Raw genomic sequence first — 72,089 nt, 5'->3', positions numbered from 1 at the left:
ACATCCAGTTGGAACAGCACCATTTGTTGAAGATGCTGTCTTTTTTCCATTGTATGGTTTTGGCATCTTTGTAAAAAATCAGGTATCCATAAGTGTGTGGATTTATTTCAGGGTCTTCTATTCGATTCCTTTGATCCACCAGTACGTTTGCTATGCCAGTACCATGCAGTTTTTAGTATTGTTGTGCTATAGTACAGCTTAAGATCAGGGATGGAGATACTTCCAGAATATCTTTCATTGTAGAGGATTGTTTTAGCAATTCTTGGTTTCTTGTTATTCCATAGGAAGTGGAGAATTTTTATTTCAAGGTCTGTAAAGAATTGTGTTGGTAATTTGATGGGAATTTCATTGAATCTGTAGATTGCTTTTGGCAAGATAGCCATTTTTACTATGTTAATCCTGCCAAGCCCTGAGCATGGGAGATCTTTCCATCTTCTGATATCTCCTTCTACTTTTTTCTTCAGGGACTGGAAATTTTTTTTCATGCAAGTTTTTCACTTGCTTGGTTAGGGTCACACCAAGGCACTTTATGTCCTTTGTGTCTATTGTGAAGGGTGTTGTTTCCCTAATTTCTTTCTCAGCCCTTTTGTCTTTTGTATACAGGAGGGCTACTGATTTTTTTTTTGAGTTAATTTTTTATCCTTCCACTTTACTGAAGGTGTTTATCAGCTGTAAGAGTTCCCTGGTATAATTTTGGGGGTCACTCATGTATACTATCATATCATCTGCAAATAGTGATACTTTGATTTTTTTCCTTTGCAAACTGAATCCCCTTGATCTTCTTTAATTGCATTATTGCTCTAGCAAGGACTTCAAAAACTATGTTGAAGAGCTATGAAGACAATGGGCAGCCTTGCCTTGTCCCTGATTTCAGTGGAATTGTTTTAAGTTTCTCTCCATTGAGCTTGATATTGGCTATAGGCTTGCTGTATGTTGCCTTTATTATGTTTATGTATGTGCCTTGTATCCCTGATCTCTCCAAGACTTTAAACATGAATGAATTTTGGATTATATCAAATTATTTTTCATCATCTAAGGATATGATCATGTGGTTTTTCTCCTTCCATTTGTTTATACAGTGGATCACATTGATGGATTTCCATCAATGAACCACCCTGCATGCCTGTGATGAAGCCTACTTGGTCGTAGTGGATGATATCTTTGATGTGTTCTTCTATTCAGTTCACAAGTATTTTGTTGCATCAATACTAGTAAAGGAGATTGGCCTGAAATTCTCTTTCTTTGTTGGGTGTTTGTGAGGTTTAGGTGCCAAGGTGATTGTGGTTTCATAGAACGAGTTTGGTAATGTTTCTTCTATTTCTATTTTGTGGAATAGTTTGAAGAGAATTGGAGTTAGCTCTTCTTTGAAAGTCTGGTATAATTCTATGCTGAAACCATCTGGCCCTGGGCTATTTTTGGATGGGAGACTTTTGATGATGGCTTCTATTTCCTTAAGGGATATAGGACTGTTTAATTGATTTATCTGGTCTTGATTCAGCTTAGGCAAGTGGAATTGATCAAGAAAATTGCCCATTCCATTTAGATTTTCAAATTTTGTGGGGTATGGGCTTTTGAATTAAGACCTAATGATTGTTTGGATTTCTTTAGTGTCTATCATTATGTCCCCTTTTCATTTCTGATTTTGTTGATTTGGATAGTGTCTCTCTGCCTTTTAGTTAGTTTGGCTAAGGGTTTGTCTATCTTGTTGATTTACTCAAAGAAGCACCTCTTGGTTTCATTGATTCTTTGAATTGTTTTATTTGTTTCTAACTTATTGACTTCACCCTGGAGTTTGATTATTTCCATCCATCTACTGCTCTTTGGTGTGTTTGATTCTTTTTTTTTTTTCCTAAGGATTTTAGGTGAGCCATTATGTTCCTTGCATGAGATATTTCGAGTTTCTTCTTGAAAGCACTTAGCGCTATGAACTTTCCTCTTAGCACTGCTTTCATTGTGTCCCATAAGTTTGAGTATGTTGTGCTTTCATTTTCATTGAATTTTAGGAAGACTTTAATTTCTTTCTTTATTTCTTCTCTGACCCAGCTGTCATTTAGTAACAAGTTGTTGTTCAGTTTCCATGTGTGTGTAGGCTTTTTGCTATTTCTGATGTTGAGGTCCAGCTTTTGTCCATGGCGATCAGATAGGATACAAGGGATTATTTCAATCTTCTTGTATATGTTGAGGCTTGCTTTGTGACCAACTATATGGTCTATTTTGGGGAAGGTTTCATGAGTGCAGAGAAAAAGGTAAATTCTTTTGTGTTTTGCTGAAAGGTTCTATATATGTCTGTTAGGTCCATTTGATTCATGACCTCTGTTAGAGTTATTGTATCTTCATTTAATTTCTGTTTTGTTGACCTGTCCTTTGTTGAGAGTGGGGTGTTGAAGTCTCCCACTATTAATGTGTGGGGATCTATGTGTGGTTTAAGTATTTTTTTTATTTTTATTTTTTTTATTTTTTTGGTTTAAGTTTTATTAATGTTTCTTTTACTAATGTGGGTGCCCTTGTATTTGGGGCATAGATGACCAGGATTGTGATGTCTTCCTGTAAAAGTTTTTCCTTGATGAGTATGAAGTGTCCTCCTCCATCCCTTTTGATCAATTTTGGTTGAAAGTCTATTTTATTAGATATTATAATGGCTACTCCTGCTTGCTTCTTGGGTCCATTTGCTTGGAAAACAGTCCTCCAGCCCTTTACTCTCAGTTAATGTCTGTCTTTGTGACTTAGGTGTGTTTCTTGTATGCAACAGATTGTTGGGTATTGTTTACACGTCCATTCTGTTAGTTTGTGTCTTTTTATTGGGGCATTGAGTCCATTGATATCGAGAGAGATGAATGACCAGTGGCTGTTAGATCCTTTGATTTTGATGTTGGCTATGGTAGTGTGTTTGTGTGCTTGGTTACTTTTTGTTTTGCTGTACTGAGGTTATTTATTTCCTGTGTTTTCTTGAAAGTAGTTAATTTTCTTGGGTTATATTTTTCCTTCTAGTATCTTCTGTAATGCTGGATTTGTATATAGGTATTGCTGAAATTTGTTTTTGTAGTTGAATATCTTGTTTTCTCTGTCTATGAGGACTGAGAGTTTTGCTGGGTATAGTAGCTTAGGCTGACATCTGTGATCTCTTAGGGTCTGCATGATATCCTTTTAGGCCTTTCTGGGTTTCATAGTCTCTGTTGAGAAATCAGGTGTGGTTTTGACAGGTTTGCCATTATATGTTACTTGGCCTTTTTCCCTTGCAGCTTTTAGTATTTTTTTTCTTTGTTCTGTTTACTTACTGTTTTGATTATTATGTGGTGTGAGGATTTTCTTTTTTGGTCTAATTTATTAGGTGTTCTGTGGGCCTCTTGTATTCTTATAGGCCTCTCCTTTAAGTTGGGGAAATTTTCTTCTATGATTTTGTTGAAAATGTTTTCTGGGCCTTGGAGGAGGGAATCTTCTTTTTCCTCTATTCCTATTATTCTTAGGTTTTGTCTTTTATGTTTTCTTGGATATCTTGGATGGCCTGTGTCAGGAACTTTTTAGATTTATTATTTTCTTTGAAGGATACATCGATTTTTTTCCATTGTATCTTCCACACCTGAGATTCTTTCTTCCATCTCTTGTACGCTGGTGGTTATGCTTACCTTTGTAGTTCCTGTTTTTTTTCCTAGGTTCTCCCTCTCCATGATTTCCTCCATTTGTGTTTTCTTTAATTTTTCCAATTCTATCTTCAGATGTTGGCCATTTTGTTGAATACCTTCATCTGTGTAACTGTATTTTCATGTTTTTCCTTGAATTCCCTCACCTGTTTGTTTGAATATTCCTCTGTTTCTTTTATTTCTTTCAGTTATTTAATCATTTCCTCTCTGAAAGCCACAAACTGTTTGGCAGCATCTTCCTGTATTTCTTTATGTATGTCCATAATCTGTTTTACTATATCTTCCTCTAATTCTTTACACAATTTATTTGCTTCCTCCATTTTCCTCTTCATAAGCATAGATGTAAGGTCATTTTCTTGAATTTTGTTTATGTTAGGGAGTTCAGGGCTACTTGCCCCTGTGTAACTGGGTTCCTGGGATGCCATAATGCTTTGCCTTTTGTTGGTTGTATTTTTACCCTGGCCTCTACCCATCTGGGTATCTCAGGTGTTGTCTGTTAATTTCTGGTGCCTGCTGGTTCCTGGGATGGGGAGAATCCCCTTGGCAGGATTTTCAAGTAGGTCTCAGTGTTTTGATCATGGTCAACTGAGTGGTGGTGATTCACATTAATTGTCACAATTCAACTCAAGCATACAGACCTGTGTGGTAACTGTGGTGTTTAGGAAGGCTCTCTGCTCATCAGGAGAAGTCCTGGAAATGGCTACCCTGCTGCTGTGTTTTTTGCTCTGAGTTTAGGGAGCTTCAGCTGCAGTTCTTAAGGTGTATTTTTTGGGTGCAGCCATCTTGAAGAACCAGCGAGTCCCACAGTTTTGTCAGTTTACTAGGGTTAACCAGTTGCACCTTGGACCTGTATCTGAGGGCTGCTCTAGTGGTTCTCAGGCTTTTGTAGGTCTGAGGTTGCATCTGTGTGCCCCTGTCCTAGCAGTAATCAATGGCAGGTGATCAGGGCAGTCATGCCTGCAGTAGAAGACTAGAGCCTACAGCCTGTGTGAACCGAGAAAGTATTCTGGAACTGGGTGTCTTGAGCATTGGACCTGATGATCCCTCCTCTGTGGTGTTTCCTCCCGGCAGGGGCACCCAGACTGTGCTTTGTGGACCACAATTCTTTTGGGGATGGTGAGTAGAACCCTCCTGCCCAGGTGCCCAGCTCTGCCTTGCTGATGATTGGGCACCTGGGCATCTCCAAAACTATAACTTTTCCTGACAACTTGATGGCTGAGTGCTTTGAGGTCAAACCTGCTGTTCTACTCTCTGCGGGTCATTCGACAGAGAAATTCAGTCTCTGGGGCCATGGGACCCGCAGTTCTATTTGGGGCAGTTAGTCAGGCATGCAGGCAGGACTCTGTGCTGGCACCTATGTCCCAGGCTCTGGTCTGGCTGTTGGGTGCCCACCAGATCCCAAGTCTTTTCCAGGGATTGTCTGATGACCTAAGGTAGGTCCCTATTGTTTCTTGCACCATGGCATTTTCTCTCAACTGGAAATCCCAGTCTCTTGTGTTGTGGGACCAACAGTTCAGTCTGGGACATTGATTAGAGCACTGCAGTGTGGGGCTCTGGGCTGGAGACCAAGTGCCTGGTGGAACTGGGACCTCCTTTGAGGTTTAGTTGGGCGAGTACTGAGAGTTCTGTGTGCTGGTCACTGTGCAGATCCTGCTGTGCTGCCTGTCAGAGTGTCCTCATGGTGTGGCCATCTTGGATCCCCCCTTCACTCCACTCAGTATTTTATAATAAAATGCATTATAGACTTTAAACAAGAAAAAAAAGTATTATGAAATGTATCTTTACCCAGAAAAGAGGGAGAACAGGCACAGTCCATTCCTTTTAAGGAGAAATCCCATTCATGCCAAATTTACACACAAATCTGAAATGACAGAGGCAGCAGGAACTCTGGGACACCCCGTGGGTCCCAGACTCTGCTTTGCCACTTGAGTAAATCTAGGCACATTCCATAACTTCTCTGGGCCTGCTTCCTTCTGTACATGATGGGGAGAATCACAGCTCTACACAGGTGTGTGAGAGTTGACTGGCTGAGAGCAGGAACAGAACACTCCGTGGCCTGTAATAAAGCCCTGTAAATACCATTTGTCCTCACAGTCACAGAAACACGTGTTCTGAGTCTTTATTGCATGTGAGCTACACCGCATTGTTGCCTGCCTTTTACACAGAAGGAAATAAAAAGTTTCAGGATCTTAAGAACACTTTGATGACTGGCAAGCAATAATGTCCACAGAGAGTCACACAGATGAACAACAAAGGGCAAATTGATAATGTCTTTAGCAGTGACTGACAACATGAACTGACTCCACACAGGGAGAGTGTGAGCTCTGTGTGCTGAAAATTGCCTTGAGATAGGCCCCATATCACTCTTTATGAATGACCTGGGCTGTCAGCAGGATGTTTAACTGGAAACACATGCCCCTCCCCTCCCCTTTCCCCTGATAGTAACCAAAATTCCTGTTGCACTGAGACCAGGTCCTCTGTGGCTCTGCCTAGGAGGCTGCTGCATTTGGTCTCTGGCTAGCTGCCTTCATCAGACTGTCACCCTATACTCTAGGGTTTTTCTCTCAATGACATGCCAGGAGACATCAGCCCAGATGAGTTGGTGACCCTTATGGACTTTAGCTAGCTTTTGGTCTTCATAAATTTACTAATCATCCCTCTGCCCACTGTCTGTATGCTCATTTTAAAATTTTTGGTAGCTCCTTTAATATTCTGTGTTTGGTCCAGAGTGAGCCCACTGTCCATAGGCATCCTGATCCTCAGGCCCTTAAAATATTTTCTCCCTCTGTTCTGTTCGGTAATATTCCCTGAGCTTTAGATGTAGGGGTTGAATTGCCAGGAACAGTTGGAGTTGGGCATCCAATGAATACTTTTTCTTTGTATTTTGACCAGTTGTGGGTCTCTGCAATGGTCTCCACATGTAGCAAAAAGAAGCTTCTTTGACAGGGATGAGGGTGGTCAGAGCTACACTCCTGTTGGTAAAAGGAAACAGAAATTGTATTAGTGTAGGAAACTGGCAGATGTACATTCTCCTCTTGACCTATGACCTCTCCAGCTGTGGGTACTTGGCTAGGTCTATGGTAGTAGGTATGTTGAGTGGGCCTTAAGTCTAACTAGACAGTCAGCCATTGGTTAACCTCAAGATGAAAGTGCTACTATTTTACCACTGACACACCCATTCTTAAAAACATTTGTTGTTTTTATGTTGTTTATCTTGTGTGCCTCCGTGTGTAGGTGTGTACACATGCAGAGATCAACTCTTGGGAGCGGGTTCTTTCCTTATATCATATAGGTGTCAGGGCTCAAACTCAGGTTGAATTCAGGTCACCAAGTTTGGTGGCAAATGCTTTTACTTGCTGAGCTGTCTTGCTAGCCCCATACATTTATTCTTGGAAATACTGTCTCAGTGAAGTTTCCTGACCTCCATGGCCTCCTTTCATAGGTCCCCACACGTAGTCAACATTATGACCTATTTATTTTCCCATTGTGTCTCTCTTTCCCATGAAAATGCACTGTTCCTATTAAGAGCAGGCATGCTTACCCCTAATTCTTGAATTATTAGGGTTTGATACAGTGTTTTTCTTCAAAGAGTCTGATTGTTTTTGAGGCAGGGTTTCTCTGTGTAGCCTGACTGTCTTTGTAGACCAGCAGCCTGGCCTTGAACTCACTGAGATACTTTCACCTCTGCCTCCTGGAGCCCTGGGATTAAAGGCCTGAGCTGCTCAGCATTCTTTTTTTTTGAATGAGCGGAGTGAATCAATTAAAATGAAGAGTGCTATAGGTATTGCTCCATGGAAGATGACAGCGTGTCTTTTCATGAAGTCCCCTGAGCGGGCACAAATAGAACTCTTAGACCTTGCAGTGCACATGAAGGCACAGCCCTAGAGCTAGCACAGTGATCCACTGTGGACTTGTGGAGTTCCTGCTGTTTTTCCATCTTCTAGTGTGTTTGGGGATAAAAGGCCAGGAAGCTCTTCATTCTAGGGTCCTCTGACGCTGGTGGACAAGACTGCAGAGTGCTACAGTAAAATATGAGAAAGTCACAGAGAACCACCTGCTCTCATGTTATGCCTCCTAGGCAGGCCTTGCACTTCCTGTTTGCTGCTGTTGGAGATCAACTTTGAATTCCCTAATCTCTTGTTTTACCTCTCCTCAAACTCAAAGCATTTTTCTGGGGGCAAGTTTAGTGCATTTAACCTATATCCAGGCAGTGGTAGTTAGAAATTTGCAGAGTAATTGGGTAGGTATGTGTGTGTGTGGGGGGGGGGTATTATTATATCTTTTATTTTATTTGTAAAGACCTTTCAAATGTTTCAAAATTTTTTGAAAGTGTCTCTAATAGACTGTCCCAAACACATGGCATGTAGGGAACATTAATTGTATCTAGTGGATTATTAAAATAAAAAAACAAAACAAAACAAAAAACCACTATGACACCAAATTGAAGTATGTGTGGGAATCCAAAGGCGGTGGGAAGAGGTAGTAGGGGTGAATATGCTGTAAAAGGTTGCATGCATGTATGAAATTATTAAAGAAAGAAGCTGTCATTGGATCTTTCTGAAGGCCATCCTTTGGAGCTTATTTAATCCTTTCCGCTTTCTTCCTTTTTGTCTTTTTTTTCCTTCCTTCCTTTCTTTCTTTTTTCTTTTTATGGGTTTTTTTGAGAAAGGGTTTCTCTGTGTAGACTTGGCTATCTTGGACTCACTTTGTAGATTAAGCTGGCCTCGAACTCACAGGGATCCGTCTGCCTTTGCCTCCTGTGTGCTGGGATTACAGACATGCTTCCAGTTTTCTTACTGTCCTTTTTCATTAGTTTCTTCCTCATGCTCATCGATAACTTGCTTTATTGTTTCTTCCCCACCCCCAGAATTCCTATTTATTTTTTGGCTACTGGGCAATGTCATCTTTTCAATATAAAAAAAGCAGCAAGTTCAACACAAAATAGAAAGGTAGAAGGGTATGACCAAACAGGACAGAGGCTGAAGAAAGAAACTCTGAAGGAGGAAAACGAGCAGGGGAAGGAAGCAGAGAGAACTGAGCAGCCTGAGGTGACTCAGAACTCTCTGCCTTAGGCCTCTCCTTCTGGTTACTCCCCCAAATCTTCTTTCTTCTCCGCAGTGACATCCTGGTACTGCTGATACTTGGGGACGAGGTAATTCATGTAGCTCCTGGCTTTGGTGAACTCCATCTCGTCCATGCCCTTGCCCGAGGACCAGCAGAGGAAGGCTTTCCTGTGGAACATGGCCAGCAACTGCTCCGAGATGCTCTTGAGCAGCTCCTGGATGGCACTGCTGTTTCCGGTGAAGGTGACTGCCATCTTGAGACCGCGCGGAGGGGTGTCACAGACAGCCGTTGTTGGGGACCAACTCCAAGAAGTAACTGCTCTTGTTCTGCACACTGAGCACCTGCTCGTCCATCTCCTTCATGGACATCTGTCCATGGAAGACAGCTGCCACGGTGAGGAACCGGCCTCGACGCGGGTCACAGGTGGCCATCAAGTTCTTGGCATCGAAGACCTGCTGGGTGAGTTCAGGCATGGTGAGGGCCTGGTACTACTGGCTTCCGCTGCTGGTGAGAGCGGCAAAGCCAGGCGTGAAGACGTGGAGACTCGGGAAGGGCACCAGGTCGATGGCCAGCTTACGGAGGAGGTCAGCCTTGAGCTGGCCTGGGAAGCGGGGCAGGTGGTGATGCCGCTCATGCTGGCCGACTCAAGGTGGTTCAGGTCCCTGTAGGTTGGTGTGGTGAGCTTGAGGGTGAGGAAGCAGATGTTGTAGAGGGCCTCGTTGATGCAGTAGGTCTGGTCTGTGTTCCCCACCAGCTGGTGGACAGACAGGGTGGCAATGTAGGGCTCAACCACGGTGTTGGATACTGGGTGAGGGCACCACGCTGAAGCAGTTCATGATGCTGTCAGGATACTCTTCTCGGATCTTGCTGCTGAGCAGCGTGCCCATGCCGGAGCCTGTGCCTCCACCCAGCTAGTGGGTCAGCTGGAAGCCTTACAGGCAGTCTCAGCTCTCTGCCTCCTTCAGCACCACGTCCAGGACCGAGTCGACCAGCTCAGCGCCTTTGGTGTAGTGGCCCTTGGGCCAGTTGTTGCCTGCCCCAGACTGACCAAAAACAAAGTTTCCAAAAGGACCTGACCAAACAGAGTCCATGGTCCCGGGTTCTAGGTCCACCAAGAAAGCTCGAGGGACATCCTTGCCACCTGTGGCTTCATTGTAGTACACAGAGATCCAGTCCAGCTGCAGGTTACTGTCTCCGTGGTAGGTACTGCTGGGGCCTCTGCCATGCTCAGTGCTGAGCAACTCCCAGAACCGATCTGGTTGCCACACTGTCTGGCCTGGATGTGCACGATTTCCCTCATGGCTAAGGTTTACTGTAATAAAATTTTTGCTGGTTTCAAGGTAGATACCGAGCAAGACAAGATAATTAATATTTTGGTGTTTTGTCTTTGTTTTCTTCCTCCTGGGCTGGACTCAGAAACTATGGAATGTAGTCCCGGAGGCGGCCACAGGAAAACGCTACACGGGCACAGGAAGATTCTAAGAGCTGTTGCTTCTTTTCACAGGTATTAAGTTAACTGATTTTGATACCTTATGGTTACTATTTAAAGTGTTTGTGGATTTTTCTTTCAGTGCCTCATTGATATCATATTCTTTTATAGGTCATACTTTCATTTTGTTATCTCTAAATTGTTTCTAATGATAGTTTTATCTATTTCTAACATAAATGGCTGGAAGATTTTGAGATGTAATGTTTTGTTTGTGGGGTGCATAATGTGATTTGCACCAGGTAATTGCCATTAGATTGGTCTCATTATACACTTTTTTACAGCATTGTCATGGCTTATATTTTGTTTACTTGATTTGTCAAAATGGAGGTCGTGCACTGGAACTTGCTGACTTACTGAAAATGTACAAACACCTGCAGTATGTACTTCAGGACAACTCTGGCCATCTTTTGCATTTATGACTTCTGATGTGATCCCAAGGTATGGTATCCTGTTTGTCTTATGTAATTCCTCAGCACTAAATGCCCTTTGATTGATATTATTATAATTCCATCACCGCTTCTTTGTCACTGTCCTTCCTATATTTCCCTTTTCCTTTCATCTTTTTAAAAATAATTTTGGTATTTTAATTTTAGTTTATGTGCATTGTAGGTTTCAGATCCCTTGGAACTGGAGTTACAGTTGTGAGCTACCATGTGGGTGCTGGAAATTGAACCTGGGACCTTTGGAAGAGTAGACAGTGCTCTTAACCACTGAGCCAATCTCCAGCACCCACTTTCCTTTTATCTTACCCTCACTGCTTTGAATTCTATGGATCTTTTTAAAATAGCAGCTTTGCATTCAGTCTGAAGCCCTTTGACTTTTGTGTGTTTAGTCTCTTTTATCCTGTTTCATGTTCTGTTTCTATATTTCTTTACATTTCCATTGTTTTGAAATACAGGTCTTATTTGATTTTGCTTCTATCCTCATTTAGACTCTTACACACACAGAGATGTCATTGTACTTTGTTCCAGTATACCTCCTTCTCTCTAAGCTTTTGATTCCCAGAGCATCCCTTCACTTATATTTCTCTACTTTTTGAGAAGTAAAATCTACATCTTTGATTACCTTATTTGAGCTGATTGGTTTACTTTCTAATTTCTATTTTTTAATTTTTATTTTATTAATTACACTTGATTAACTTTGTATCCCTCATAAGCTCCTCCTTCATCCCCTCCCCATCCCACCCGCCCTCCCTCTTCTTCATGTATGCCCCTCTGCAAGTCCACAGATAGGGGAGGTCCTCCTCTCATTCTTTCTGATCTTAGTCTATCAGATCTCATCAGGAGTGGCTGCATTGTCATCTTCTGTGGCCTGGTAAGGCTGCTCTCCCCTCAAGGGGAGGTGATCAAAGAGCAGGCCAATCAGATTATGTCAGAGGCAGTCCCTCTTCCCATTACTATGTAACCCACTTGGACACTAAACTGCCATGGGCTACATCTGTGCAGGGGTTCTAGGTTATCTCCATGCATGGTACTTGGTTGGAGTATGAGTCTCTGGGAAGACCCCTGTGTTCAAATTTCTTGTTCTGTTGTTCTCCTTGTGGAGTTCCTGACCTCTCCAGATCTTACATTTCCCACTTCTTACATAAGATTCCATGCACACTGCCCAACAGTTGGCCATAAGTCTCAGAGTCTGCTTTGATAGTCTTCAGGGCACAGCCTTTTAGAGGCCCTCTGTGGCAGGTTTCCAGCTTGTTTCCTGTTTTCTTCCTCCTCTGATGGCCTTCCTCTTTGCATTTCAGGATGGAGATTGAGCATTTTAGTCAGGGTCCTCTCACTTGATTAGTTTCTTTAAATTGCGAGAGAATCTTCACCAACTCTTTTTCTGACAGAGGACTAATATCCAGTATATATAAAGAACTAAAGAAGCAGAAAAGTAGCAAACCAAGTAATCCAATTAAAAATGGGGAACAGTGCTAAACAGAGAATTCTCTGTAGAGGAATATTGAATGGCAGAGAAACACTTAAAGAAATGCTCAACATCATTAGCCATCAGGGAAATGCAAATCAAAACGACCCTGAGATTTCACCTTACACCCATCAAAATGGCCAAGATGAAAAACTCAAGGGACAACACATGCTGGAGAGGTTGTGGAGAAAGCAGAACCCTCCTCCACTGCTGGTGGGAATGTAAACTTGTACAACCACTCTGGAAATCAATCTGGCGCTTTCTCAGACAACTAGGAATAGTGCTTCTTCATGATCCAGCCATACCACTCCTAGGCATATATCCAAAAGAAGCTCAAGTACACAATAAGGACATTTGCCCAAACATGATTGTAGCAGCCTTATTTGTAATAGCCAGAAGCTGGAAACAGCCCAGATGCCCCTCAACTGAAGAATGGATGCAGAAATTGTGGTACATCTACACAATGGAATATTACTCAGCAATGAAAAATGGGAAATCATGAAATTTGCAGTTAAGTGGAGGGATTTGGAAAGGATCATCCTGAGTGAGCTGTCCCAGAAGCAGAAAGACATACACGGTATATACTCACTCATATAGACATGTAATATAGGATGAACCTACCAATTTCTAATATTTTACCCACCCAGTTTTTGTTAACATTATCTGGGTTTTAAGGTGCAGGTCAATGTAAAAAAAAAAAGGAAGAATTATAGCAATAATATTTTGATATCGCTTTGTTAAACTGTTTTCCTCATATTTAAGCTGTCCTTATTCATCACTCAGTTATGTATTGTCAGTTTGGTCTCACACACAATTTACATTTATGTACGTGTATGTATGTATATAAGTATGCATGTCTGTGTGCATACACACAGGTCACATCTTGCATTTGTGGACATTACCACTTGTGGAGGTCACCTTGCAGAAGTCAATTCTATCCTTCTACCATGTGGATTTTGAGGATCAAAGGATTGAATTCAGGTCATAAGGCTTGGTGTCAAGTGCCTTTAACCAGTAAACCATCTCAGTGGCCCCTTGTCACATCTTCTCCATAGACACTTTTAGGCAAATATAGAAGCAGCTCTTTTGGAGAATTTTAAATAGAATAAGTTTGATTTGGATGTCATAATGTTTAATTAGTAAAGGGAGAAAAATGAAGGCAAGAATGTATTTAAAAATCTGTTTAAAGTTTATTTACCTAGCTACAGTGTGGTATGCAGCATAGGGATAGAGTTCAGTTCTGTAAAATGCATTGTTATGTGACTCTGTAGTTGTAGAAACATCAGATTTTAGCACAGCAACACGGAATACACACATGCCTTTTATCTCAGGAGACAGGCAAGCAGGTCTCTGAGTTCAAGGACAGCCTGGAATAGAGCAAGTTTCAAGTAAAGAAAAGCTTAGGTTCAGTAATCTTGGTACATGCCTTTAATTCCAGCACTCAGGAGAGAGAGGCATGCAGATCTCTGAGTTCTAGTCAGTTCTGTTCAGGCAGTAGAGAGTCAGTGAGTTGAGGGTCAGTGCAGTGGAGATGAGTTCATGACGGTTCATTTCATAGAATTCAGAGGCAGTTTTTACCAAGAGAGTTTTACAGAGAGAGAGGTTGAATAGAGAACAAACTAGACACAGGTGAAGACAGAATGATCAGAAGCCAGAAGATTAGAAGATTAGATTAGATTACTAGAGTAAATTTGAGACCAAGCACAACTATTCAGTGAGAAATTGAGAAAAACCTGATTGAATCAGTCAGCTTGGAGAGGGGTTTGAGCCAGATCAGCTGAGTAAGCCAGCCAGCCAGAGCTCAGAAAAAAACTAGAAAGGGTGAGCTCATTTAGCAGTAAGTCTCAGAGACTGAAAACATTCTAGGCTTAGGTTATATTGTATGGAGGCTAGAAGCTTCCAGGACTAGGCCTAGGTTAACACATAGAGGCAGTAAGCCTCTAAGATGACTATTAAATCAAGCAAATAAAAGTTCCCTTACAAAAACCTAGGTGGTATAGCTTGCTGTGCACCCAGGCTCAGTAGTGTATACCAGTGTTCATGTGGAATGATGTTGCCTGAAACATTCTCACAATATCCATGACTTACAATAGCTGAAACATTAAAGATACATTAGCATTTGTCCAAAGAACAAAACCTAAATCATTTTTGTTATTTTATAGAGTAATAGTCACACTTTTGGGATGATTACTGTGATTTTAAGAACTCATGTTTTCAGATATTACATTATTAAACAAATCAGCATTAGAGATTATAGTTAAAAACATCCAGTGAATTGAAGATGTCAAGACACACAATCCCTATAAATAAAAGTTATATCATTGTTCATATACCATCAATATAATATATGCTCCAAAGAGCAAATATTAACAGTTTTCTTGAAAAAAAAAAACACAAGCACATATATGCATATATATTGAATTCGGTGTATTTTTAAATGGATTAGCACTGTTTTCAAATTTGTGCATCATAATTAATTGAGGATCTAATAGAAATGGATACTTTTTTGTAGTCACACTCAGAATTCTTTTTTTAAATTAATTTTGTTATTAATTACAATTTATTGATTTTTGTATCTCAGCTGTATCCCCCTCCCTTGTCTCCTCCTATTCCCTTCTCCCAGTCCACTGATAGGGGAGGTTCTCCTCCCCTTCCCTCTGACCCTAGCCTATCATGTCTCATCATGACGGGCTTCATTGTCTTCCTCTGTGGCCTAGTAAGGTTGGTTCCCCCCTTAGGGAGAGGTGATCAAAGAACCAGCCACTGAGTTAGTCTCAGAGACAGTTCCTGTTCCCCTTAGTATGTGACCCACTTGGACACTGAACTACCATGGGCTACATCTGTATAGGGATTCTACGTTATGTCCATGCGTGGTCCTTACACCCAGAATTCTTGAGCCAGATGAATGTATCAGGATGTGACTATGCATTCAGTTAGTCTCTCTTTCATTGTAAAAGACAATCTGAAGTCGTCCTGGCTAGCATCCACTGTGTAGCTGAGGACAAACTGTAACTTAATCTCCAGTCTTCCTTCCTCTATCTTCCAGGCTGGGAAATCAGGTATGTACAACAATTGCTAGGCTTGGACATGCATTGAAAAGCAGTGCACTGCTTTTCATGAACTGATTGGCCTGGGGGCACACTCTGTGTGGTGAATCTGGAGATGGTGGTTACACACAGGTGTATGAGGCATGGGCACTGTCAGCACAAAGATTTGTTTTAAATAATTTTTAATTTAATTATTTTTATTAATTACAGTTTATTCACTTTGTATCCCCCTGTACCTCCCTCCCTCATCTCTTCTCAATCCCACCCTCCTTCTTCCCCACCCATGTCCCTCTCACAGTCCACTGAAAAGGGAGGTTCTCCTCCCCTGCTCTCTGACCATAGTCTATTAGGTCTTATCAAGAGTGGCTATATTGTCTTATTCGGTGGCCTGGTAAGGCTCCTCCCCCCTCTGGGGGAGGTGATCAAAGAGCAGGCCAATCAGTTCATGTCAGAGACACCCTCTTTCTTTAAGTGTTTCTCTGCCATTTGATATTCCTCTATTTTTTAATGCATTTTTTTTATTTTTAATTTTATGAGCATTTGTGTTTTGCCTGCATTGCCTGTATGTCTGGGTAAAAAGGTCAGATCTTGGAGTTACAGACAGTTGTCAGCTCCCATGTGGGTGCTGGGAACTGAACCTGGATCCTCTGGAAGGACATTCAGTGCTCTTAATCACTGAGCCATCTCTGCAGATCCTTGAAAACAATTTTTCATACCTTAACACTGTCTGACCTTCATTAGGTCAATGTACTTGTTGGGCTTATTATTATTATTATTTTATTGTACACTGAACTTAAAATTTACTGGTTTAAAGCAAAGCAAAACAAAACAAACAAAAAAGCTTTATTTTCTTAGAGTTGAAGTGGACACAGCTACATACTTGTGCAAACTCATCAGTGACCACTACTGTCACTCACTTGGCTCTTGGTTTTGTTTACATTTGGGGACACTGTGATGGTTGGGGCTCTTCAGCAGTACTTATAATCCCCATGGGCTTAAATGCAGAAAAGTCACATATCTTCCCAAGACCTGAAAATCTCACAGTATCATCTCTTCTGTATTCTGTGACTGAGGCTGGTCCCAGGGAAGTCTGACAAGTCCATGGGATGAAAGCATAGTGTGCAGGTCCTGCAAGTCATGGCTCACTGGGGCTAGTGATAGACTGCCACGGATACTGATAATGGGGAGGAAGTACAATTGAGTGAAATTGAAGTCCAACAGTTATATCTTAGTCGGAGATACTGAGAATATACAGGTACAGTTAAGAAAGAGTTCAGGCTATGGGCTTTATTTAAGAGTCAAAGCACAGCTAAGAGAAGACTGCTGTAGGCACTATGTTACTCAGAAAAGGTCAGGGGTGTTGGTGAATGTTGTGTGACACTGTTTCCCAGAAAAGGTGAACAAGCATCTACTAACCTCATATAGGGAACCAGCAATAGACCAAAGTAAGGATACTTCTACAGTCCAACTTGGTGAACCACTGAATTCTACTGGGGTTACCTACAGGAGCAGAAACGACTCAAAAACAACTTTATCACCAGAAGTCTGATTCAGCATGAGTGATGGCTCCTGAAAGCTGGAAAGCCGGAACCTGTGCTCATGGCACAACTTGCAGCCAGTTTGACAATCTGAGGAGGCCCTTTTCCAAGAAATGTGTCAGTTGTTTCTAGGGAGCTCATCTGGGCTAAGCCTCTCAAAGGCAGCTCATCTTGTCTGTGATTGTCTCTTAGAATTCTTTACTGCTTATATATGCTTGGGGAGAGAGAGGCCTAGTGACTCTGTTCAGTTTCAGGAACCTTCTAAAGCAACTGAGTTTCAACTTCAGTTTCCTGCAAGGTGGAGTACTCTACTCCCATTTAGAACATCAGTTATCTTTAGGAGCCTTCCTCTAAGAAGGAATGTTTATCTCAGAGGAGAGTTAGTACACTGTGCTGAATGAGCTCAATCCTTGTGAGAATGTTAGATTCTGCTAAGAGGGAGGCAGTTAATGACTGCCTGCAATAGTTCGTGCCCCACACCCCTGATGACTGAGGTTCCCCCTGGAATAGCTATGTCTTAGAGTTTTTCTAAGGCACTGCCTTTCCCCAGATGGTTTCTGATTTATTAAGCAGAGGTTAGGGCAGCAGGGAAAGAAATGTGCATGGCAAAGGCAAAGAAGAAAAAGCTTGGCAAAGTCAAGACATGAATGAAGCTGACTAATGGTTCAGGCTTGCTTACTGTTGGGGGACATGTATTTGTAGCTTCTGCAGAAGCAGTGCCCCTTTTTTTCCTGGGGCCTCTAAGTATTGGATAAAAGCCATTTTGGGGAGAGCTCAAATAAGAAGGAAACTGTGGAGAGAAAAAGTCAAGAATTGGAGGAGGAAGAGAGTCTGATGGTGGAGATCCAAGCTCTGGGCACATCTGCCCCTTCATACCTTTCAGATTCTATTGTACGGACAAAAGCAGCCTGTTTTCTATCTTTCTTGTCAGTGAAAGATGAAGCAATGAAAAATGTGAGCTAAAGTGCCAGCATGGACAGTGTGCACAGGACTGTGCAGAACAGCAGGACAGGGAGCTGATGGAATTGGGAAGGTTGCTGCTTGAAGAGGTTGTCTTTGCTCTGGCCTCCAAGGATGGAGGAAAAGAAAAGATGGGGACAGAGGGAAGAGGAGAGGGGCTGAGAACCAGGTGTGAGAAGAAAATTCTCTTCTTTTGCTGAAATGAAAATTTAATGAGATGTGAGCCCTGGAAGATTAGCTTTAAAAATGTTAAATTGCTTCTATGTATTTACTTATTTGTGTGCCCATGTGTGGAAGTCAGATGGCAACTTGTGGGACTTCATTTGTCTACCATGTGAATCCTAATGGTTGAATTCAGGCCATCAGATTAAAAGTCAAGTGCTGTCTTGCTAGCCCAGGGAGGGCAGCTTAAAGCAATCTCTAAGCATAGTGAAGTCCTGCAAAAGTAGAAGTTATCACAAATCTTCATGTCTTTAAACAATTCTCTTTCTTAGAGAATATATATGTATATATTCTCTCTATATATATTCTCTAAGAATATATATATTCATATGTATATATACATACATATAATATTTTCCTCTGTGTATCCTTGGCTGTCCTAGACTCACTTTTGTAGATCAGGTGGGTCTTGAACTCACAGTGATCCACTTGCCTCTGCATCTGAGGGTGCTGGGACTACAGGCATGCACCACTACACCCAGCTTATCATAATATTTTGATTTATTTATTGAATCATTTTTTTATACTGTATTGGGGAGTGCATCCAGAACTTGACACATGCTAGGCAAAACCTCTTTCACTGTTCCACATTCTCTGCCCTAGAATCCTATTTGAAAATAGAAATGAGATGCAAAAGGAGAAAGACAGCAGTTATTAATTATTCTACATAGCACTTTGTATGATAACAAAAGGGAAATAACAACAACAAAACAAGCTTTGCTGCATCTGGCTAAACAGGACACTTCAAGTGTTAGTCAACTCAGTCATCACAGACAGTAAATATCAGATCTGGCCCTTAGCATTTGCAAGGGGAATTTGACCTTTACATTTTAAAGGAAATGGGAATCAAAGAGATTACATAATTAAAAATATGTTTCTGTCTCTTAATAGCAATTCAGTTTAGATCAGGAGCCAACCATCTCCCTTTCCCTCTAGTAGTTTTACCTTGGCTCCTGGAACCCTGCTCCTGTTTCTCCTGTGAATAGCTCATTAGTGTTGGGCCAGTGTTCCCACAGGGGGCACCATGTTAATGGTGGAAACAATGAGGGAAGCATTACGATCCAAGAAATGTTAATATTGAGTCCAAAATAGAGTAATGAACAAGACTGCGTGCCTGCTGCATGCCTGTTACCAACAAACTCAACCGTGACTCATTTTCTCCTTGACCTTCTTGGTCAACCACATAGAAGGATAGGATGAAAATAATCACCATGCAGCAGCTAGGGCTGTGAACCTGTCTCCTTCCATATGACCCATGTTACCTTTAACATTTTCAGAAAGCCTAAGTAGAAAGTTTATATAAAAACATGCACGTGGATATTTAAAATAATACCAGTGAAAAATCAAAGAAAAAATCAAGGAATTAATCACAATTACAAGTACAGAGAATTTTGGGGATATACGACAAAAAATAAATATTAGTGGGAAGTATAAAAAGACTAATTAAAAATTTAGTTTTAGGCTAAGGAACACATTTATAAATTTCAATTATTGAAACTAAAGAGAGGTTTATTCTAAGGGTATTTTTGAGGCTGGTATAGATTTGCTTTTCTGATTTAGGACTGGAATTGTGTCATAGCAAAAGCTTCCATATAGTGAAATAAATAATTGTCAGCCTGAAGAGACATTCTGAAGAATGGGCATGTATCCTTGTCAGTTATTCATCAGACATGGGATTAATGGACACATACATGAAGAACTAAAAAAATAGATGTCAAAACAGCAAATATCTAACAAATGTGCAATTGCACTTTTCAAATATCTCTGAAAAACATGAAAAAAAAGTTTTACATCTTTGTCAAATCAAAATGACTTTGAGATTGCATTACACTTTGGTTAGAATGTCATCAAGAAAACAAACACCAACAAATGTTGGCAAGATACTGGAAAAAGAAACCCTTTTACACTCTTGGTGGAATTGTGAGCTGGTGAAGCCACGTGGAAACCAGCTTGGAGGTTTCTGACACTAAACACAGACCTGCTGTATGATCCAGCTCCACCACTTCTGAGCCTTCTCCCCATGGAATCTTAGGATGTGTATTGCCGAGGCGGCTGTGTATCCATGGTAACTCCAGCACTGCTCACAACACCCAGTAGAATGACCTTGGATGCCCATCAGCAGATGGACGGTTAAAGAAAATTGTATACAAAATAGAGTTTTATTCAGGTAGGATCAACAGAATTATGTTATTTGCAGAAAAGTATGTGGAGCTGCAGATCATCCTGTTAAGAAAGACAAGCCAGATCCAGAAAGAGCTCATGCTTTCTTTCATATGCAGAATCTAGATTTGAAAAAAAATGTGCAGGGCTGGACAGATGGCTCAGGACTTAAGAGCACTTGCTGGTTTTGAAAAGAACTTGGGTGAACTCCCTTAATATTATATATTCCAACTTCATTGCTTTTCTGCAAATGTTATGGTTTTGGTTTCCTTTAGCGATGAACATACTAAATTTCATATATGTACCAAACTTAATTATTAATTCACCTACTGATGTTCATCTAGTTTGATTCCATTTCCTTGCTCTAGTGAGTGGAGCATCAATAAACTTGCATGTGCAAATATCTCTGTGGTGGGCTGGATTTGTGTTCAGAAGTAGAATTTCTGGGTCATTTGAAAAAAAAGGATATATTTTTTTACTTTTCGATGAATCCATAATGGTTGGATTGATTAATTTTCACTCCCACCAGCAGTGAATAAGCTTTCTGCTTCCACACATCCTTTCCAGGATTTGTTGTCAGATTTCTTTGATGTCATTCTGAATGGAGTAAAGTGGCATCTCAAAGTAGTTTTGATTTGCAATTACCTAATGATTAGGGATGTTGAGCACATTAAGAAAAAGTATTGGCCATTGTGTTTCTTCTTTTGAAAATCATCTATTCAATTAATTAGCCAACATGTTGTTGGGAGTTTTATTTCCTTTTCATTGAATTTCTGACGATTTTAAATTTATAATTTCTGAATTATCTGAAATGTAGTTGTCAAATAGTTTTTCCCATTTGGTGGGCTATCTGTGTGTTCTCCTGATCTTTTGTCATGCTGTGCAGAAACTTGAATTTCATGTAGTTCCAACTGTTGATTCTTGGGTCTGGTTCCTGTGCTATTGAAGTTCTATTCAGAAAGCTATTGCTGACCCCAGTGTCTTGATGTCTATGTTACATGATTTTGTCTAGGAGTTCAAGCATATTTTGAATTAAGAGCTTTGATGTATTTTGAATTCATTTTTGCACAACGTAAAAGATATGAATCTAATTTTATTTTTCTGCAGGTAGATATCAAGTTTTACCAGTACCATTTTCTGAAAAGGCTATCTTTCTTCTCCTGCTCTTTTGTCAAAAATTAGCCTTAGTTAGGTTTTTATTGGTGTGATAAAACACCATGACAAAAAGTAACTTGGGTAGGAAAGGGCTTATTTCAACTTATAGTTTCCCATCAAGTCCATTACTGCAGGAATTTAGAGTAGGAACTCATACAGGGCAGGAACCTGGAGGCAGAAGCTGAAGCAGAGGCTATAGAGGAATGCTGCTTACTGGCTTACTTCCCAAGACTTGCTCAGCCTGATTTCTTTTTTTTTTAATTTAATTATTTTTATTTATTACAATTTATTTACTTTGTATTTTAGCTGTAGACCCTTCCCTTGTCCTTTCCCAATACCCCCCATCCCTCTTCTCCCATGCCCTTCTCCTAGTTCACTGATAGGGGAGGATCTCTTCCCCTTCCATCTGACCCTAACCTATCAGGTTTCATCAGGACTGTCTGCATTGTCTTTCTCTGTGGCTTGGTAAGGCTGTCCTACCCCTTAGGGGAGGCAATCAAAGAGCCAGCCACTGAGTTCATGTCAGATACTTTCCTTTTTCCCATTACCAGTGAACCCACTTGGAGCATGAGCTGCTAGGGCTGCATCTGTGCTGGGGTTCTACTTTATCTCCATGCATGATCCATGGTTGGAGTATCAGTCTCAGAAAAGACCCCTGGGCCCACATTTTTTTTTTTTTTGGTTGCTCTTTTTGAGAAGCTCCATTGTTCTCCAGGTCTTTCTATCTCCCCCTTCTTTCATAAGATTCCCTGCACTCTGCCCAAAGTTTCTTTGGGTTTTTTTGTTGTTGTTGTCGTTGTTGGTTTTTTTTTTTTAATTTTATTTTTTTCTTATCAGTTACATTTTATTAACTCTGTATCCCAGCCATGTCCCAATCCCTCATTCCCTCCCAGTCCCTCCCTCCCTCCCTCATCTCCACCGTGCCCCCCTTGCCAAGTCCACTAATAGGGGGGACCTCCTCCCCATTCATCTGATCCTGTTTTTTCAGGTATCTTCAGGACTGGCTGCAAAGCTCTCCTCTGTGGCCTAACTGGACTGCTCCTCTCTTGGGGGGTGGGGAGGCCAAAGAGCCAGTCATTGAGTTCCTGTTAGAAATAGTCCTTGTTCCCCTCACTATGGGAAACCAATTGATTACTGAGCTACCACAGGCTCCAAAGTTTGTTTGTGAGTCTCAGCCTCTGCTTTAATATCCTGCTGGGTAGAGTCTTTCAGAGGCCCTCTGTTTTAAGGAGGATCCTTGGTGAGATGCTGAATCCTCACTGAGAAAGGCAAATAGGATAGACCTCAGAAAATGGAGAAAATATGGAACAAGACAGGGGCTTATCAGCATGTTTTCTTACAGAACCCCTAGCCCAGGTTTGGTACTGCCCACAGTGAACTGTCCCTACCACATCAACCATGAATCAAGAAAGTGCACCACAGGCTTCCTCAGGGGCCGATCTGGTGTGGATGTGATCTCAGTTGAAGTTCTCTCTTACCAAATGACTCTTATTGAACTAGTCAGCACAATGGCCATAGCTCTGTTGGTTTATTTCCTGGTTCTCTCTTCTGCTCAATCTGTCTAGTTGTCTGTTATATGCTGGTACCAGATTGTTTTTGTCACTATATCCCCATAATTTAACTTAAATTTCGGTATTGTGATACGCCAGCCATGTTATTTCTCTCTAGCATTGCTTTGGTTCTTCATGCTCTTTCTTGGCTCCAGGACTAGAAGAGGATGCTGTAAATTAAACAAAATAAGGGTCATTTACATGAGTCTGATGGAAAAGAACACTACTTTTGAATAGGATGAGAGGAGCTGTAATTATATTATGTGTTAATTTGCATCTCATCTTCCAGGCAATTCATACAGAATAGGAAAAAAAAAACAATTAGGGTTTCATAATGTGGTAATAACCAGGAGAATAACCCATATGTGGCAATCAAATGAAATTCACAGCATGATGGTGCTAAACCCACTGGCACAGTCTCTCTGCTTCAGTTTCTGCAAGTTTTGCATGTCCTCATGCAAGGTGTACACAAGATTTTAGAGATAGGGTCCTCCCAGATTGAAGGACTAATCCAACCTCTTTATTAAAATCAGATTACTGAACTGAATGAGCTGTCTCCAGTAGGGCTTGATTTTCCTTTATGAGAGACTGACTCCAAAGTTTTGGGGTACAGTGATCTTGTATGCTAGTAAGCAAATCAGGAACTCTTAAGACCAAAGGATTTGTTATGGGATGCTCAGCTGGACAGGCTAGAGGTATATCATTGAGACAAGATGATCTGAATGCAGGGAGTGATTTGCAGTTTCCTGCTGGGTAAGCTTGGGCAGGCTTCTTTTTTCCCTCCCTCTCTCAGCGCTCTCTCCCCTGAACATAGTGCTGGGAAAGAACTGGGTGTCATGCATTCTGGACAAGCACTGTATCATTGAACGACGTCCACGGGACATGTTTCTTAACCTCCCTGCGCTTCAGTCTCCTCATTTGGAACATGGCTAACACTCTGACCTACCTTTATGCCCTGCTCCGTGGCTTGTTCTGAACTGACCTCTCAGTAGCTGATCCTCAGGAGATTCTTTTAGTGAAGTGAGCAGGAACTTAGGAGTGACCTCGGTTCCCTCTCAGTCTCCCACATTGCTTCTTCCCATTAATTATGACAGTGCCACTCTTGTACCTCTTGCCACTCTTCCTTAGTCATTTCCTGATGGTTCCTCACAATTTCCTAGTAGCTTCCTTCTGACCCAAGAAAGAGGTTTATTCAGATATCCCCAAATCGCTTCATTTTATACATCAGAAGCTCCCACACTTGGATTTCCAGTACTTTCTCAAATTAGCCCCAATATAAGTGCACTCTCATCTGTGTCACTTACCTGAGCCTTTCCCTCAGAGAATCTGTGTTCATTGTTTCAGAATGCTGTGTTTACTTTGTGAAAATGACACCAAATCCCTTAACATCCTCTCTTCCCTCAAATTCACCTGGAAAGGCTCCCTCTGAGCACAGTGTGGCCCATTGGAGATTTTCAGAACAAAGCTGACCTTGAGGACCCTCTGAGGCAATGGGAAGAAGTGGTCAGTGGAGCCTTTGCTTCAGCTGTCTGCCTGACCAATAGCAGTCCTTGCTGAATGCACTTCAAGGACTGAGTACTGCACAGCACTGCTGAAACCCCTTCATATTTTCCCTGCTGGCTGAACAGAGGCTTATGTTTAGCTTGTGGTCCCACCATCACACTGAAGACACCCTTGAAGTCGATTCTTCTTATTATTATTTTTTTCAATTTAAAGCTTCATTATGACTCGAGTTTAAAAAAAATGTTGGTAAAAAACAAAACAAAACAAAACATAAGTCCTGGCTTAGGTAAGGTAAGGTTTCTTAAACGTTTGAAGAATCATTGGTTTTTGTCACCCCCTATTTTAATTTACAATAAAAGCCTTAGAACAAAAACCTGCATACCAACTCTGGGAACCAGTGGTTAAGTCGTAACCAGAAATTGGGCCTCAGTGTTTTCTGTGTGTTTGTTGCTTCCATACTGTTTGTGATAAGTAACAGTTTTTCTCAACTCTTGTCCTTCTCTCAGACACAAATTCCAGGAGAAAAGGCAGCATACATATCTGTTCTTTGTGGGATTCCATAGCCCAGCACACAGCTTGTTTATGGCCCAGGATTATCCCTTTCCTTCTTTCCTTCCTTCCTTCGTTCCTTCCTTCCTTCCTTCCTTCCTTCCTTCCTTCCTCCTTTAAGTTTTCCTTTTTAAAAACTGGTAGAACAACTAAATTCAACACATATTTCCCCCACACACACACACTGGGAATAAGGTAGAATTTGTTATCTTGTCCACAATCTCAGTCTTACCTAATCTCTCTCTAGCTTCTCCTCTTCTTTCTTCCTTTGACAGGATCTCATGTCCTTCAGTTGGCTATGAACTTTCTTTTTTTCTTTTCTTTTGTTTTTTGAGGTGAACAAAATCTCATGATTTTATTTTATTGTCTTCATAACAAAATCACCTTAGAACTGGCTCACTTGGCCCTTTCTCTTCTTATCACCACCCAGTTCAACATGCTTGCATCTCTTAACTGCCAACATTTAAGATCTTAGACTACAGTTGGGCTCAACATGCTCAAGTCTCAGCACAGTCTTCTTTGTAGTGTTAGCCTTTTTACAGCAAATAGGCTTACTCTGCCCACCATAGACACTCTGTTTCCTGTCATAAAGCAGCTTCCCCTGCGCATACAAAGAACCCTTGTTCTTCTTGTGCTATGTCACTTTGTGGGGCTGGTGCTTGCCACATTTCTTGCAAAATGTCTGGCAGGTCTTAGGAGCGATATTGGCACAGAAAGCGGCCATGAACTTTCAATGTAGGAAGGATGACTTTTAACTTCTGGTCTTCCCGGTCATCTCCGAAGTGTTGGGGTTATACACATGCACCTCTAGTGGGCACTTTAATACTACACTGTGCACTTGTGCCATTTTGTGAGCTAAGACAAGAGTCATTTCAAATGGGGGTGGGTGGTGGTGATGAAGTTAGTTTGCTTAAAGTGAAGACATTATATTAAGTAATAATATTGATGATGATAATGCTGTATTAATAGCAAACAAGCATATTTATATGTAGCGATGTCATGAGGTAGGTTCACATTTTCTGAAGTAAAACTCTCAAGGACATACCAGTTCTTAACTAGAATTTCAGCCTCTTTCTGCTTCCTGACTGATGGTATGATGTGCACGGCTACCTTCAAGCTGCTGCCCTGACTTCCCCACCACAAAGGGCTGTATCCTGGAAATCTTTTGTTTCTTCTCTCCAGACATGCTCTACAAGCGGGGAACTCAGACCCAGAAGGCAACTTGCATCGTGTTTATTTACCTATTGATGCCTCTGAAATGAACTGCAAACAGTTGCACAGAGCCTCCTTGCTATTTCATCAGTATGCACTGGAGGGCGCCAGACACCATTCTGAATCGTTAAAGCAGCCCAAGACCCACATTGTACAGATTCCAGCAAGTACACTGATGGGGTAAAATCACATCTGGGTTATCAGCTGTTTGATACAACAGCACAAAGCCGGTTTCCAGCATTCCGGAAACGTTATCATCGAGACTATGCAAGAACCTTAACTAGAAAATCTCCACAGCTAACTTTTGAGAGTCCACAGTCTTCTGGTTCAGAGACATTGGTGATAGCCCTAAACAGAGAGGAGTCCTGTCAGTCAGGAAAGGACACTCTCAGAAGGCCTGCAGTTCCTGCTCAGTCGCCAGAGCTGTGGGGGACTTGTCAGCGGGGTGGGGCAGGGGTGGAGGCATCTATGAGAGAAGATCTTGTTTCCCCAAACCAGAGAGAAAACAGTTCTCCAGGCTGCATCTTTGTCCCTGGAACTCCCAACAGCCCAGAGCCAGAGCCTGTTGTGGTCAAGGATACCCCGGAGGAGAAGTGTAGGGTGAAGGTCACACAGAGGCTAGGGAGGCACCTGTTCGCCTACCTTAAAGAGAGGGAAGCTGGCAGGAGCCAGTCCCTTGTGAAGATTTGACTGAGTTTCACAGACATCAACTTCATCTCAAAAACTGCAGATTGTCATTGCGTTTTAAAAGTCACTTTCCTGGCTCAGATACATATATTGAAGGAATAAATTAAACTGACAGAAATAGGAAAAAGACTTACCTAGATGCCAGAAGTTGTAAGGGAATTCACTCTAGATTTGCTGTTTAAGAACCTTGTATCAGAAACAGTTGAATTTAGTGTTATGAACTGTCAGTATTTTTCCTGCGTTAACTCTTTAAACCTCCAGGTTTTAAGTTTGGGTTTATAATGTTTGTAAATAAATGTTTGCCTCCCTCAATATATAATTAGTAGTTATGTGTAACAATCACTGTAACTGTAATTGTTCCCTTCAACCCAAATATAGTGCTTTTGTCTCAAGGTGGATTAGTTCAGGAAACACTTCAAAGAATTAGGATATGTAAAAGACATATTTTTGTTTTGTTGCAAAAGCATCAAAAGGCCATAACATAAATCTCAGTGAAGAAAATGTATTAACTTGGGCAGTTTAGTCAGAAGATATTAGAGACTTTAGAGAAATTTCAATATGAAATGAACTCTAATTTATCTTAAAGGTTATAGCAATACCACTGTTCTTTTAAAAACGTGTGTGTGTGTGTGTGTGTGTGTGTGTGTGTGTGTGTGTGTTGCCTGTGCACTATGTGACTGCCTGCCATATACAGAGGTCAGAAGAGGGCATCAGATCTCCTGAAACTAAAGTTAAAGAAAGTTGTGAGCCACCATGTGGGATCTCTGCAAAGAGCAGCAACTGCTCTTAATCATGAAGTCCTCAGTCCAGCCCGATATGACTGTTCTCAACTGCCATTTACACTGTGTTTATCGGACATTTTTACTACCAACCCCTTAACGAATGTTTGTAAAAATGCATTTTTCCATGAGAAATTCTGGTACACCGACATTCCTTTACCTAGTCACTGCACAATAGTGACTAGTCAGTTGACATTTTTTCCTTGAACATAAACAAGGGCTTAATGTTTAAAGATTAGTAATTTGGGCTGAATTATAAACCACCATTAAAATAATGAATGCTTACGTAATGGAATGGGTTGGGATTAACAGAGGGGAGAATCAGCTGGCTGTACACAGAGAAGCTGGAGACAATGGCCTTTCTGACTGACACAAGGATAGATGCCTTCTTCTGCCTAGAACACTCATCCCCTCTTTGTTTAGCTCTTCCCTGCATTTCTGCATTGTCTGACATCTTACAGGACACTGATATCCATCCACTGAGCACTTTAAACAGAGAGAAAGGTTGCAAATCAGCCTCAGGACACTCACAAAACAGATGCTGGTCTATGTCTCATTAATATATACACATAGGATGAGGTTGTCCGAAGGCTAGCGGAGCAGCATTGCCTACTTGATTTGTCAAGGCTAAGGGTAATTGTGTCCAGTAAAGTCCAATAAAGTCTACTTTATTAGGTATTAGGATAGCTACCTTAGCTTGTTTTCTGGGTCCATTTTCTTGAAAAATATTTTTTCTGCTCTTTACTCTGAGGTAGTGTTTATTGTTCTTGCAGAAGTGTCTTTCTAGGATGCAAAAGAATGATGGATCCTGTTAATGCAACCATTCTGTTAGCCTGTGACTTTTTATTGGAAAGTTTATTCTGTTGATTTTTTTAGATAATAGTGACCAATGAATGTTATTTCTTTTTATTGTGGAGTTGCTGGTGTTACTGTGTTTCAATGCTTGTTTTCTTCTAATATTTTTGGTGGTGAAGATATTTATATCCTGTGTTTTCTTGGGTGCAGTTGTTTTCATTGGATTGGAGTTTTCCTTGTAGTATGTGCCGTAGGGATGGGTTGCTGTGTAGATATTTTTGAAGTTGAGTTTTGTCTGCCCACACCAGACAATGGAGACCATGGCTTTGATAGGTCCTATCAACAAATATATGTCATCCTTTTCTGACACCAAACACCAATCCCAAACAACAGAACTGCTCACTGATGCAGGAGCACAGTGTAGGTATCCAATGTTGACCCCTCTCCCATGAACCCCTTCTGGCCCATCTTTACAAGTCATCATAAGTCACTTCAAGTATGGCCCCTCCTCTCTGAAACTCGCAGGGACCCAGATTTACTTCCTGAAATATGTAGCCTGAAATGTTTCATCTGAATTGATACTGGGTTGTGTGATCACCCATTTGTACTACCAGACACAAAGGGACAAATTTTGATTATTACATATTATGTTATTGAGTTCAGCAAAAGAGTAAGAATTTATATTGAACCGAAAGTCATGAAGTCACAGGAAACTGCTTCAGTAATCTCAGCTTCTCAAGTTCTGAGTATAAATATATATGATATCTTGAAACCTAGAAATAAACCATGTGATTGTGGCCTATGCCTGTCAATATTCCAAGAAAAGTTTCTTGTTCTGTGAGCTTTAGTACTTGATAGTGAGAGAATCATTAAGAAGAAATCTCTAGGCAAATTGCTGAGTATACTTGAAAATCAACCGAAGCATGTTCAGCATGTGCAAACACTTGAAAATCTCGCAGATAGGATCTCTTTGGGTGTGCAAAAAGAAAGTGCTTCTTCATAAATACAAAATAAAATCATTACAAATAACTCTCTTGTATTATTTAAAATAGTGTAATTTATATAAATTTTGGGGATGTGACTCCTATGCCATGTTCCCTTACATCCAAAGCACAGTGCAATTCTCTACCCCAACTTTCAAAGAATGGAAACTTTGAAGAATTGCTTTGATTAAAATGTAAAATTTAAAAATCTGTAAAAACAATAAGAAGTGGTCGTATGACTCACTCTGAAATGCTAAGGACTGGCATGTTTAAATAAAAGAGTGATACGGACTGGATTGATTCTGTGAAGAAAAAGATTTTGGCAGGATGTTTGTAAGAGAGAAAAGAGAACCCTGCCATCAGGGAGGTTATTTGCTTACATGAATCCACCCTGAGGTGAGAAACCCAGTTCTTCTTGAATAAAAATGTTCCTCCTCATTGGTAGCATAGCAATATCAAGGCCTCCTTCCTGGAGTGGTATGACTATGCGTGTCATATGATACTCCGCTCCTACCTGCCAAAAGAAATAACTTATTACTATTCCCTATAAGACTCATTCCCACTCTCTCATAACACAAGTAAGTGAATCCCTTACCCAAATAAATGACCCTTACTGGTCTCCCTCCCCTCAGTGTTTCACCTTGGGAGCTCTTGTAGGTTCTATATCAAGCAACAGATGCAGAGATGACACTAAGATGTTCCATTCCAGTTGGGACATCCTAGTCTAGACTCTTTCCTGCAACAGTCAGCAGGTCTTCTCAGGAAGCTGAGGTGTTTATAATTTACATTCTTAGACTTACCAGAGTAGGTGCTCAGAGCAGGACCCCAAAGTAATTGAGTCCTCCTTTTTCTTTTTACAATTAGTCAAAATGCATGTCTACATGGCTCATCCCTGCCTATCTGCCTGTCTGCCTGCTGGCCTGCTTTCTTTGCCTTCAAGACAATGTCTCATTCCCCCTGTGAAGCTGGTTTGAACTTGGAGGAGGCCTCCAGCCTCAGTTTGGCATTAACAGGAATTAGCAATATTAGCTACCACTACAATGAAAAATTCTAACTATAGCATTGAAGCATCAGGGGATTCTGAAAAGCAACCAAATACAAAGTCATCACATTCAGGGTTTTCCAGTCCTTGTCACCCACAGGTCCTTCTGTCTGGTGATGTCTATGGACACAGACCCTGGATATGTTCTTTGAGAATCATTGGAAGACAAGGGGAATAAAACAACTCCAGATCAGGACCTTTCATATTTTTACCATGGGTCTGCACTAAACACCACAGGTCTCAATTTTCTTCTTAGTGTTCTTCCTCGCAGACTTCAGAAACTTCTCATATAAATCGTGAGAAAGGATCACAGTACGTAGACTTCTGACTTTCTGAATAGCAATGAAAAAGAATGAAAACTCTTAGGCAACAAGGTCTGCTGTTCATGAGCAGAACTCATCTTGAGAAGCTGGGAGAGAAATGAAATGTCATTGGAATTCTCTCCATGAGTCCTTCCCCATGATGGAATCACAAAGTGAGACAGGTTTGTTTTCTCGAGGCTCTGGCTACAGCTGACTGGGAGCTGGGACCATGGACTTTATAGCCACCTTGAGTGGGTGAAGCAATATTTTTAGATGTGACTGTGAGATGAGTGTAAATGAACCACAAAAGCCAAAGACTGAGGCCATGGACAAGGAAATGCAACATTCTCTGTGATGGTGCTCAGGGCTCCAGGCTTCAGACACCTGTCCACCAGTACGTGTATACTTTACTGGTGAGCTCCAGTCTCACACCTCTGTGGCTGAGCCAGATGCAATGGGGACAGTTAGGTATCAAACCATATCAAAGTGCATCTGGCCTCCAGGCTTTCCCATCATCCCTTGGTCCCTGCCTGCTGCTTGCCATGGATAGGAGAAGCTCTGACTCCCAACCCTGTACTCTCCCACCTAGGGACAGGGGCTTCCCGACATTATATAAGCCAGACATTTAGGTTCCCTTATCTCTCTCTCCTTTCAGTCTATTCTCTGTGTTTTTCCTTTCTTCTTCTCCTCACTCTTTCTTCATGCTTTTGTCTTTCTATCTTCTCCTTCTCCAGTACTGCATCCAAGAGCTGCTGTCAATAAACCTGCATTTCTATACTATATCTTCATCTTGTAATTAGCTCATTCCTGGGTTTAAATGGGGAACTGATTCTACACAAGGGTTTTCAAACTCAGAAACCTGTGGTTACTTTCCTGTGCTTTTATCAGTGCCATTTTCCCCAGTCTGCTTGGCAGATGTTGATGTGCTTGTGGTGATTACATTAGCGTTCTCCTATGTTGAACACTGCTGTGGTGGGCTGGAGGTTTTAGTTGGTGCTGAAGAACGTTGAGCTTACTTTTCTGTTAATGTTGCACTTGGTCCCACTTCTCCACTTTAATTTTCTTCTGGTCCATACAATGTATCTAATGGAATAGAGGACCAACTAGAAAGTCGTGATTGTTTTAAGATGTCTCTTTTGTCCTCCCAGAAAGCTGCCTGCTGTGCTGCTTCCTCTTCTTTTCTCTTCAACAGGAAAAAGGATTTAGGTAAATATTTGAAATCTCAGGAGAAAACTCTTGTCATCACAGAGATGAAGAAAACCTAGTTCTGTTTATGTCTCTCATGTTAGAATAGGATCAATAACTCCGATGTGGTTCAAAACATCCACCAACCCCTTACTCAGTTCCTATATAGCTGTCTCTAATAACAGCTAAGTCTCAGTCTTCTCTACACTCCACCCAACTTTGTGTGTGAGTGAGTTGGCTTGTACAGATGCAAGAGCATTCATATGCAAGTGATTGTGGAGCCTATTCATTGACTCCCAGACTCCAAAGGAATATTACAAGACAGTCCAAGAACAGGCTGAAAAGCTGGCAGCCAATCCCACTGTGTCTGTGCTCCTCATACTGACCATCTCCATTAGGTGTTTTTCATATTCCCTGTTATATTTGTTTATTAGGTTCCTCTTCAGAGCCTCAACCCTGTCAAAAATGATGTTTAGGATCTGAAATACAAAATAAAGTTTGAGAATTAGAACAGTTTAAATGTGAGAAAAAAAAGAGAGTAAAACAAGTTGGGAAAGGCAGCAGTAACTCGTGCACAGCTTGAACCCTATTCCCAGCCATCCCTCTCCTCTTTACTGCTCTGCTGAGGCAGCATCTGACCCCTTTTCACCAAGTGTCAGGGTCTCTGGATTTTCTGAGTAGCTCCAGGCTGCTCTGGAGATATTTGTTCATCATCTTAGGCAACAAAGACCCACCTTGATGAAGTTCTATCTTCTTCCATGGACATTCCTTTTTCGATGTTTTGGGTGAATGTTGATTTTTTCTAAATATAATCTAAAGGAATAAGGGAGAGTGAATAAGATGTACAGAAAATGTTTACATGTTTAAATGAGGACCAGAGGAAATTTGGACTTGCATGCAGGATTTGAAGTTTCTGGAGTTTACAGAGACACACCCTGAAATCCAGCATCAGTTTCCATCCCAGTGTTTGGAAAGAGATGTGTCTTTACTGTAATGTTAAACTGGCACATTCAGAAAACATAGCTGTCAAGAATCATAGCTAAGCTCTTAAGGTACATGGTTGTCATCCCAGCACTCAGGAGGCAGCACATAGAATTAATAGACCCACATATCCTTGAGAAAACAAGGCAAAAGGCTGAACTTCAAAACAGGAAATACAGACAGTGGTCTCTTTCTTCCATTTCCAATGGAAATAAGGATTGCTGCTCACAGAGCACCTTTGTGTATTGTTTCCCAGCAGGGCACAACCTCACCCGAGAGACCATTAGGCAATGAAGGGAGACACTGAGGGTGCTGAGAGTTAGGAGTACGTGTGCTGGGGTTACCTGGTGGGGTGCTGCACCCAGGGATGCTGCTGACCTGCTTCAACCCTCACATCAGTCCAAAAATCAAAAACAATTCATGACCCTGTCAGAAACTCTGCTTGAGAGGAGGGTATGATCAGAATCATTTTATGTGCATATGTGCTTTTCATCTCTGTATGAAAAGCCTATATCTCAGAGGACACAAGAGTCCCTTGCAAGAGTGATTTGTCTTTGGAAGGGTAAGAAAATAAGAGGGAGATACAACATGAACTCAAGAGAATACATTCTTCATGTTACAGAATACCAACAGTGGAAAACAAACAGAAGAACCTTTTTTCTAGGATTTGTACAAGCAGAGAAATGTAAACTGTCCTGCTGAACTCATCTCTAAACCTGATCTTTCTCCTCCTCTGTGGAACATGAAGGTGATGTCTCTCCTCAGCACCCACCAGTCTACTGAAGATTAGGAAAGTCATGGCCAGAAAACCCCACCCTATTGCCTGAGCTCCTCAAAGTCCTGTGCATCTCCTTAGGTTCTGTTTCAGGGTTAGACATGACTAGTGAGATTTTAAAATCATTCACTTCATTCCTGTCACTGAGTCTTTCCCTTGTGATAGCTCCACAATCTTGTATGTAATCTGCCTGTGTAAATACGATGAAGAGCTTGCGAAAAATCTTTACCTTGCTGAACCCCACTGACTCCAGGTGCTCTAAAGGCCTTGTTGACTGTAGTTACAGGGAAGGCTACCCTCTTTCCTATACAACTCAAGAGGCTTCAGGATAAAGAGAAGAGGCATCTGGGTTTGGATACACATCAGAGATAATCCTGTGCCTAGGACGGCATTTGCTGATAAATATACTCACTAATTCAGATATGCCCTGCTTTCCTGCCAACTGTTATTTTCAAAGACCTCACCATGTGGGCACAGGATCAAGAACTCCTACTCAGGATGATTTTTCCTAGTTCCTACCATTTGCCTGCAAATTTCATCATTCCCTTGTTTTTCATTGCTGAGTAGTATTACATTGTGTAAATGTACCACAATTACTGTATCCATCCCATAAAGAGAAAGATACACATGGTATATATACACTTAGAAGTGGATGTTAGACATATAATATGTAATACTCATATTAAAATCTGTACACCTAAAGAAGCTAATCAAGAAGGAGGACCCCAGGTAAGATGCTAAGTCTTCATTCAGAAAGACAAATAAGATAGACATTGAAAGAAATTGAAAATAAGGAATAGGAGCCTACCACAGAGGGATCTGAATGACTCTACCCTACAGGGTATCAAAGCAGAGGCTGAGACTCATGGCCAAACTTTAGGCAGTGTTCCAGGAATCTTATGGATGAAGGGGAGATAGAAAGTCCTGGAGGGGGTAGGAACTCCATAAGGAGAGGAAAAATAAAATCTGGGCACATGGATCTTTTCTGAGACTCATACTCCAACCAAGGAACATTCATGTTGATAACCTAGAACCCCTGCACTGCCCAGGTGTAACCCATGGCAGCTCGGTGTCCAAGTGGGTTTCCTAGTCATGGGAAAAGTAAATGTCTCTGACATAAATTCATTGGCTGGCTCTTTGATCACTTCTCTCTGATGGGGGAGCAGCCTTACCATGCCACAGAGGAAGACAATGAAGCCATTCTTGATGAGACCTGATAGACTTGGATCAGATGGAAGGCAAGGAAGTCCTCCCCATCAGTGGAGTGGGGGAGGATCATGGGTGGAGAAGGAGGAGGGAGGGTAGGTTTGGCAGAGATGGAGGGAGGGGGTTACTGTAGGGATGTAAACTGAAAAAAAAAACTATAATGACTATATAGCTGCTGTTATAATGTTCTTTTGGAATGTATACAATTTACACTTGTTCATTCAAATGCTGATTTCTCTACCCCACTATCTGGTTTCAATCAATCAGGACAATGAATTGTGATGCTTCTAAGTACCACCTGCCTCAAGTTTGTATAAACATGCCACCATTTGTTTTCTGTATTGTCAATAAAACAACGAGCCATTGAATGCTGTGAAATGGGGAGAATAGGGTGGGACATCCTGGTCCAGAGGGCAGAGAAGGGAAGCAGGAGGGTAGGGGCAGAGGTTAGTAGAAGAGAACTTGGAACCACATGGAAAGATGAACTTGACCTAAAATATGACTAAAGGGAAATATAACGGGTAAAATCTGAGTGGTAGTAAATTATGCCGGTTTGGAAGTTTAGGATAGAGTAATCATTGCCCAGCATTGTGTTCCAGTTTGGTTAAATAAATGTTAGTCTCTGTGTTGTGATTTGGGTATACAGCAGGTTTAGGAAAACCACTGCTTAACTAAAAATATATATCAATATTAAATAAATACCTACAACAAATGTCGGGGAATGAGCTCCCAGGATACAACCCACACTTAAAACCTAAAAACTCCCAGGTCAATTACTGTGTCTTTAAGAGAGACTCTTAAACAGGCCTTGGAGCGAAAGACAGCCTACTGTGGGCAGACCTGAGACTTAACATAACAAAACGGCTGCTGCTACTGTCTAACAGGAGTGGTACACAAGCATGGCTTCCTTATACTGTGGCTGGCTCAGCTCAGCAGCCCTGGCTGTAAAGAAAAGATCTAGAGGCAGACAGACCTCTAGACAGAGCTTGGTCTAAAACTGCACATAAAATTAAAAAATATAATGGCAGAGTATGTTTTTTTAACTTTTGGCTTTATTTTGGTTGTCATAGTTATGGATGTGGTTGCAATATGTTTAATGATGATGGCTTTTCTCCATGCCTTCTCCAAAAAAGTTCAAGGAGAAAATGGGGAAAAAGCCAATGAATGGAATGCTAAGTTAGAGACAATAGAAAGGGCACTCTTCCTAATAAAAATTAGATTAATAATGGCTAAAATCCAAAGGTCTCTGTCTGGAAGATACTTGTCAGCTCTTTCTGGTGAGGATCAGCCTAGTCACTATAACAACAACTAAATTCCAAGAAGTAACCTACTGGGCTTTGCTTGTTACAACCTAAATTTGAACAACTGACCTAAAACTTAAAAGTTTCTTGTCTCTTTGCTTGATTTTTCACTTAAAGATTTTGGGTTATAATGACATGGATTTGGAAAAAAAATTTTTGAACAAGTTGATGAAAGCACATACCTTTATTCCCCACACAAATTAAAAAGAAACAGGCAGATCTCTGAGTTCTGGAGCAGCCTAATTTACATAATAAAAGCCAGGGTGGCAACTCCTGCTGTTTAGCCACTTGCAGAGATAGTCTTAGGATTCAAAAATGACAAAATTTTCCTTAAGGTTATCATGTAAATTCTTTTTTCTTAATAATAGATGTTATGTCCTTACTGTTCTAAAGATTGGATTCAGATCGAATTTAAGTTTTTGTAAAGAGAGATGATGTCACATTGCTCTAAAGAGGCCAGCCAATTTCAAAAACTGGTACTTCCACAAAAATGGTACAAAAGGGCATTTTGGCTTAAGAAATATGTTCTATTGGCCAATGTAAGGACTCAAAATTAGGCTGGGAGACAAACATGTAAACTGCATGCCTCCCATGTCAAAAAACTTACAAATGTTGATTAAATTAAGGTGTCATACTGCTCTGGAGGCTGGCTTATCTTTTCGAGAGTGAGACATTTTCACAGGGGACAAATGTTGGTCATGCCTGATGCAAGAAAGAGACAGGAGGCTTACAGGTGGCAAACTACATGTCAGCCTAGTTAAGTCCTAAACCTGAAAACTTATAATTCATATCTTTAAAAGGCAGAACTATCTATCCTATCCATCCCATATCAAAAAGGGATCAAGCCAAAGATAGCCAAAACAAATGTAAAAACCCTGGTACAAGATGCCTAGGGTATGCTTAAACTCAAATTAAAAAGGAGTTTATATAAAGTTTACTTAAATCATGCCTTTTCTATTGCTCAACGCAACCAGCTTGTCTCTCTAATGGGAGGCCTTCTCTCAGGAGATAGGTAACAGCTTGGCCTAACACAACAAACTCCCAAGAGCCCAAAAAGGATATTTTGATCTATACAACCGTGTTTTGATATCAATCTGATAATGAGTTTATGTTCAATAATAACGGTAACTTATATCTCTGATTCCTTTTCATGGGAACAACTATGAAACTGACTGAGACATAAAAAATGTCTCCAGTCATATCTTCAACAATGCATGGCCAATAAATCCTTGGCTACAATATCCTCAAAATTTATTATGCCAGTCTTTTAATTGAATAAATAAAATTGGTTTACAGTGTAGTTTCATCCTGAACATCTAGCATTTATAATTTTAGAACTGTATAATGCTTGTAAGAAGTTATATGTTTGCTGAACAAAAGGACTGGACACCAGAGACACTGGATCAAACCTGACAAAATTCATCCTTCCAGCATGCTGAGACATTGATATATCTGTTCCAGCATCTTGCATGTCCCTGTATTCTGCTTGTTCCTGCCTCAAGTGCTTCAATTGCTGTTTCTCATCAAAGTGTGCTCCCAAGAGAGCTTTGAAAAAAACTACTAATCAGAATTGGTCGAGCATTTTAGAATGTTCCAAAGAGGACTTCTATTAAGCCTGAAATTTCTCAACATTGAAAGACTGAACCACAAATGTTAATTCTTGCTTAATTAACGATTTTTCCCACTTTCCTTTGGGCCCCCTAACAGGATTTCTGCATGTCCAAAATGTCAGCTAGAAGAAATTGATGAGAACGACATCCAATTTCCTTTAAGGGGTGTTGAGTGAGTTTTTTGGTTGTTTTTAATGGCTATGAATGTTTATTGTCATTGGGAGATGGTTATAAATTATTATTGCTCTTATTCAGAGAAAAAAAACAAGGTTAGACTCAGGGAATTCTCTACCTTTTTTTTTTCTTTCTTAGAACAGGAGAAAGGCAGTTAAAAAGAAAGAAAGGGGAATACAGGGATATCTGATAGGAATAATAAGACAAAAGGTAGATTATTGAATATGCTCAAGGCTTTATTTATTATTCTCAAATAAGGTTGTTTTTAACTCTACTTTGGGATCTTGTATATTGATGCAAAAATAAGTATTTTTAATACATTGGTTAATGTTAGCATATTGATACAAATTTGAGGTTTCTTCCAATACTTTTAAGCTGCTGCTACAAACTGTTGAGGGTATTAGGTAATGCAAGTTAATTCCTAGTTAATCAACTCATAGTCATGTCAGACATTAGTCTAATTTATCACAGGAGTATACATTTTAGGTTTAAAAGATAGATATAATTTTGTAGACAGATTGATTACACAAAGATAAGTAAATCTTCAAAAACTTCAGAGACTTACAGAATATGGCATTTATGTCTTTATTATTTTAAAGATTCTTTGAAAATGAGACAGGTCATCTCCTGGAAGCACACCCCACCTACCTCAAAGAAGATGATGAGCATTGAAGAACCTCCAAATGGAGATGGCTTCAAATGTGGCAAACGTGCCACTTGGGTAAAGAAAATACCCTCCCTTCACAACAGATAGAATTCTGCCATAAATAGGCAAGGTTAAATGCAGGGCAAGCTGAGTGCCGAACTGTGCCAAGACAGGGTAAGCAAGTCCTAAATTGTTCGTGCTTCATATTTATGGCTGTCAAATATTCTGAGCCAGAGGCTGAAGATGATGCTCCAACATTATAGAGCGTTATATGGGTTACTGTTCAGGCAGCAAACTGTCCTTGTCAATATTTTTTATTTTTTTATTTTTTGGAAACTGCTAACATGCACTTTGTTAGCACATGCTAACATTTACTCTAGTAACTAATTTTTTCCTTCTCGAGTCTCTGGTGGAGTTGAAGACCAAATAGTTATTGTTCCACAATTAAGTTTAAGTTCTTTAGAATTTAAGAAAATGTTTTTATGTAGGTAATACCAATAAAGATAAAAGTTAATTTAGGTATAGAACTCTAAACTTGTCAAAATATGATAATCAAATACTTTCTCCTAATTTGCTAAATGCCCATGAACTACATATTGCACATGTAAATCTTACCTCACCATTTTCATAACTGTTTTATAATAATTATTGTATTGAAAGAAAAGGAATCTTTTATTGGACTTAAAGGGGGAAATGTTGGTATAATGTTTTTTGGATTGTATACAATTTACCTTTGTTCCTTCAAATGCTGATTTCTCTACTTGTTTGAATCAAGACACTGCATTATAATAAACACCACCAATCTCAATTTGTGTAAACATGCCACCATTTGTTCTCTGTGTTTTAATAGAACAACCAGACATTGATTGCTATACAATGGGGAGAATAGGGTGGGACACCCTGGTCTAGAGGGGAGAAAAAGGAAGCAGGAGGGTAGGGGCAGAGGTGAGCAGAAGTTTTAAAACAGAGTCCTCTTTGCCCAGCATTGTGCTCTAGGTTAATTAAATAATCCTAATTTCTGTGTTGTGATTTGGGTATGCAGAAGCTTTAGGAATAACCACTGCATAACTAAAACATATATATCAATAGTAAATATTAAATACCTACAACACATTGTTGTGAGTGATTGTGCGCACAGGTAAAACCAACTCTCACCAGAGTCTTCTCCTGCTGTTACCAATACAAGTAGGGAGCACCTGAGCTTGGAGGAACCCATATCCATATACTCCATAATTCAATACCAGCTAGAAGCAAAAGGCTTTGGAATTGGGTACTCCCTGTAATTGAATCCCAGATAATTAATTTAATTTAATTAGTATCTGTGATGCTCAAATCTTCAAGAACCTCTGAGTAACAATGAGGAATGAAAACTCCATTCTTGCTGTTGAAGGACTTCGGGAACTAAGAATGAGAAGCAGCAGAAAGAAATAAACCTTTAAGAACTGTCAGCACCTTGGACCACAGCATTGCACAATCCTATCCTGAAAGTTTTCAGAGGAGTCAGGGTGTTTGAGAGCAGAAATGCAATGTACTCTAAGACTACCTATTTAGAGTATTAGCCTCTTTTCTCTATCTCACTGGCAATGTAAAAAAAAGGTAACATATTATCACTCTGGTTCTTTAGTTTAAACACAGAGAAAGACACTAGGATTTTAATTTTGCCAAAAATGATTTCATGTAAATTACGTTTATGTTAAAGTGCAATGAGACTTACCACATTTGTTGTTCCAGTAGTGAAAGGTCCTTTATTATCTGGACAACACTAGTGGTCTGATTGCCTGGGAATCACAAAGTTTCCTCCTGTCACCAGATAAACAAGTCTTTAGGAAAGGAGACCTTTGCTCCTCTGGGAATTAATGTTAATATACATTAAACTATGCCTTGCTGAAGTAATGACAACTATGGCCATGGAGATACAGGCTTTTCATCCTGCCATTCATTCACTGACACAGGATGGTAGCCACAATCACCATTTCAGAGTAGCACTTAAAAACATTTTTTAATTTAATTTTATTTTATTAATTACACTTTATTCACTTTGTATCCCCCATTAACCCCTCCCTCCTTCCCTCCCTGTCCCACCCTCCCCTCCGCCTTCTTCATACATGCCCCTTCACAAGTCCACTGATAAGGGAGGTCCTCCTCTCCTTCGTTTTGATCTTATTCTATCAGATCACATCAGAAGTGGCTGCATTGTCATCTTCTGTGGCCTGGTAAGGCTGCTCCGCCCTCAGGGGGAGGTGATCAAAGAGCAGGCCAATCAGATTATGTCAGAGGCAGTCCCTCTTCCCATTACTATGTAACATTCTTGGACAGGATTAAGTAATTGCTTTTTAAAATAAGGTTTTACAATGAAGTTGGATTCAAGATGGCAGCAGTTGCGTGCATCCTAAAAATTTTGGAGGAGCTACAAGAAGCCTGAGAGACCATGAAGGCTCAGAGGAGATACGCTGCAGCAGAGCACAAGCCTGTAGAGAACACACTATCTTCACAACAACTAAAAATGCCATGTCTATGGAGATTATGTTTTGAAAAACTGGTCTCATGAAAATGGAAAAAAATTAAAGATGGCTGAACAGAGCCCCATGCATGGGGCAGAGAAGTGAAACTAGAGCCACACAGCTGGCAGTGGTAGAGAAAGATAAGGGTCCAATTTCTGGTTTGGGCCTCCTAAAAATAAAACAAAAGAAAACAAACCAAAAAAAGAAAATTAAACCTTCATGATCTGCATTGTAGCTGGAGGCCATGGTGGTGTCCATGGAGCTTGCCTCATCCAGAAACCATGTGGCAGTGCATGTTCTCTTAGCCTCTACACCAAAAGGAAGATACAGTTTAGGCAGGATGCCACTGAAGAGAGTTCTTAAAAACTGTAATTGAGTATATACCATATGTGTCTTTCTGAGTTTCTTCACTCAAGATGATCTTTTCTAGTTTCCATCATTTGCCTGCAAATTTCATGATTTCCTTGTTTTTAATTGCTGAGAAGTATTCCACTGTGTAACGGTACCATACTTTCTGTATCCATTCCTCCATTGAGGGACATCTGGGTTGTTTCCAGATTCTGGCTATCACAAATAAACTGCTATGAAACTGGTTGAGCAAATGTTCTTACTGAATGGTGGGACATCTTTTAGGTATCTGCCTAGGAGTGGTATAGCTGGATCTTGATGTAGCATTGACCCTAATTCTCTGAAAAAGCACCAGATTGATTTCCTTAGTGGTTGTACAAGGTTACCTTCCCACCAGGAATGGAGGAAGGTTCCACTTTAGTGGATATTAGCCACATAATATAGGATAAATATACCAAAGATGCTAAACAACAAGGAAGGCCCTAGAGAAAATGCTTAGTCCTCTTTCAAAAGGGCAAACAGGCTAGACATTGGAAGTAGGAGAAGACATGGAACAGAACAGAAGCCTTCCACAGAGGACCTATGAAAGACTTTACCTACCAGGTTATCAAAGCACATGCTCAGATGCATAGCCAAACTTTAGGCAGAGTGCCAGAATCCTTATGGAAGAAAGGGAGATAGAAAGACCTGGAGGGGACAGGAACTCCACAAGAATAACAACAGACTCAAAATACCTGGGCCCAGGGGGGCTTGCAGAGACCAGTACTGCAACCAAAGACTATGCATGGAGAGGACCTAGACCCCCTGTTCAAAGGAAGCCCATAGGCTGCTCAGTTTCAAGGTGTGTTCCCTAGTGAGGGGTACAGAGAATGTCTCTGACATGATCTCAGTGGCTGGTTCTTTGATCATCTCCCCCTGGGGGTACAGCCTTCACAGGACACAGAGGAAGACGATGAAGCCAGCGTTGATGAGACCTGATAATCTAAGGTCAGAAAGAAGTGGAGAAGTCCTCCCCTATCAGGAGACTAGGAAAAGGGCAAAGGGTTAGAAGAGGGAGGTGGTTGCAGAGGAGACAGAAAGTGATTAAATAGTAATTAATAAATAATTGTGATCAAGGTGATGAAGTATAGAGCCTCTTTAGGAGTAATGGCTTCTGCTTGGGTTTGGTGTCAGGGTGGGGCAAGGATGAACTCATTTATCTTTAATGGTCTTGGCACTGAGACTTTGACCATGTTCCAATGAGTATATGAACAACACATATTTGAAATGAATTTTTTTATTTGAGTGTGACACATTAGTAGGAATGTGAACCTGGGAACAATGGAAAAGGAGTGTAGTGTATATTGTAGAAAATTTCCACATAATCAATAAAAATAATATGTTGACAATTTTTACAATGACTTTTAACATGGAGAAAGATTCTGCTAAACGACGGAAGAGTTTTAGTTTGTAAGGAATGCTTTCCAGGAACTTGTTATGGAGCAGAGAATTCTAGCCATGAACTAGTGGTTACCTAGCTACCTCAGACACCGTGAAATCAGGGGGCACCTCTGAACAAGTAGTCCAGGCAGTAAGACTACTTTTAAAGCGTTTGTCTGGATGATCACAGCAGGAAACACAGTTGCTCTTGTGTCCTAGACATATAACTGGGACCCATTTCTCTGTTTTGAAGGCCAGTTTTAACTGTAAACCTCAGGACCAGGAATGTTGTTCACTGACCACTGGGTAGGACACAGCTGCCTATCCATCCAGGTCAGCCAAGGCAGCCCTGCTCATAGAGGGTTGTCAAATGAAGCATCCACTTCCCTCACAACCCAACTCTACTGCTGAATAGCGCTGACATTCAAATGCTAATGTGGAAATTTGAATAAAGTGTGGCTAGTACATTGAACCATCTTGTCTCTGCTCCTGTCTACAACCCCAGCTCTCTCTGTTTTTGTGGTAAAGCGATCAGGAGCTAGCTTGGTGCTTTCTCTCCACTACTCCACCCCAAACACTCAATATCTTAGTGAACACAGAGACCAGCCTGTTGGTTATTCTATTGTGGAATGTGAAGATTAATTTACTGAGAGAGGAAAAGTTCTGTCCAAAATCATAAGCCCAGATATATCAGGGCCAAGACCGATGTTAGGGAACCAGATCCTAGTAGTACTTTCATCATGCTTCCACACTGAATGGACTCCTCAAAGTACAAGTGAAAATAGAATCGAAGGAATGGTTAATTTTTTTTCCTTACCAGATATTGATGGGAGAGCAATATGAACACAATTATAAGAAACACATAAAGGGATAAGAACACTATCAATTTTCAGAGAAAAATGAATAAGTCAGCAAATAACCCACATGTCCAGGATCAGAGATGGACCCTGAGGGGAATAAGGTTTGTCAGCATAAGGATCACAAGACTATTCATGTGGTAAATGGCTAGGATATAGAATGTATCATATAACTCACTGGTAGTTCTAGCCCAAGACTTCTAGAAAAAAAAAAAACACAAATAAATAAACTAGAGATGCAGAACTGAGTTTATTGGGTTCATGTCTTTTCTCTGTAGCTTTATAATGACTTACAGTTACAAAATTTGGTCTGTGTCTAGTGTAACAAATGACTAGTGAGGTGTCTAGTGAAGGAAATGACTGCAAAGAGAAGACAGAAGATTTAGCTCCCAAGCCAATCATGAAGAGACACGGGGTCACAATGATTGCCTACATTTCATGTATTTTCCAAAGGTTAGAACAGAATAAAGACCCCAGCACTGTCCCTCATCACTTGGAGACCCCTCAGCAGTATGTGTACAAGAGGAATTCAGTTCTTCTTTCAGAAATATTTTGTCTTTTGGCAAAAACTGGCTTATAATTTGCTAATCGTTCTTGAATTACCATGAACCAGCACCAGTCGTTCTGATTCAGTCACCATGGTGCTGCAGTTTTACACCTGACCACAGACACTCAGCTAAGAACTATTATTACACTGTACTTAAAGAATGCAAATATTTGTAATTTTAAGAGATCAGCAGTTCAAGGAGTCCTCAGAGAAACACAAATAACAAAGGTGACTTTTCTGTTACTGAGTCCATCAGAATTCAACACTAGTGTGTAACACCACCAACTGTCAAAGAGTACCTTGTCCCTCAGTTCTTTTCCATACACTGCCCTCTCTGTTTCAGACAAAACAGTCCCTGGAATTCTCTGATTTCCTTTTCTTTCAGCTGATCTTAAAGACTCAATACCTCAGGGAAACTTAGACCCTACCAGCCTATTATATCAAAAAGAATATGAAGGTACATTTAGTGAATATGTGAGTAACTGCTCAGTCGACAGTCTCATCCATAGGAAATTTCAGATCAAAGACCACAGTAGGAGACCATCTTGTCATTTGGTACATTCTGCTTTATCCTGCATTATTTTGAAGCCTCCCTAATTAGAAAACTGTCCAATCAAATAAACATTGTAGTTTCATTTCCTACCTGATATTGTCATGGAAGCAAATAGGAATAAAGGGGATAGGATCTGGATAAAGGGCTGAGATACAGGTTTGTGGTTCATAAGAAAAAGTCAGAGATACTGGACACTGAGGGAAGTTTGTTTACTCATCTCCATGGAAACCTCAAGATTCTATCAGGTGCTGATTGGCTGAGAGGGAAAATGATGTCATGAAACAGGTGATAGCCAGTTCCAGGAGCCATGGATTAAAAAGGACAAGTGGGCACCCTCCTTGAGAGAAAGGATGAGCAGCCCTACTTGCCTCACTCTGGGCAGCTGAAAGCACACAAGCCAGACATGACAGTCCCTTTTTCCAAGACTCTTCATTTAGGAAAATTGTCACATATTTCTTTTAAGTGTTCATTAATAAAGTCACGTGTCATTGACAGGTGACATTCACATTATCACAGATTTAACTAGTATTTGATTAATGCACAGATGTGTCCTTAATCATTGTATTACTTACTATGAAAATGCCCCCTGACCAAGGCACCTCTTTGAACAAGATGTGCTTAATTGGGACCTTGCTTATAGTTTTACAGCGTTCATCCATGATGTCCTGTTAGCAAGCAAACATCTTGTTGTCGTCCTTTAGCAGAGCTGAGAGCTTTTCATACTGAACCAGAAGAGGTAGGCAGAGAGAGAGAGAGAAAGTGACAGAGACATTCAGAGAGAAAAAAAAGAGAGAGAGACAGATTCAGGACAAAGAGATAGAGACTAACAGAGAGTGATACAGAGACAGAGACCCAGAGTCTCCATTCTAGTACTTTAATTGGTATATCAACCTCAAAGCACACCCTCCTATAATATAACTCCAATAGGAATTATATTATCTAACTAAACCATAACTCCTAACCCTTCCCAGACAGTTCCTCAATGGGGACTAAGCATGTATATATATGAGCTTTCTGGGGACATTTCAATTCAAATCACCAAGAAGTGTAAGAAGATGGAGGGAGACATCTAGGCTGAATGAAGAGAGTCATCCTGATAGCTTCTCATTCAATATAGTGATTAAAGTCACAGCAACTTTCAAGGACAGGATTGAGAATCTCCTTGTGGAAAATGTGGAGAATTTAAATGATGGAGTGTTATTCAGTTTAAAAAAAAAAGTGGCATAATGATATTTTCAGCAAAAGGATGGTCCAGTAAAAATCATCCTTGGAATTTACAGTCTGTTTTTCCTACACTGGTTAATACAAGCTTAAGCCTTTCAGTTACCCTGTCTCTATGAAAATTTAACAATCTGAGTGCTGCTTGTTAGAATGAGCAGGCACCTAGCTTTATGCTCCCCAGTTGTCTCAGTAAAGATTTTCAGCTGCCGTGGTCAGCTACACACCTCTAATTAATTCTAAGTAAATAATCTACTAGAAAGTTTCAGGTAGTGTTAGGGTGACACATGGTGTTAGAAACGTAAGAGAAACACATAGCAGCTAGAAATTCAGAGAGGAAATCATAGTCAATAATAATATTCAATAGGAATTAGACTTGATTTTAAAATGTTTGTTGTTTGAGAACTTAATAGTGCAAATACTGTTTTGATTAAATCATCAATGTTTCATTCTCTCCAGGTCCTCTTTTTTTTAATTTTTTATTAATTACACTTAATTAATTTTGTATCCCCCAAAAACCCCACCCTCCTCCCCTACCGATCCTACCCTCCCTCCCGTTTTGGCATGCATGCCCCTCCCCAAGTCCACTGATAGGGGAGGTTCTCCTCTCCTTTCTGATCTTAGTCTATCAGTTCTACGCAAAAGTGGCTGCATTGTCTTCTTCTGTGGCCTGGTAGGGCTGCTCCCCCCTCAGGGGGAGGTGATCAAAGAGCAGGCCAATCAGATTATGTCAGAGGCAGTCCCTCTTCCCATTACTAGGTAACCCACTTGGAGACTGAAATGCCATGGGCTACATCTGTGCAGGGGTTCTAGGTTATCTCCATGAATAGTCCTTGGTTGGAGTATGAGTCTCTGGGAAGTTCCCTGTGTTCATATTTTCTTGTTCTGTTGCTCTCCTTGTGGAGTTCCTGTCCTCTACAGCTCTTACTATTTCCCACTTCTTACATAAAATTCCATTCACTCTGCCCGACAGTTGGCCATCAGGCTCAGCATCTGCTTTGATAGTCTGCAGGGCAGAGGCTTTCAGAGGCCCTCTGTGGTAGGTTACTAGTTTTTTTCCTGTTTTCTTCTTCTGACTTTCAGAGGCCCTCTGTAGCAGGTTCCTAGGTTGTTTCCTGTTTTTTTCTTCTTCTTCTTCTGATGTCCATCCTCTTTGCCTTTCAGGTGGGGATTGAACATTTTAGTTAGGGTCCTCTCACTTGCTTGGGTTATTTAGATGCATAGATTTTAGTGTATGCATTGTATACACACAATGTTGTATGTCCTACGTTGTATGTCTATATGAGTGAGTATATACCGTGTGTGTCTTTTTGCTTCTGGGACAACTCACTCAGGATGATCCTTTCCAGGTCCCACCATTTACCTGCAAATTTCATGATTTCCTTATTTTTCATTGCTGAGTAATATTCCATTGTATTCAGCTCCTCTTATATACTAACCCCCAACTCCAGTTTTCCCCAGCTACATGTGGTCTTTTAAACCCACTGCGTCCACATAGTGCTACCTCTATGTGCATAGGACAATGCCCGGAACATGGGCAATCTATCAGGGGTGGCATCCCTGGGGCAGCATTTCTTCCCCCAGTTGTCAATATTTCTTCAGCTAGGTGTGGGGCTCTGTGAACCCCTCCTACCCCCATGCTGGGATTTTGTCTGGCTTTATCTTCTTCAGGTCTTGCACATGTAGTCACAGCTGACGTGATTTCACGTGGACCAAGGCCTTGCCATGTCCAATAAACACTGCTCTGACTCTCCCAATCACTCTGCCTTCCTCTTTTGATGCTCCCTAAGCCTCAGGAGGAGTGGGTGTGATGTAGACTTTCTACCTCCAGCTGAGCACCTCACAGTCTCCAGGTTTCTGTACTAGACTAGGAATTCTAACACCTAACATAAATTCTTGCCACTGAATATGTAAAAAAGTCTCTTCCTGTCTTGTTATTAGTAGAAAGAGTAAGTTTTCAGTCAGGGCCAAAAAGCCTTTCTTGGTTAAGTGCCTGTCTCTAGGCTATGAAGCTGAGCCCAGGAGAACAAGGTTTGTAGTCTAACTGTGGCTTCTGGGCGTCCTGGGTACAGGTTGTTCTTGGAAGAGGGTATGAGTGAGGAGGGAAAGGAGATACAGAGTAAGAGACATTAATGCAGAATGTTTCTCAGTGGGCATATGCTTGGGTTGGAAAACTACCATAGATCACCTTGTCTATAGTGTCTTTTCCTTATAATTAGTTGCCCAAACTACTACTACTATGACTATCACCCATAGTAAAATAAAAATTAAGAAATGATTCCTAATAGAATGTGAAGGTCTTGTTGTATGATCCATCAGTCAATCTCCTCACGGTACTTTTGCTAGAGCACCTTTATTAAAAACATTCACTTGGGCTGGGGAGATGGCTCAGAGTTTAAGAACAATGGCTCCAGTAGCAGAGGCTGGGGTTCCATTCCAAGCACCCACATGGCAGCTTTCGACTGCCAGTACCTTCAGGTTCAGGGAATCAGGTGCAGTCTTCTGGCCTCTGCGGGCACAAGGCATGGACATACATACATACAGGCAACACACTCATAAAATAAAATCAAAAATGTAAAACATAGCCTGTATATACTTATTGTCAGAATAAAAGACCAGAATTAGGTACTGTGGAACCCAGCACTCTATTTTAGCATTGCTGGCTCCCACAGTGCCCATCATCATTTACTAGAGGTTAGTGTGAATTCTGTTTGGTAGGCCACCTTCAGATATTTTAACTATATGGCTCTCTTCCCTTGTAAGGAATCTGTACTATATAAAATAGTGTCAATCAAAATGCTTTTAGCTACAAATGAGAGAAACGTCAATTCAGCCCAGCTTAGTTCCTGAAGGCATTTGTTAGCTTGGAACAAAAAGTCTGAAAGCAAAGTGCCCCTGGCTGTGACCAGGGCTGGTTCAGCTGCTTTAATTTCCCCCTCTGATTTCCTGCATGTGTTGGCTGGTCTTTAGATGGCTTTCCCCATGATAGAAAGATGGAGTCCAGTGGCTTGTGGGTCTCATGCTTCCTTGCTAGCATTCAGTGCAGAGGGAGTTGTCTCCACCATGGACTCCTTTGGTGGGACATGGTTAAGTTTTTGTAGACCTGAGTCAATAGTGACTGTGAAGCATTTTCAGACACTGTTAGATTTAAGCTTGGGTTCTGAGCTAATCCCCAAGGAGGGAGCTGGATTATCATTATCAATTGAGATTAGTCAGAAGTTACCCTTGGAGCTGAAATACAGTCAATCTCCACTGAGTCTCACGGCCTTGGTGGGAAAAAAACTAAATGTGTATTTCAACACACATTAAGATGAGAAAATTTATGTAGACAACTGGGTTTGTTACTTTTTGTCAACTTGACACAAGTGAGGGTCATCTGGGAATAGGGAACATCAACTAAGAAATGTACCAGAAGGGAGCTACAGATTTTCAAACCTCTTTCCTGCCCTTTGCTGCTGTCTTCAGGCCTTTGTCACTCTCATAACCTACTCTGTCACTTTCCTGAGTCTTGATATGATAGCACATTGATTCCTGGGTCATAATTTTGGCTTTTTGAGACAGGATCTTATTTAGCACAGGCTGGTCTTGAACTTGTTATGTTCTTGAGGCTGATTTTGAACTCTTGATCCTCCTGACTCCACCACACCCATGGTGAGATTATACATATACAACCTCACATGTGATTTCAAAAGACAGCTTCTTTGCTTTAGTTGAACCCACACCTCCAAATTTTACTGGTGGCATGCAACCAAATGTGGATAATTTTCTGTTATACAACTTGAGCAATACAGGAGCCACTTTTCTTTTCTTTTTTTATATTTTAATTTATTACAGTTTATTCACTTTGTATCCCAGCTGTAGCCCCCTCCCTTATCATCACCCATTCCCACCCTCATTTCTTCTTCTCCTCCCATGCCTCTACCCGAGTCCATTGATAGGGGAGGTCCTCCTTCCCTTCCATCTGACCCTAGCCTATCAGGTCTTATAAGGACTGACTGCACTGTCTTCCTCTGTGGCCTGAAAGATGACAGTGATGGTATATCACTAGGAAAACTGGGATATACACAGGGGTTTGCTCTTTTTTTCTTGTTTTTATTTATATGATCACTTAATAAATATTTATGGGATAGCAATAGTGCCAAGACCTTTTCTAGGCAACTGGGATGCGGCAGTGACAGCTGATTTCCTATTTGTGCAGAGCCCACAGTCCAGTGCAGTGGTTCCCAGATGTTGGTGCATGTTAGGAACACCCGGACAGACTTTGAGACTTCCTGAGCTTAGCTTTTGCCAGATGCAAATTAACTCATAATTTACAAGTGTGAACATAGGAATCCGTGTTATTTTACAAAATATCCAAGATGATTCCAAAGTCCATCTATGTTTGAGGACCATTAATCTGATGCCAGACCCAATGGAATCAGAATTTGTTCTTTAACAGAATCCCCATGTGATCAAATGGAAATTTAAGTTTGCAAATAGTTACTACGGTTTTGTGGACCTTTTCTGCACAGTCAAGCCAACCACAGGATGATTATTTTCCCACTTATTCCCTTTAACTAACTGAAGTCATGAATGTTTTAGAGACAAAACATTGTATTTGTAATAATCTGTTTTTAGTTTGTTTTGACACAGAGTCTCATGAGATAACCCATGCTAGTCTTAACCGTATGGCCAACCTCCTGCCTGGGCCTTCCAAGTGTTGAGTTTACAGGCATGAGTTGTTATGCCTAGCTCTTATGACTTTTTCTGCCTCAGAAGAGCTAGAAAATATCACTGATAGCTAATAATCCTCATTATACATTGTAAAAAATAAGAACCCTCTCTTAGTTTAGAATACTTATAATTTCTTTTTTCACTTTGAAATATACCCAAAACCTTTCAAGGGTGCAATAGGCCTTTAGCCAGCCTGGTGAACAAGGACTTCTCAAGGAGCAGGCAAACATCTCTTTGAAATGGAGTCAAGTGCTATCTGTGTCCCCTCCTGTTCTGTGTGTATTGTTTATCTTTCATGGATCTTTTTCTAAGTTCCAAAGCTGATATTGTAATATAGGTTTGTTATTGGAAATAAATGGTGTTAAGCTAAATATGTTTAGTATTAGCCCTCTAATTAATATGGTGGTATTATATCACCCACTATCACAATCAAATAAAATGCACATACCTGTTAGATTTTATATTTGTGTTAAAACACCTTGGGCTGGCAGATAATTTTAACTATACTGTCTCAATAACCTCCCCATCCATTTCCCAGCCACAATCCAACACCATCAGTCTTAAACGTTCCTATCTGGCCTATCTCCCATCCATAACTCCATAAATATTTATTTATTCTTCATCTGAGTTGCTTTCTCCATCCATGCCATTTTTGGATTCCTTTCTCTTGGCTCACATGGTTCCTTTTCCATGCTAACCCTTCATAAGGTCTTCCTTCCTTCTCTCTTCCCATATGTCTGTCTCTTCCTGTGATTCTCCTATTCTCAAAGCCCTGGAACCTTAGCCTTGCCTACCTCCTTTCATCCTGCCCAGAAACAGGCCTTTTAATCAACCAATCAGGGATATCGGCAAACATTCTTTTTCATCACATGGTTACAAGAGATAGTTCAGTATTGTAACACTATCCATGGCAGGGCAGTAACCATATCTCAAGGCACTGAAATCAGCATTTGAATACATAGCACCAGACGAACCCCCAATAGGTGTTGAAAGTTTAATTTTTTCTTTTGAAAAATTTCAATTAGCTGATATATAGGTAGTTACTCCAGCAATCTAAAGAATTTAGAGTGACCTGTGTAGGATAAATAATGTTTGTCAAGTCTTTCTTGAGAATCAGTCCTTTTTACCTCGACAGTATGACTGAACATAATGGGTTGGGTCTTTCTGTTTCGCTACATGAAAAGATGAGGTTTCTTTGTGTTCAGTCTCTTATCCAATTGTTTGTGGTGCATACTTCATCCCCCCATTTAGTAATTACAGAGTAACAAATTGTTTGGTTTCTTATTTACCTCTGTGAAGAAGTTTAGGAAGTCTGACATAAAATTTTGTTTTTAACTGTAGATCCTCACCAGGATCTAATGAGAATTCTCACTGAGTTTCTAGACTTTTCTCTCTATCGATAGTAGTCTTAGTTTACATTCTGTGTAAATGACATCTTTGAAGGGAATGGGATCAGAGGGAATTGTGAATAAAGTATTATATACTTTTAACTGTATATTGTTAGTCTTATCAAAGAAAAACAATCTAATTCCATACCATTTTTTCTCCAAAAATATTTGAAAAACCCTCTTAATTATGGAATTTTTCATTCTCATATAGAAGTAGGGAGAGTGAGTATATACCATGCGTGTCTTTTTGCTTCTGGGACAACTCACTCAGGATGATCCTTTCCAGGTCCTACCATTTACCTGCAAATTTCATGATTTCCTTATTTTTCATTGCTGAGTAATACTCCATTGTATAGATGTACCACAGTTTCTGCATCCATTCTTCAGTTGAGGGGCATCTGGGTTGTTTCCAACTTCTGGCTATTACAAATAAAACTGCTACAAACATGGTTGAGCAAATGTCCTTTTTGTGTATTTGAGCCTCTTTTCGGTATATGCCTAGGAGTGGTATGGCTGGATCTTGAGGAAGCGCTATTCTTAGTTGTCTGAGAAAGTGCCAGATTGATTTCCAGAGTGGTTGTACCAGTTTACATTCCCACCAGCAGTGGAGAAGGGGATTGTGGGGATTCTCCACAACCTCTCCAGCATGTGTTGTTCCTTGAGATTTTCATCTTGGCCATTCTGATGGGTGTAAGGTGAAATCTCAGGGTTGTTTTGATTTGCATTTCCCTAATGGCTAATGAGGTTGATCATTTCTTTAAGTGCTTCTCTGCCATTCAATATTCCTCTACAGAGAATTCTCTCTTTAGCTCTGTTCCCCATTTTTTAAGTGGATTACTTGGTTTGTTGCTTTTCAGCTTTATATATATTGGATATGAGTCCTTATATATATTGGATATGAGTTCTTATATATATTGGATATGAGTCCTCTGTCATATAAAGGGTTGGTGATGATTCTTTCCTAATCTGTAGGCAGTCACTTTGTTTTGATGACGGTGTCCTTTGCTTTACAGAAGCTTTTCAATTTCATGAGGTCCCATTTATTGATTGTTGCTCTTAGAGCCTGTGCTGTTGGTGTTCTGTTCAGGAATTTTTCTCCTGTACCAGTGAGATCTGGGGTATTCCCCACTTTTTTTTCTAGCCGATTTAATGTGTCTGGTTTTATGTTGAGGTCTTTGATCCACTTGGACTTCACATGGTATATACTCACTCATATAAACATACAACATAGAATAAACCCACTAAAATCTGTACATCTAAACAAACTAAGCAAAAGAGAGGACCCTAACTAAAATGTTCAATCCCCATCCTGAAAGGCAAAGAGGATGGACATCAGAAGAAAAAGAAAATAAGAAACAACCTCAGAACCTGCTACAGAGGGCCTCTGAAAGCCAGAAGAAAACAGGAAACAACCTTGGAACCTGCCATAGAGGGCCTCTGAAAGCCTCTGCAGTATAGACTGTCAAAACAGATGCTGAGCCTGATGGACAACTGATGGGCAGAGTGAATGGAATTTTATGTAAGAAGTAGGAAATAGTAAGAGCTGGAGGTGACGGGAACTCTACAAGCAGAGCAACAGAACAAGATAATTTGAACACAGGGAACTTCCCAGAGACTCATACTCTAACCAAGGACTATTTGTGGAGATAACCTAGATAACCTAGAACCCCTGCACAGATGTAGCCCATGGCAGTTCAGTGTCCAAATGGGTTACATAATAATGGGAAGAGGGACTGCCTCTGACATAATTTGATTGGCCTGATCTTTGATCACCCCCACCCTGAGGGGGGAGCAGCCTTACCAGGCCACTGTAGAGGACAATGCATCTAATTTTGATGAGAACTGATAGACTAAGATCAGAAAGGAGAGGAGAACCTCCCCTATCAGTGGACTTGGGGAGTGGCATGCATGCCGAAACGGGAGGGAGGGTGGGATCAGGAGGGGAGGAGGGAGGGGCTTATGGGGGGATACAAAATGAATAAAGTGTAATTAATAAAAAAAAAAGAAGTAGGGAGAAAAAGAATACAGAACATATCTACATACTCATTTTTCCATTTTGATTTTTTGAGAAAGGGTCTCAAAATATAGGTTTATTTGTTTTAGAACTCACTATGTAGATCCAAGTGGCCTTGAACTCCAGGAACCTCCTGCCTCTACCTCCATAGAACTCTGCTAAAAGCACACACCACTACCCCAGCCTGCATACTCATTTTAAGTGACATGTTTCAAAGCAAAATCTAGTTATCATATTTAACCTGAAAATATTACATTGTATGTCTTGAACATACTACTAAAAACATGAGTGCAACTATTCACAAGATCCTTAAAGCAGAAAAAAACACAAATGTCCATGATTTGGTGAATAGGTACAGACATTGTTGGAGAGACATGCAATGGAATGTTATTTTTCCATGAAGTGAAGTAATGATACATGGGCACAATTTGGATAAACCTCAAAAGCATCATGTTAAGAACAAAAAGCATGAGAAATGTTGCCTTATTGAAATATTTATCTCTTTGCCTATTGGGATGGGGATTGAACATTATAGTCAGGGTCTTGTCTCTTGATTAGTTTCTTTAGATGTATAGATTTTGGTAGGTTTTTCATATATTACATGTGTATATGAGTGAGTATATATGAGACAGCTTACTCAGGATGATACTTTGTAGTTCCCACCATTTACCTGCAAATGTCATGATTTCCTTATTTTCATTTCTGAGTTATATTCCATTGTGTAGATGTACCACAATTTCTGCATCCATTCTTCAGTTGAGGGGCAACTGGGCTGTTTCCAGCTTCTGGCTATTAAAAATAAAGCTGCAACAAACATGGTTGAGCAAATGTCTTTATTGTGTACTTGAGCCTCTTTTGGATATATGCCCAGGAGTGGTATGACTGGATCTTGAGGAAGGACATCAGAATAAGAAGAAAACAGCAAACAAGCTAGAAACCTCTCATGGAGGGCCTCTGAAAGGCTCTGCCTTGTAGACTATCAAAGCAGATGCTGAGACTTAGGTCCAACTGTTGGGCAGTGTGCATGGAATCTTATGTAAGTGGGAAATAGTAAGATCTGGAGAGGACAGGAACTCCATAAGGAGAGCAACAGAACCAGAAATTTGAACACAGGGGTCTTCCCAAAGACTCATACTCCAAACAAGTACCATGCATGGAGATAACCTAGAACCCCTGCACAGATGTAGCCCATGGCAGTTTAGTGTCCAAGTTGGTTCCATAGTAATGGGAAGAGGGTCTGCCTCTGATGTAATCTGATTGGCCTGTTGTTTGATCTCTTCCCCCTGAGGGGGGAGCAGCCTTACCAGGCCACAGAAGATGACAATGCAGCCACTCCTAATGAGATCTGACAGACTAAGATCAGAAGGAAGGAGAAGAGGATCTCCCCTATCAGTGGATTTGGGGAGGGGCATGCATGAAGAATCGGGTAGGAGGGTGGGATTGGGAGGGGAGGAGGGAGGGACTTTTGGGGGAATACAAAGTGAATAAAGTATAATTAATAAACAAATAAAGCTGCTAGGAACAAAAAAAATTAAAAGAATATATTTATCTCAATTTACATGTAGCATCAGGATATAAAAGTGTACAGAGGCAAATTTCAAGTTGATGTATCCCAATTCTAGACAGAAGGATGAAATAGGAAAGGTGCTGAGCTGGTAACGGCAACAGGAAGGTGCTGGAACTGTTTTGAAATGAATAAAGGCTATACATATTGAATAGATGATTTTCCTTCCTTTAGGATCATTCCTAGGATACTAACAAATGAAGAGATGAAAGCGACAGAGATTACAAAGTGTTAGGTCATGCCGAGAAAATTGCCCTGAGAGAGAAAACACTGGGGAATTCTTTAGATGTCCAGTTGCTTTGATGGATTTAGAGTGTCCCCAAAAACCTCATGTGTTAAAACCCTGACTGCCAGCACCATGTCACTGTGATATGGTAGCAATTTAAGGGGCCAAGTGTATGTGGTGTGTGTGTATATGTGTGTGTGTGTGTGGTGTCATGTCACCTTACTGGGGTAATGCCCCTTGAAGAGGATTGTGGGACCATGAACCCAGCCCTCCCTTTTCTTCTTCATTTGTTGTCCACAATGTGAAAAATTTCACTCTATCTCTTATGTACTTCTTCATGATATGTGGCTTTACCAGTGGACCAAATCAACAGGACCAATTGACCCCTAACACCTGAGAGCTAAGACAAACATTTTTCCTTATAAGTTGATTTACCTCAGGTATTTGTAATGGTGATGGAGATCTCAGTAACACACAGGTCAAGGGAAGAACTCTCTGAGACTAATATTTATGCTAAGCCCCAGAAGTATGAAAGAAAGATGTCTAGAACAGGCAAGATAGCTAAAAGAACCATGTACAATAACAGAATTTCTGGAGGTATCTCCATCCCTGATTTCAAGATGTACTGTAGAGCAACAGTAATAACAATGACATTGTACTGGCATAGAAACAGAATGGTGGGTTAATGGAACTGGATTGAAAATCCAGAGATAAACCCACATACCTACAAACACCTGAATTTTGACAAAATGTCAAAACCATACGATGGAAAAAGATAACCAACCTCTTCAACAAATGGTTCTGGTCTAACTAGAAGTCTACATGTAGAAAAATGAAAATAGATCTATATTTATCACCTGGCATGAAAGTAAAGTCCAAGTGGATCACACACCTTAACAAAAAACAAGACACACCAAATTTCTTAGAAGAACAAGTAGGGAAGAGCCTTGAACTCATTGGCAAAGGAGACAACTTCCTGGACAGAACACCAACAGCTCAGGCTGTAAGATCAACAATCAATAAATAGGATCACATGAAATTGAAAAGCTTCTGTAAAGGAAAGGACACTGTCCACAGAACAAAATAACAGCCTACAGATGGAGAAGACGTTCACCAACCCTACATGTAATAGAGTGCTAATATCCAGAATATATAAAGAAGTCAAGAACTTAAATACCAAAAAACCAAGTAATCCAATTAAAAAGTGAGGTACAGAACTAAACAGAATTATCAACAGAGGAATGTTGAATGGCAAAGAAACACATAAAGAAATTCCAGTGTCCTTAGTCATCAGGGAAATGCAAATCAAAACAACTCTAAGATTCCATCTTAAACACATCAGTATGGCTAAGATCAAAAACTCAAGTGACAACACATGCTGGATAAGATGTGGAGAAAGGGGAACTCTCCTCCATTGTGAGTGGGAGTATAAACTTGTAAAACCGCTTTGGAAATCAATCTGGCACTTTCTCAGACAATAAGGAATAGTGCTACCTCAGGATCCAGCCATACCACTCCTAGGCATATATCCAAAAGATGTTCAAGTATACAACAAAGACCATGCTCAACCATGTTCGTAGCAGCTTTATTTATTTATTTATAGCCAGAATCTGGAAACAACCTAGATGTCCCTAAACCAAAGAATGGATAGAGAAATTGTGGTTGATTTATACAATGGAGTACTACTCAGCTATTAAAAACGAGGAAATCATGGAAAATTCTGGGAAATGAACAGAACTAGAAAAGATCATCTTGACTGAGGTAACCCAGAAGCAGTAATACTCACTTATAAGTGGATATTAGCCGTATAACATAGGGTAAACATACTAAAATCTACAGACCTAAAGAAACTAAATATGCTATGTATAATATAGGATAAACATATTAAAATCCACAGACCTAAAGAAGATAAACATGTTGTGTATAATATAGGATAAACATATTAAAATCCACAGACCTTAAGAAGCTAAACCTGATATGACTCTGAGCATCTACTTTAATATCCTGCTGGGAAGAGTCTTTCAGAGGCCCTCTGTGGTAGGCTCCTGTCCTGTTCCCTGTTTTGTCCATCTTCTGATGTCTATCCCTTTTTCCTTTCTGAATGAGGATTGAGTATCCTACCCAGGGTCCTCCTTCTTGCTCAGTTCTTTAGGTTTACAGATTTTAGTATGATTATCCTATAGTATATGTCTCATATCCACTTATAAATGAGTATATACTAGGGAGTGGCAACCTTACCAGGATAAAGAGGAAAACAATGCAGATAGTCCTGATGAAACCTGATAGTCTAAGGTCAGATGGAAGGGGAGGAGGACCTCCCCTATCAGTGGACTGGGGAAGGGGCTTGGGAGGAAAAGAGGGAGGGAGGGTGGGATTAGGAGGGTGCTTCAGCTGGGATACAAAGTGAATAAATTGTAATAAATAAAAAAAAATCTAAACAAGGAGGACCCTAAAGAAGATGCTTAATTCTCATTCAGAAGGGAAAACAGGGTAGATACCAGAAGTGGCAGAAAAGAGGAAACAAGATGGGAGCATAGTACAGATGTCCTCTAAAAGACTCTATCCAGTAGGGGATTGGGGGAGATGTAGCTCTGGGCAGAGAAGAGTGAGTTTTATCCAAGAGTGGGTGGATAGAAGGACCAGGGGTGGGGACAGGAGCTCCATAAGCAGACCAACAAAACCAACAAATTTGGGCCCAGGGGGCCCAGCATAGATTGGTGCATCTACCAAGGACTGTGCATGGAGAGGACCTAGACGCCCTGCTCAGATGTAGCCCAAAGGCAGCTCAGTCTCCCTGTGGGTTCCCTAGTAAGGGTAAGGGGAGCATGGGCTGCCTCTGACATGAACTGGTTTGCTTGCTCTTTGATCACTTCCGCCTGGTGGGGTGACCAACACAGCCCACAGAGAAGAGAATCCAGGCAGTCCTGATGAGACTTGATAGGCTATGATAGTAGGGGAGAAGGGCTTCCCCTATCAGTGGACTAGGGGAAAGAGATGGATAGAAAGGAAGAGGGAGGGAGCGTGTGACCAAGAGGAGATGATAGAGAGGGCTACAATCAGGATACAAAGCAAATAAATTGTAAAAAAAATTAATAATTAAAAAATTCAGGAATCTTGAGAAAGAAGATTTCAGTGCAATTATGGGTAACTGCTGGGATCATGCAGACATACCCCAGTTTGATTGTCTGTGTCTTCTTTGCCATACACCTGGATGATAAAAAGCCACAGTTCTGTTCATAAATTAATGATGAGTTGCCACATGCCTTTTCTACAAATTATAATGTTGTGAGGATATTTATGTAGGTGGGATAAAGACAAGTGCATTTTTTTGAATTTTTTAAATTTTTATTTTTATTAATAACAATTTATTCACTTTTTATCCCCCCTGTAGCTCCCTCCCTCATCCCCTCCCAAAACCACCTTCCCTCCATGCTCCACCCACCCATGCTCTTCCCCAAGTTCACTGATAGGGGTGGACTTCCTCCTTTTCCTTCTGATCCTAGTCTATCAGGTCCCATTAGGAGTGGCTGCATTGTCTTCCTCTGTGTCTTGCTAAGGCTGCTCCCCCTTCAGGGGGAGGTGATCAAAGAGGGAGCCAATCAGATTATGTCAGAGACAGTCCCTGTTCCCATTAATATGGAACCCACTTGGACACTGAACTTCCATGGGCTACATCTGTGCAGGAGTTCTAGGTATCTCCATGAATGGTCCTTGGTTGGAGTATCAGTCTCAAGAAAGACCCCACTGCCCAGATTTTTTGGTTCAGTTGCTCTCCTCATGGAGCTCCTGTCCTCACCAGGTCTTACTATTTCTCACTTCATTCATAAGATTCCCTGCACTCTGCCCAAATGTTAGTCATAAGTCTCAGCATCTGCTTTAATACCCTTCAGGGTAGAGGCTTTTAGAGGCCCTCTGTGGCAGTCTCCTGTCATACTCCGTTTTCTCCTTCTTCTGATGCCCATCTTCTTTGCCTTTCTGAAAGGGGATTGAGCATTTTAGCCAGAGTCCACCTTCTTGATTAGTGTCTTTAAGGTGTACAGATTGTAGAAGATTTTTCCTGTATTATTATTGAATTTTCCTGCTTATCTTTACTTGGATGAGAGAAAGAGATTTGAAAAATGCTGATAGCAGTAGACTATAATATAGTAATAAAAATGTCTTAATGGAAGAAACTGAAGAACTGAATACAGTGGAGGAGGTGGGGACAGGGATACAAAGAGGGGAAGGAAGCCATCTTATTTATTGTGTGAGGGATTGGAATGCATTGGATGACAATTCTGTTCTCTCTGGCTCTGTGCTCATCAACAACAAATGTTTGCCCAGGAAGCAAGCCTTAGCTATGCAGTAGCAATCATAATATGAATCCTTGTCCTATAAGGATCATATGGGACTTGAATATTAGCCTAGATATATAAGCAAAGCAAGCACATAAGTGTTTTCTCCTATGGATGATACACATTCTTCCAGCTTTCATTATAAATGGTTGTGAGCCACCAAGTGGTTGACTGGGAATTGAACTCAGCACCTTTGGAAGAGCAGCCATTGCTCTTTTCCCCTGAGCCTTCTCTCCAGCCCTTCTTCAGCTTCCTAGACAGTCTCAAATTCATGTTTTTTTTTCTCATGCTTCTATACATTACAGTAAACAAATAACAAAATTAGATTCCATTTCTAGGTAATTATTCATTGTTTCTGCATATACAAAAAAATCTGTAAAATATAAGTTCATATAAGTTACTGAGTAAATAATAAAGTAATAAATGCTAAATACAGTGACAAGGAACTTTTAAGGACATGAAGATAAACTAGATAAAGTGTATCAGCTTAATACTTCTAGAAAAAGATCATGTTTTCATATAGATAGAGGTTTTGTTTTTGCTGTTCGTTTTGAGGTAAGGTTCCATACAGCCTATGCTGGGTATTTGAACTTGATGTGCAGCTGAGGGGATGACCTTGAACTTGATCTTCCTGTTCCAATTCTCAAGTCTTTGGATTACACACATATTGTGTGGTTTATATGGTTCTGAGATCAAACTCAAGGCTTCATGCAGGCTAGGTGTGCACCCTATTATCTGGTCTACGTGCTCAGCCCGTGAGAAAGGTGCTAATGTTTTTGAGTAGCCTTGGTTTTCTCATCAGCTTCTTAATATATTTTAATAAAACCAGGAGCTTCCTTGTTACCAGACCTTACAGTACTGATTGTAGCCAGTGCATCCATATATCCAAACCGCAAATGGTAATGGAGATAAGCCATTGTTCAAAGCATCAATTTTCATATTCTGCCCCTTTGCTGAATATCGCTATTAGTTGTAGGAGTCTTCTGGAGGAGTCTTTAATATTGAAAATACCACAAATTTAGTATTCTGAAGATAAGTGTGTAATTTTCTGTTTTGAAATATGCTGTCTTTAGAGCCTTTGATGAGGTTGCTTTCTCTCAGTAAGCTTTAACTCGCTCCTCATCTTGTTTTGAAGATTAAATTATGATATAGTTAAATCATCATCAAACCTAAAATAGTCTAATAACATAAGTATATTCCACTGAATGTAAGATTTTTCACTTAATATTTATAAAATGATGTTTTGTTTATTTGCTTATTTACTTACTTTTGAGACAGCATGTGGCCATGTATCCTTGGCTGACCTAGTACTACTGTATAACCCAGGCTGTCCTTTAACTCACAACAGGCCTCTTGCCTCAGCCTCTAGAATGCTGGACTGATTGATGTGTGCCATCATGCCCAGTGACATTTTAAGTATGCAGTTTGCAGTGGGCAGTTGACATTGTAAAAATCATCTTTCCTCTGTTCTGAATCCATGTAACAAAACTTTGCCAAAGTCTGTGTACTAGTCTTGAAAATACTCTTAGAAATGACCCTTCTCTTGATTTTAGAATTTTTCATGATTTGGTTTCTCAGTATGCTGAGTACTTTTTAAAAGACTATTACTTGTTAGGCTTTCAAAAACTTGAAATAAAGTTCTGTTCTTATATTTGCCTGGTTTAGTGTCTAGAAACAAGTGAGCATACTTTTGAAGGGCCTGATTGCTTTTGATTTACCAGAAAGAATGCAATTAGCACTAACTCAAATGTTATCTTTTGCTATATGAACATTCTTATGATTAAATGTAAGTCGCTCATACTTTCTAATGTTGAAAATAATGCTTCTAATCCCATGGACATATTTGAAGGGTTAGTCTAAAATTGTTACCTGTTTTCTATTGGATGCACAGAATAGCCTTGTTGAGAGGTTAGATTTTACATATGCTCAGATTTTTACTACCTGTGGCAGGCTGCACTGGTGATTAATAGTTAAGTATCATTTTAAAAAATGTATGGCTGCAGGCAGAAAATAAAGTGCTGATTGGTTCATTAAGCAATTCAATCCCAAACCATAAAAAGTCAACTTTAATCCTGCTCAAAGCCTGATAGATCTTGCCGTAAAAACTTTTCATAAACCTTCTACTTAAACCCGGTCTTGCAGTTCTATTAATTTAGCAAAATTTCAAAGTGAAAACCATGATAAGTGAAGATCCAAAATGATGGCGCTGGGAGGACACTCTTTCTGACCAACAACACAGCAGGTTCTGAACAGTGACCAGAAAACAGAACTCTCAGTCCTAAAACACCAGCGATTTTGTTTCCCAGGTGGGAGGAAACCCCATGGTGTGGGATTCGATCAGCTTCAACTCACGCAGCTAAACCTCAGAGGAGGTCCCGCTTACAGCAGACACTTGGTTGCCAGCCCAGAGCCACACACTGGAGTGCACTGATCATTGTCCCAACTGTGGGCCCCACAATACCAGAGACTGGGGATTTTCAGTCGAGAGAAACCCCCACGGTGCAGATAACATTTGGGACCAACCTTAGGTCACCCAGCTAATCCCTGGAAAAGACCTGGGGTCCAGTGGGCACCCAGCAGCCAGCCCAGAGCTGGGCAAACAGGCACCAGGAGAGTTCTAACTGTGTGCCTAACTCACTGCCCCAGATAGAAATCTGGGCCCCTAGGGCACCAGTGACTGGTTTTCTCTATCTGGTGGAAATCCACAGTGAGGTGAACAGCAGGTCTGACCTCAGAGCACTCAGACAACACCCTACCCCCCAAAAAAAGGTTCTCGGGAAAAGTTACTGAGTTTCTGCAGAAGCACAGTCACCCATTTGCCAGCAAAGCAGAGCCATGCATGCCTGTGCATGCATGTTCTCCTTGCCATCCCAGACAACTGTGGTCCCCAAAGCACAGTCTGGGTGTCCCTGTCTGAGGAAACCCCACCACAGAGGGATCATCAGCTCCAATGCTCTGGACAGCCAGCTCCAGAAGACTTTCGGGGTTCATGCCGGCTCTAGGCTCTAGCCTTGTACTGCAGGCAAGAGTGCTGTGCTCACCTGCAATAGGTTACCACTTGGGCACAAGGATACACAGCTGCAACCTCAGACCTACAAAAGCCTGAGAGCCATTAGGGCAGCCCTCATACACTGCTCCAAGGTGCAACCAGTTAACCCTAGCTAAACTGATAAAACTGTGGGACTTCCTGTTTCTTCAAGAGGGTGGCACCCAACAAATACACCTTAAGAGCAGCAGCTACAGCTCACTAAATTTAGAGCAAGAAACTCAGCAGCAGGGTAACCATCTCCAGGACTTCTCCTGATGACAGGAGAGCCTTCCTGAACACCACAGTTACCACACAGGTCCATATGCCTGAGGTGAACTATGACAATTCTAGAGAAGCACCACCATTCACTTGACCATATCCACTTGCTGAGGAGATCTCCTTCAGAACCCTGCCATGGGGATTCTCCCCACACCAGGACCCAGTAGACAACAAAAATTAACAGACAACATCTGAGACAACCAGATGAGTAGAGGCCAGTGTAAAACACAACCAACAAAAGGCAAAGCAGTATGGCATTCCCAGAACCCAGTTACTAAGGCACAAGTAACCCTGGGCACTTTAACATAAATGAAATTCAAGAAGATGATCTTATATCTATGCTTATGAAGAGGTTAATGGAGGAAGCAAATAAATTGCATAAAGAATTAGAGGAAGATATAGTAAAACAGATTACAGCCATCTGTAAAGAAATACAGGAAGATGTAGCCAAACACTTTGTGGCTTTCAGAGAAGAAATGATTAAATCACTGAAAGAAATAAAAGAAACAGAAAAATATTCAAACAAACAGGTGAAAGAATTGAAGGGCAAACAGGAAAATATAGTCACAGAGGTGAAGGAAATCAACAAAACGATTTGAGATCTGAAGATAAAATTGGAAAAATTAAAGAAAACCTAAATGGAGGAAATCATGGAGAGGGAAAAAATGGCAGGGAAAAAAGGAACTACAGAGCTAAGCATGACCAACAGACTATAAGAGATGGAAGAAAGAATTTCAGGTGTGGAAGATACAGTGGACGAATTTGATGTTTCCATCAAAGAAAATAATAAATCTAAAAAATTTCTGACACAAATCATCCAAGAAATCCAAGACAACATGAAAAGACAAAACCTAAGAATAATAGGAATAGAAAGAAGAGAAGAGTCCTTCCACCAAAGCCAAGAAAATACTTTCAACAAAATCAAAGAAGTTAATTTCCCCAACTTAAAGGAGAGGCCTATAAAAATACAAGAGTCCTACAGAACACCTAATAAATTAGACCAGAGAAGAAAATCCTCCCACCACATAATAATCGAAACAGTAAGTATACAGAACAAAGAAAAAATACTAAAAGCTGCAAGGGAAAAAAGACAAGTAACATTAATGGCAAAACCATTAGAATCATACCTGACTTCACAACAGAGACTATGAAAGCCAGAAGGGCCTGAATGGATATCATGCAGACTCTAATAGAACAAAGATGTCAGCCTAGAATACTATACCCAGCAAAACTCTCAGTCTTCATAGATGGAGAAAACAAGATACTCAACGACAAAAAATAAAATTCAACAATACCTACACACAAATCCAGCGTTACAGAAGATACTAGAAGGAAAAATACAGCCCAAGAAAACTAACTACTTTCAAGAAAACACAGGAAATAAATACCTGAAGCACAGCAAAACAAAAAGTAGTCAAGCACACAAATACACTACCATAGCCAACATCAAAATCAAAGAATCTAACAGCCACTGGTCATTAATCTCTTTAAACATTAAGGGACTCAATTCTCCAATAAAAGGACACAGACTAACAGATTGGATGTATAAACAATACACAAAAATCTGTTGCATTCAAGAAACATGTCTAAGTCATAAACAGAGACATTACCTGAGAGTAAGGGGCTGGAAGATGTTTTTCCAAGCAAATGGACCCAAGAAGCAAGCAAGAGTAGCCATTCTAATATCCAATAAAATAAACTTTCAACCAAAATTAATCAAAAGAGATGGAGAAGAACACTTCACAGTCATCAAAGGAAAATTAAACCGGGAAGACATCACAATCCTGAACATTATGCCCCAAATACTAAGGATGGACCTCAACAACAGAAACAGCAAATAGCCTACACATACATGGAAACTGAACAATTTGCTACTGAATGACAGCTGGTTCAGAGAAGAAATAAAGAATGAAATTAAAGACTTCCAAGAATTCAATGAAAATGAAGGCACAACATACCCAAACGAATGGGACACAATGAAAGCAGTGCTAGTAGGATAGTTCATAGCACTAAGTGCTTTCAAGAAGAAATTCAAGACATTTCATTCAAGCAACTTAATGGTTCCCTTAAAAGCCTGAGAAAAAAAAGAAGCAGTCACACCAAAGAGGAGTAGATGTCTGGAAATAATCAAACTCAGGGATGAAATCAATCAATTAGAAACAAATGAAACAATTCAAAGAAACGAAAACAAGAGTTGCTTCTTTTAGAAAATCAACAAGATAGAAAAACACTTAGCCAATCTAACTAAAAGACAGAGAGACACTATCCAAATTAACAAAATCAGAAATGAAAAGGGTGGCATAACTACAGATACTGAGGAAATCCAAAAAATAATTAGGTCTTATTTCAAAAGTCTATATGCCACAAAATGTGAAAATCTAAAAGAAGTGGACAATTTTCTTGACCGATTCCACTTGCCAAAGCTGAATCAAGACCAGGTAAATCAATTAAATTTTCCTATATCCCCTAAGGAAATAGAAGCTGTCATCAAAATTCTCCCATCCAAAAAAAAGCCCAGGACCAGATGGTTTCAGCACAGAATTCTTCCAGACCTTCAAAGAAGAGCTAACACCAATACTCTTCAAACTATTTCATAAAATAGAAAGGGAAGGAACACTACCAAACTCATTCTATGAAACCACAGTCACCTTGGTACCTAAACCTCACAAAGACCCAACAAAGAAAGAGAATTTCAGGCCAATTAACCTTATGAACATTGCTGCAAAAGTACTCAACAATGTACTTTCAAACCGAATGCAAGAACACATCAAAGACATTATCCACTATGACCAAGTAGGCTTCATCCCAGACTTGCAGGTGTGGTTCAGTATATGGAAATCCATCAATGTGATCCACCACAAAAACAAACTAAGGGAGAAAAACTACACAATCATCTCCTTAGATGCTGAAAAGCATTTGACAAAATCCAACATCCATACATGTTTAAACTCTTGGAAAGGTCAGGGACACCAGGCACATACCTGAAAATAGTAAAGGCAATATACAGCAAGTCTATAGACAACATCAAACTCAATGGTGAGAAAATTAATGCAATCACACTGGAATCAGGGACAAGGCAAGGCTCTCTCCATATCTCTTCAACATAGTTCTTGAAGTCCTTGCTAGAGCAATAAGACAATTAAAGGAAGTCAAGGAGATACAAATTAGAAAGGAAGAAGTCAAAGTATCATTATTTGCAGATGATATGATAGTATACCTGAGTGATCCCAAAAATTCTAACAGGGAACTGGTACAGCTGAGAAACACTTATAGCAAAGTGGCTGGATACAAAATTAACTAAAAAAAAAAGTCTGTAGCCCTCCTGTGTACAAAAGACAAAAAGGCTGAGAAAGAAATTAGGGAAACAACACTCTTCAAAACAGCCACAAAGGATATAAAATACCTTGGTGTGACCCTAAGCAGGCAAGTCAGAAACTTGTATGAAAAAAAATTCCAGTCTCTGAAGAAAGAATTAGAAGAAGATATCAGAAGATGGAAAGATCCGCCATGCTTGTGACTTTGCAGGTTTAATATAGTAAAAATGGCTATCCTACCAAAAGCAATCTACAGATTCAATGCAATTCCCACCAATTTACCAACACAATTCTTACAGACCTTGAAAGAAAAATTCTCACCTTCATATGGAACAACAAGAAACTCAGAATTGCTAAAACAATTCTCTACAATAAAAGATCTTCTGGAGGTATCTCCATCCCTGATCTCAAGCTGTACTATACAGCAACAGTAGTAAAAACTGCATGGTACTGGACTAGAAACCGACTGGTGGATCAATGGAATCAAATAAAAGTCCCTAAAATAAATCTACACACTTATGGACATCTGATTTTTGACAAAGATGCCAAAACCATTCAATGGAAAAAAGACAGCATCTTCAACAAATGGTGCTGGTCTAACTGAATGTCTACATGTAGAAAAATGGAAATAGATCCGTACTCATCGCTCTGCACAAAACTAAAGTCCAAGTAGATCAAAGACCTCAATATAAAATCAGACACACTTAACCATTTAGAAGAAAAAGTGGGAAAGAGCCTTGAACTCATTGGCACAGGAGACATCTTCCTGAACAGAGCACCAACATCACAGGCTCTAAGAGCAACAATCAATAAATGGGACCTCTTGAAACTGAAAAGCTTCTGTACAGCAAAGGACATTGTTGTCAGAACAAAATGATTGCCCAGAGATTAGAAAAGGATCCAGTGTATATAAAGAACTAAAGAAGTTAAACGGCAACAAATCAAGAAATGGGGTACAGAGCTAAATGGAGAATTTTCAATAGAGGAATATGGAATGGCTGAAAAACAAAGAAATGCTCAGCATCATTAGTTATCACGGAAATGCAAATCAAAACAACCCTAAGATTTCACCTTACACCCATCAATTTGGCTAAGATCAAAAACTCACGTGATACTACATGCTGCAGAGGATGTGGTGATAGGGGAACCCTTCTCCATTGCTGTTGGGAATGCAAACTTGTACAACTACTCTGGAAATCTATATGGTGCTTTCTCAGACAACTAGGAATAGTGCTTCCTCAAGATCCAGCTATACCACTCCTAGGCATATATCCAAAAGAGGCTCAAGTACACAATAAGGACAGTTGCTTCATCATGTTTGTAGCAGCTTTATTCATAATAGCCAGAAGGTGGAAACAAGCGAGATGCCCCTGAACTGAGGAATGGATACGGAAATTGTGGTACATCTACACAATGGAATAATACTCAGCAATAAAAAACAAGTAAATCATGAAATTTGCAGGTAAATGTTGGGAACTGGAAAAGATCATCCTGAGTGAGCTATAACAGAACCAGAAAGACACACAGGGTATATACTCACACATAAGTGGACATTTGGCATATAATATAGGATAAACCTACTAAAATCTGTACATCTAAAGAAAATAATTAAGAAGGAGGATTCTAGCTAAAATGCTCAATCCCCATTCAGAAAGGCAAAGAAAATGGACATCAGAAGAAGGAGAAAGCAGGGAACAGTACAGGAGCCTGCCCCAGAGGGCCCCCTAAAGGCTCTACCCTGCAGGGTATCAAAGCAGATGCTGAATCTTATGATGAACCTTTGTGCAGAGTGCAGGGAATATTATGAATGAAATCAGAAACAGTAAGACTTTGAGAGGACAGGTATTCCAAAAGGAGTATAACAGAACCAAAAACTCTGGGCACAGGGGTCTTTTCTGAGACTGATACACCAACCAAGGACCATGCATGGAGATAATCTAGAACCCCTGCACCGTTGTAGCCCATGACAGTTCACTGTCGAAGCAGGTTCCATAGTAATGGGACAGGGACTCTCTCTGACATGATCTGATTGGCCTGCTCTTTGATCACCTCCCCCTGAGTGGTGAGCAACCTTACCAGGCCACAGAGGAAGACAATGCAACCACTCTTAATGAGACCTGAAAGACTAGGATCAGAAGGAAGGGGAGGAGGACCACCCCTATAAGTGGACTTGGGGAAAGGCATGGGTGGAGAAGGGGGAGGGAGGGTGGGATTGAGAGGGGAGAAGGGAAGAGGCTACGGCGGGATACAAAGTGAGTGAGGTGTAATTAATAAAAAATGTTTAAAAAATTAATAAAAATTTAAAATATTAAAAAAAAGAAAAAGAAAACTAAGTGACACCCTCATGTGGCAATGTAAATCAATAAGATGGATATCACAATACTTAAGCCATTGCAAAGCCATGGATAATTGCAGAAAAAGTCAGGTTTTGGTTACACATGTCTTTCTGAATTATGTCTTCTGCTTTGTTGACAGATGTGTGGACCATCACATGCTCAATGTGTTCATATGCATAAAAACAACTGAAGTAGTCTTTGATCTAAAGTTCTTGAACTTGAAGATCCCCTTTATTAAACTTGGAGCAGTTTAGCAAGGACCTGCATTTGTTAACCTTATCTTTCCTAGGATAGTTTCTCCACTGTGCTGTTGTGAGGATTTAGCATCAGAATATAATAGTTATGTTGATATCCTTTAGATAAATGTAGGGACTTAGAACAAGAGGCAGGCCTTCAGAAATTCAAATAAAGTCCAAGCTGTCACTTTACATTTTCTTTTTACTTCTTAGTCTAGAGGTTAAAGCTGCCAAACTTGGCATAACAGCCTTAACCTTAGGCATGTTGTGGAATTCTAGTCATGTTGTTTGGGACTGAAGACCACATTTCTGTGGCACCTAGGGTAGGGAAGACATTCTTAAGAACAGGTTTGGAAGAAGCAGCCCTGAGCAGGCAAATGGTTATATTAACTACAGTTTATTCATTCTGTATGCCAGCTGTAGCCCCTTCTCTCATTCCCTCCCAACCCTACCCTTTCTCCCGCCTTTCCTCCCATGCCCCTCTCCAAATACACTGATAGGGGGGTTCTCCTCTCCTTCCATCTGACCCTAGCTTATCTGGTCTCACCAGGACTGGATGCATTGTCTTCCTCTGTGGCCTGGTAAGGCTGTTCCTCCATCAGGGGGAGGTGATCCAAGAGCTAGCCACTGAGTTTATGTTAGAGACAGTACCTGTTTCCCTTACTAGGGTACCCACTTGGATACTGATCTGCCATGGGCTACACCCTGGTTGGAATATCAGTCTCAGAGAACACCCCTGTGCCCAGATTTTGTTGTTGTTGTTTCTGTTGCTCTCCTTGTGGAGTTCCTGTCTTCTCCAGCTCTTACTGTCTTTCCCTTCTTTCATAAGATTCCCTGCACTCTGCCCAAAGCTTGGTTATGAGTCAAAGCATCTGCTTGGATACACTGCTGTGCCTCTGATCTTAATCAAGTAATTGAGTATACTGGGGAACAAATTAGAGTTACTTTCATTAACTACAGTAGAAAGAAGTAGAAAAGGTGCTGAGTATGAGAAGTTGTGGGCAGGGAGGTGAGAACTTGTGGGGACACTTCAACAACCAGGGAATTCCTTTCCACAATATCAGGGACCCTTGATCCCAGCAGCCCCCTGACTAATTTCTCTAGATATTTCTGTATTTCTTTCTTCTTTAATTTCCAGGATAGTAAAACTATAATAAAAATCTTCTTCCAGGGCTGCCGAACTGGAGCTAAACCAGGTGCATTTGGTGCCATCTCCTATTTCAGCAGTTTTGTAATAATGGACACCAACAATGAATCCTAGAGTTTTGTGTTGTTTGCTTTGAGTACACTTGTGGCTTTATGGGTGCAATTGGCTCTGCGCATGTGTCAACCACAATCACATTATTTAACAGAGAAAATATGTTGCAATAATTATGGACTAGCCTATTATTGTTGCATTATTTGATCTGTTGCCACTGAAGAGCAATTTCATAGTAAGTTAATTAAGTAGAGCACTCCGAAAACAAATAGGTGGTTGCACTTTTCCTTCTACCATCATCACTGCATGGAATGATCTTTCTTCTTTTAATATTTCAGGTCATATAAACATTTTTTCTTATCTTGATTAAGTTCACTATTCCAATGGAGATACCTTTTAATTATTTTATTCAATTGAGAGGGCAATTGTAATTCATGCTAATAAACGCTCATATTGTAGTTAACATCATAGCTGAAGTTGTTCACAGGGCACATTTAGTTGAATGGTATTTGCTTTTAATCTTTAAATAAGACAGTTTGGATTGTTTTGTTTGCACTTGGGGCTGTCTATAATCTACACTTATCCTTTATATCTTTACAATGGAAAGAAGTTGAAGGAGAAAGTAGTTTTAATTTTAGGGAGCATAATTTTCTTTTTATGTCTTTAGGATTATTGCTATTTAATGAAAGAGGAAGTTTAATGGTTGAGCTGGTTTGTAGAATTTCCTGAATGAATATGAAAAAAGTAAATGAAGCCTGACTTTGGAAATAGGCTGGACCTTTACTAGCTCTTTTCCCATTATTGTATTTGTATAAAAAACTCCAGATATTTGCTAATTTAAAATTTTACTGCTGCTGATCCAAATGGTGCTGAGATAGAAAGTAATAATAGTCATCACAAAAAAATTAGACTTGGCTTGATGTCAAAATTTACTACAGAAAAATCATTTTAGTTATGTAAAAAAAATACAACTACCTTAGTATAAATCATCCTCTTTTTAGTTCATACATAATTGTTGATTATATTTGCAAAATGTATATGTACTATTAGATTTACACAAACCCAGCTGACCATTTTGATACAAAATGGAAAGGTTTTTAACAAATGAATTGTTAAGTAACCTCTCCACCAAGATGCAGTATGGTTTGTTTTCCCAAACCATCCCTCTCCCAGCCCTCCCTCGCCACTTCTACCCTTAACCCTGACAACAATAATATATTCTTCATTGTCACAGAAGCTGACTTGTCTGTGATGTGGTAAGTGGAGCCATATATATCATTTGGGGTTTGGCTTCTTTCACCATGTTTTCCAGACTTATCTGGGCTGCAGTATGTTTTAATGCCTTGTGGATTCACTTCATTGCTGATGTGCCACCCTGCCTTTCCAGTTAACATGTTAAATACACTTGGGTTTTATCTTACAAGTGATCACAAATTAGCTGACTATAAATGCTGACATACAAGTTTTGGTAAGAGCAGGGTTTTAATTTTCTTGCATAAATACCTAGAAGTGGGATGGCTGTGTTATAGCGTAGCTTAATTTAACTTTTAGGAAA

General features: G+C 40.4%; 3 pseudogenes; 1 reads left to right on the top strand and 2 right to left on the bottom strand.

Annotated features, from left to right (window-relative positions):
* Window positions 1–8,724: 8,724 nt before the first annotated feature.
* Window positions 8,725–10,002, bottom strand: LOC129676392 (tubulin beta chain-like; annotated as a pseudogene).
* A 15,166-nt stretch (window positions 10,003–25,168) lies between these two features.
* LOC129676394 (60S ribosomal protein L36a-like) lies at window positions 25,169–25,507 on the bottom strand (annotated as a pseudogene).
* Window positions 25,508–25,782: 275 nt separating this feature from the next.
* On the top strand, window positions 25,783–26,685 carry LOC129676391 (RAD9, HUS1, RAD1-interacting nuclear orphan protein 1-like; annotated as a pseudogene).
* Window positions 26,686–72,089: the final 45,404 nt, after the last annotated feature.

Source organism: Psammomys obesus, unplaced genomic scaffold (genome assembly GCF_907164565.1).
Source record: "Psammomys obesus unplaced genomic scaffold, mPsaObe1.curated_primary_1811, whole genome shotgun sequence".
NCBI lineage: Eukaryota > Metazoa > Chordata > Mammalia > Rodentia > Muridae > Psammomys > Psammomys obesus.
Note: the sequence above shows the minus strand (reverse complement) of the source record. Positions and strands in the feature narration are given on the sequence as shown.